Source organism: Apium graveolens, chromosome 1 (assembly GCF_009905375.1).
Source record: "Apium graveolens cultivar Ventura chromosome 1, ASM990537v1, whole genome shotgun sequence".
Taxonomy (NCBI): Eukaryota; Viridiplantae; Streptophyta; class Magnoliopsida; order Apiales; family Apiaceae; genus Apium; species Apium graveolens.
Genome location: NC_133647.1, coordinates 44,244,581 through 44,316,669, shown reverse-complemented (window position 1 = coordinate 44,316,669; position 72,089 = coordinate 44,244,581). Strand labels below are relative to the sequence as shown.

At 34.8% G+C, this 72,089-nt stretch overlaps 1 non-coding gene across 1 annotated transcript; it reads left to right on the top strand.

The window, feature by feature from the left end:
- The first annotated feature begins 40,115 nt into the window (after positions 1-40,115).
- Positions 40,116-40,222, top strand: LOC141681473 (small nucleolar RNA R71). Its single transcript, XR_012558909.1, has one exon. It is a non-coding gene; the product is annotated as a small nucleolar RNA R71 (small nucleolar RNA).
- Positions 40,223-72,089: the final 31,867 nt, after the last annotated feature.

Here is a 72,089-nt window from a genome sequence, read left to right as displayed (position 1 = left end):
TAGGCATATGTAAACTAAATGATCCTATAGATATGGCCGCAACCCTTGCTCCATTACCCATACGTAGAATCCCCTCATCTTTTTCAAGAGTCCTACTTCCCTTTAGTCCTTGCAACGAATTGCAAATATGATAACCACAGGCGGTATCTAATACCCAAGTAGAAATTTGACCTAGTGACATATTAACTTCGATCATGAACATGCCTGAATTAGAAGCGGTAGTCTTACTACCCTTCTTCTTCTTCAATTTTGCAAGGTAAACCTTGGAGTTCCTCTTCCAGTGCCCCAACTTGTTACAGTGAAAACAAACAGCTAAATTAGGACCAGTCAACTTGTGAGCATCTAGTATGCTCCGAAGTGATAGTGCAGAAGACATGACAAATATAGTAAATTTGTAAATGATAAACACATAACAACACTTAGCAAATATTCAATTTCTTTTCAAAACACTATATGAATCAGGTTTTTATTCATAAGTGTCTCCCACTAGTTTATCTAATTTTTTCAACCCCCTAAGTGAAAATTAAGCATTCATAATTCTAGTGGGAATAGGGATCCTACATTCCATCACACAACCTCAGCTATGGCACGAAACGTCATGTGATGTTCAATAGGCAGACAACTCTTGTCAATTACATCTTATGTTATTCCCTAATATAAGTTTAGCCTCTTGAATAATTGAGTCACGGCTGTGGCACGACAAATTCAATATTCTAAGTCAAGTCTAACCCAATATTTCGTACAATTGAATTAGTCTTCAACGGCCCGCAGCTGTAGCACATACCGACCTTTAGATTCTAATTCAATGTACACATCTCTATGTAATAGACAAGTATTTCTTATTTCGAAATCAAAGCCCTCGGCTGTAGCACGAAACGACAATGATTTAAAAATAAGAACCACTTTCTACCATGTTGGAAGGCTATGACCAACACAAGCCCGTTGTGTCATTGACCAATTACTACTTGATATTATTTAATTTTAGAGGGATTATATTACATTACAATCATAATCATATTATAAAGAGATTCTTCCTTTTAAATTAAATATTTCAAATCAATAATCGATAATCAGATGATTCCCAGATCGGGTGGAGCATTGTCAAGAGGCGTCACTTAATAACCCTTTCTTAAAGATAGAAATCTGTTGTTGACAGAATCATCTTTTCTCTCAATATTGAAAATTCATATTCAATTACGTGTTTCATAAACACAAGAATCTCATGATCGTATTCATAATTTTTATTGTTAAGGCAATAAACGATTCCTATTATAGATTTTCTAGAGCACGCCTTATATTGATTTAAGTTCACCTAAATCTATCATCGCATGGTAAACATAGGCATATATCTCATATATAAAATTAAATAAACAAGTAAATATAAAGTGCAATAAAGTAAATGTGTTTGGTTATGGCCCCATCCTATGTGATCTTTATCAAGCTCATGATAAAGATCAAGGTCAATCTAATATGGTGTTGGAAATAAATACAACTACTTATTACATAAGTCTTCTTCTTTGTTTAGACTTCTTGTATGCCTCGTCTTCTTCTTTGTATCACCTCCATTGGATAACCTTCTTGAGTCTTCAATTACATTACATGATTGAAAGTAAAACTAATCTAATGAACTTACAAGAATAACTCGAGTTACATTCGAGATTTATGATTATAAAGATTGACGACATGCAAGTCGTATTTAAAACCAAAACCAAAACCATTACACTAAGGTCGAAAGGCCATAACCATCCACCATGCTCATACAACAGATAAAAGCATGTTAAAACACATAATCTGATCTTAACATATCATATTATCCATGATCTAATCATAAAAAGAAAATATGACAAAAATTAGAAAAATCAGAATCAAATCAGAAAAACAAGAATCACTGTTTACGGGCAGTAAACGACATGAAACGCCTTACAGACGAGTCGTTGATAGCTATAACTATCAGTTTTGTTCAGACACTCGTTTACCTATGGAATAGGGTATTCGTTTGCGTAAATCGGACACCAGACCCAGATTTCAGCAAATCTGCAACAACCAATTTGGAATCTATATCTAATATGATTCTCATAATTAGAACAAACATAAATCATGTATATATTAGTATATATACAGATTACATAATCATCTTATGATTATACAACTCACATGAATATCATATATTCAAAACCATACATATATAAGCATATTATATCAACATCAAATCATGGCGAATCACGTACATGTTCATATATCAAAAACAGTTAAACACATAAACGAATTAAAAACTTTTCGCAAGTAGCTCTGATGCCATTGAAGGGTTTTTAGCACATAAACGCAACATAAACGTAAATTTAAATCTTAAAAAAAAACAAAACCCTCCGCAGGATCCATGCGAAAAATAATATTTAATTTGTAGTTTAGTATGTTTACCTTAAGAAGCTTTACGTTAATGGAAAGATGGAGGTCTTTAATGGCGATCCAAAAACGATGAACAGAGATCCTTAGCAGCTGCTCCTCAAGTCCAGCGCTTTCTCTTTGCAAGAATCCTGTTATCGACCGGATTCGACTAGCTGACGAAACACTCCACCGGTATCCACCAAGAAAACGATGTAATGAAGGAGGAGGAGATGGAGAGAATTAGGGTTTTGTAAATCTTTTTGGTTGAGGCAAAATTAGGGTTTATAATAGTATATTTATAGGCAAAATTTTCAGCTGAAAATTTTCCCATAAAATATTATTATTATTAACCCTTTATTATTCTCACTAATAATTAAAACACCTTTTAATTATTAATCCTTTTTCTAAACACTTTAGAAATAATTCTCTCACTTGATTTAATTTCCAAAAATTAAATTCTTAATTAATAATATTAAGAACTTTTTCTTAATTAATTTATAATCAATTAAATCTCATTTAATCAATTATTAAATTTGCCAATTAATTATTTATTTCATAAATAAATAATTATCAGCCATTATTAATTAATTTCTCCACCATTAAATCATTCTCTTTTATGGTGTGACCCTGTAGGTTCAATATTAAGCCGGTAGTAGAAATAAATAATAATAAAACTATTTTATCATTATTTATATAAATTCTCTAATTTATTAAATATGATTAATTAATTAATCATATTTATTCTACATCGTGAGGGATACTTCTCAGCATATCGCGATTATCCGGATAATACGAATTCACTGCTTAGAATACCAAGAACCTATTCAGTGAGTAGTTACCGTACAATTAATTCCTTCTACCTTGCAATGTCACGATTAAATACAAGGCATGGAACTTTTGTCAAGCCTATCTTATTTAATCACTTTCTTTCCCATTCACTATGCTTAGTTCTATTTAATGTAAATTAAAAACTCCTTTCTAATTTCATTCACATCTGGCCAGAGATTCCTGAACTAACATAAGTGGATCAACATTGAACATTCTCTTCCTATACTGGAAGGGATAGATTCTTTATTGATCATACACTATCTTCGTGTACAAATTCCTATACCCAGTAGAGCCCTTATAATTGTCCCTTGAGACTAAGAACTAAACCAAAGCATAGTTCAGTGTACACAAGATTACTATGATGACCTCAAGTCCAAGGATACTTGTAGAACTATCACTATGTGAACAACTGCTGACACGTGAGTGAACTCCATCAGTTGTTCAGCTGTGTGAGTCATGTTCAATGAACTTATTCTATAATAAGCACCTACATACTAGCTATAGTGTCACCACACAAATGTCTATGAGAACAGACATCCTTCATAATGAAGCAAGCATAGTATGTACAGATCTTTGCGGATTATTAATTACCAATTAGTAATCCTACGACCAGGAACTATTTAAGTTTAGAGTTAGCATCTTTTAGGTCTCATTATTATGATCTCATCACAATCCATGAAAAGCTTTACTCTAAACTGTGGTATATCTTATTTAAACATTTGAATAGATAGAGGCCGCAATAAAACAAAACAAGTCTTTTATTAATATCAATGAAATCAAAACAGATTACATAAAAGTTATTCCTAAATCCTCATACATGATTGGACTTAAGACATATCTCTTTCAATAGTAAACTAGAAACGAGAGTGTGCAGGAGTGTGTATAGTTATGTAAGGACGCTTGAGCTTATATCGAGTTCCTGTTGGACTATTGCATATAGTACCAATAAGTAAGTTAAGATAGGCATGCTAGTTTGAGTAGATTGTGCTGAGCTGGATAGAACTCCTAGCAGCTGCAAACTTCTATTATGGGATTTTTCGAGGCTATTACGATTCGACGATGATGAAGATTATCGATATCCTTAGAAAATGAAGAAGTGTCTAGAATTGGATGGTGAATCAACAAAAGAGTTCAAATAGAAGATTCGTATTAAGACCTTGGCAATACCTTCTCTTTCTATAACTTCTTTTGACATCTCTCAAAATAGGTATATGTTAGAGGATATATTCCCTAACATTCATTTTCAAACATGTTTGTGTTTTTAAATATCCAGAGGCTGTCATGAAGCCTATTTCTCAGGTTTTGATAGCTCTGTCAAGTTGCAATATTGAAATTTCCACTTTTCTTATATGATGGATAGTTTTCTTGGTATGTGACACCACATGTTCATTTTGTGCCAGAATCTTATTTAATGGATTTCATTTCCTCCAAAAATATCAGCTTTGAAATCTTTTCAATTTTGATCCAAGATTGCATTAAAGAGTCATTTATTCGAAACCCTTGATTATTCATTTGATTTTGAATTCTTATTATATTCTTTTATTCTGACTGAGATGAACAACCCTAACTATAAGGGACACAATGTATACCTGTCTGTGTGATAAAAGTTGGATGGGATGCCATCACTTGTGTGTGTTGTGACTACAAGAAGGATTATAACCTTTAGCAGTGTCTTAATTTAGGCACACAGCGTTAAGTTCATTTGATCATATTGATCTCTCAGTTATTTTTTCATTATAACCATACTTTCTCACCAGTTCAGATTTTTGGCAACCACAGTGGTGGGTCACCCGTTATGATATCAAATTCTTTTTTTTTGAAATTCCATGATTTTATCATCTCAAATATTCGAAGGTACGCCAATTAAGTTGAGATGAGTTATCCGGGTCAATGGGAAGTAAGGCTATGTGACGGGAATACCAATAGCAACAGTGAACTGCAACGCGATTAAAATATCAGGAGCGTACAACGAAGTCAGTCTGTTTCTTTATTTCTCTCTTTATTTCTCTCTCTCTTTCTTTTTCTTTCTCTTTATCTATCTCTCTATTCTTCTTTTTCTCAATTGGTGAAAGTGATTCTATTGAAGAATTAATTAAAGGGTATGTGGATGGAACAGTGGTGAGGAGTGAAGCTCCCGTGATAATTATGTTATACAAGTAATCCAAGTTTTATTTGAGATTTTCAGAAAGGTTGCGTATGCAAGATTTTATTTGAGATTTCGGAAAATTGATGATGTTTGGAAATGAAAAGTTGGTAAGAAGATCCCTAGTGCTCTTCTGCTGATTCCGAGTACGGAATCCTTATAAGGGGGTAGATTGTGATATCCCGTATTTTTCAGAATTATTATTATTATTATTATTATTATTATTTTAATATATTTATGTGATTTTCTGATTTGAAAGGAGTAAAATGATGGATATTTTATTCATGTATGACGAGTTTGTGTTATTAAATGGTAATGTGCTAATTGTTAAGTGGTATATCGATCCTTGTTAATTTCTGAAAATATTTACTTAAATGTATTATTTTTAAAAGTTATTTCAAATCCGATCTTATTGATATCGGTACATTGAAATTGTTTTGTAATATCCGAGAAATATCGTGCAATTATTTTTATCAATAAATAATTATTATGTGATTATTATGGAAATTTTGAAGAATTATCTGCTGATTGGTATTGATATTTGGGTGTTTGTATGTGATAAAGTGTAAGTATTTTGATTTTTAATATGTCCAAGATAAAGTATAGATAATTATAGTATTTTTCTGGTAATTTTTGGATTGTTATATGATTTTATAAGGATTTATAGATTTAATAATTATTTTTTTAAGTAATTATAAAACTATTTTATAAAGCCGGGAATCATCCAACTTCAACCGTTTTTGCGTTTTTACAACCCGGAACTCTTCGAAAACTCCTTTCAGACCTAATTTGATTATTCTGAACATTTTCCGTGTTATGACTTTTTCGAACCGGAGTACGGTTTGACCCATACGAGTCCCAACGAAAAATTTTCGAAACAAAAATCAATTTGGTAGATCAATAAAACCCATATTCTCGAGAGACGGGAAAGTTTTACATTATTTTCTCATACGGTGTTTTTTAAAAAGATCGGTTTTGATAATTATCCAAATATGGTATAAAATTGTATCATTTTTCTAGTTACTTAGCGGCTAAATAATCTATTTTCGGATCCAATATATAAGTGTAATTACGGAATTATTAAATCAATAAAATATGCTATAGTTCTGTCAGCAGAGTGTTGTATTTATTATTAGCTGGGTGTGACCCTGTGGATTCGAGGAATAATTATATTATTAAATGCTGAATTGTATTGTTTTGTTTTCACTTTTGAAAGTGATTTTATTGAAAATTTATTTTCATAGATATTGAAATAGTGTCTAAAATTATTTTTATGGCTTTATAATTTCAATAATGATTTATGGGGATTTATAAAATTCAGAAAAAAATATTTCATCAATTATTTATTCATAAACAATTTTCTGATTGTATTAAAGTGTAATTTCAATATTAAATTCCAGAATGTTTCAAAAATCATCAAACTTATATTTTCTTAAGTTTTGAATATTTAGAGAATTTTAAAATTGTTTCAGAAATTTTTCAGGTTATATTTACTCGCACATTTGTTCGTTAACTCGTTAAATGCAGGTATGATACGTGATTCAAAAATATTTTAAAAATTATGAAATTTTTATTATACAAGCTTTCTAATTATTCTGAGAATTTTAGAATTTGTTTGGTAATTTTTCTGGTTTTATTTACCGGCACGTTTATCCATTAAATTGAGAAATGCGGGGCAAAACCAAATTTTCAGGCATAAATAAGGATACGTGTTGGTGTGCTCTCTTAAAAAAACAAAAAAAAAACCTAAAACTACCCCCCTAATTCTATTATCCCCGACCACCAGTTCTCCATCTCTCATCTCTCTCTTCTGTTTATATATTTTCAATCTTTGAAAATTTATATCTCCCAAACCGTCTATCCAAATTTCAATTGTTATATATATAAACGATCAACGCTTCGATACCTAAGCATAGGTATATATATTGAAAGGTTTTGAGGAGATAATTTGCATAGTATATTTTCCGTTTTAATTTATTTTCGGGGCGTGTAAAAGGAGTTTGACGGTGTTGATTACTCCACATAGCATTTCAGCGTGTATATGTCTATGGCTATGAATTTCGGATTTTTTTGGAGTCATTTTCCGGACATAAGATAATCACTCCGGGATGATCAGAATTTATTTTGGGTAACGATTTTGAAATTTCGCTTTCGTACTTGTGTATATTATAGCATTCTAGTATTTATATATTGATTTCGTAATTTTTAGAAGTTGTTGGAGGAGCCACTTTTGGTTCAAATTTTTGTTTAGATGGCCGTGTTTTTCATTTCTGGCGTGTTTATACATGCAAATATAAATTATTTTATGTTTTAAATTTATAAAATTTATTAGAGTATAGTTGGATTGTATTGTTTGGGATTGATTTTGAGGGGTTATGACCCCGGGAAAAGTCCATTTTACAAAGACGTTATTTCAAAATTTTTCTAAATTTTTTATTTGGATTTCAAATTATTATATTTTATTATTTTCGAAAATCATAATTTGATTCAATTATTTATAATTTGTTTTATTTATTAATTTTATTAATTGATTAATTTATGTAATTGATTAATTTTATTTATAAATAGTTGAATGAAGTGTAATTATTTATAATTGAGACAAATAATATTCTAAAATTTTTTTGAGCTTTTAAAATTATATTAAGGTATTTAATATTCAATTAATATTATTATTAATTGAATTATTCTTATTTTATTCGTAATAAATAGACCGTTCGCCCGTTTAATACGAAACGAACACGTTTAGACTCAGAAAAATATTCCGCTTTCATTAAGAAGTACTTTCGAGACCCAAATTCTTTTATTTCAAAAGGTCGCTTATTTTGCAAGTCATTCTGAGTCGTTTATTATTCGGTAAATCATATTTTTGACCCGATTTTTAGTTTTAAAAATACCGAGACCTACCTTTTGACGAACTGAGGCATGTGTAATATGAATTATGTGATACGTGAGTTATGTGTTTACATGCTATGTGAATTACATGCGTACGTAGGTCATAAGTCCTATGTTTGGTTGTTTTCTTTATGTGTGGGCTATCGTATGGGTATATGATGGGGTTTTGACGTGTAGTTCGTCGAGTAATTATCGTTTGGACGATTAAAAAAGTATCTTTTAATTATAGATGCAGAATATTTAAGTTGATCGGAACCAGACATTGGAAAGAATGGAATGGAATTGTATTGGATATCTGGTTTCTAGCAATCATAAGAGCAGCGGATCAGTGAATTGTTGGAATAAAAGATGGAGATGCCTTGAGATGTCAGAATGAGGGATTGTGTTATTGCGAGTGTGCATAACTGCTAAAAACCAAAGGAGAGTATCCCTATCTTCAGTTATTGTTCAAGTGATATTTATTTTAAATCTTATTATGCAAGTTCTCTATACTATTCTAATTCCAGAATAGTTCAATATTTTACATATCAAACTGCATATGATTATGCAAGTATTCTTCTTTATTCCCACTTCTGAATAGATAAATGTTTTACATATCGTTGAATTAAATGCTTATTATGCAAGTACTTTTCAGCCATTCTATGTTCAGAATAGTTAAGTGTTTTTTTACTTATCCAAATACCAGGTTTTATAAACGTTTTATACCTTGAGAAAAGATGATTTTGCTGCGAGTGTTCCTACCAAGTGAATGGGGAAATACAATTATTAAGGGTGTCGATTATTATGACCACTTCCAATAAAAAGGTTTTGAGATTGGATGGTTACTGGTTACAGCGTAGGTGATCGAGACATCGGTCCAACTGTAATATCTTGCAAGGCGAATATATGCCTTTTCTGGTGCCCTATAGGTACGGTAAGGCTGCGGGATACCGGTGGTACCTATATTTACGGTATGGCTGCGGGGTACTGGTGCTGTTTTGTCACTGATCATCAGGAACAACATGAAATATAATTGGTTCCAATCTAAAATGTTGTTTCTAAATTGTTTTGATAATCACTGAATAAATGATTTATCAACTGTTTCTGTTTTGGATTAAAGGTGAAATGCTGTTTTGATTCAGATTCTGATTGATATGGATGTTTAGGTTGCTGTTAAATATCAAAGGTGGTATTAGTATAGATGATTGATGTTGACTTCAGTATGGGATGTTGTGAGCATCAAAGTTCTTATTGATATCTAATTTGATATGACAATAAAATGAGTATTAATATCAAGAGTTCGGTTTTAAATAAATTTTATGATTCAGTCCATAATCATTGTTTCATATTATTATTGTTTTACGAGTTTTATTCTCGTCAAGATTCAAAGTATTGCTGAATCCTTTTTTCTCAAAATATCGAAAGGGTTTTGAATACAAATGAGGAACCAATTTCTAGGATCCTTAACTAAAATTTTCAGATTCAGAAATTATAATTTTAAATGTTCTGCTCTAGTGTAGATGTCGGGTTTTATATCAAAAAGACCATATATATATGCTATAATGAACTTGCTGAGCATTTCTTTCGCTCATACTTGTCTGCTTTTAAATTTAACCTTCCAGTGAGGATTAGCTTGCGCTGTTTAGCCGTGAAATTCAAGAAAGCAAAGAAGAAGCTTTTGGAAGGTGGTTGGTCCAGGGTTTGCGGACTTAAGTAAGTTTTATTGTATGAAGTTATATTTATATATGTATTAGTTATGTATTGAATCGTTGGTCCTAGTATACTTCATTTCGAAGTTATACTAGCGGGTTTAGTATTGAATTTGGAAACTGTTGCACATAATTTTAAAAGAAAGGAAAGATAAAAATTTATTTATGGAATTTGGTTTTCTTGTTTCTAGAATTATAACCTTAAAAGATCTTGGATTAGTTTGGGGTCACAGATGCTAAATATCTTTTGTCGGTATTTGTTTATTATTAAACATGTTGTTTTGGATTAAGTTTTCATCGTGACGACCAAATCCTCTGACCCCAGATTTGGGGCATTACAAACACTATCATAATCTTGTAAAAGGATTCAATTGGTTTTAAAGCATCATTTCTTAAAATTTTTTGCAATTGAATCACCATTTTTTCATCTCCACTTATGTCTTTCCATACTGAACCTTCTTCACTAGCTTAGTTATAAGCATCAAATTTACCATAAATCACTTACTTGAGTGGGAAAGCCTAACCATTCCTTAAAGAACACGCTCGAAGTTTATTCGTAATTAGAATTTCTTTGATCTTGAACCTTCATGACAAGTATCTCCCACATGATTGAGGTATGCTTCACCTTCATAATGTATTAATCGATTGTCTCGTTATTATTAAGAATTTCTTCATTCGCTTCTGCTGTTCAATCAATCATTTGCCTTACCCGCTATACGCAGCTTTACTTTCTTATTTCTATGGTTAATTTACCTCATACGGTTTGCTAACTACTCCAATTCATGCCAATATCTCATACTTGAAATGTATCATATATACAAATTTCCGCCTCTGATTTGATGTCCTCGTAACCACCACGTTATTGGCATAATGATTCTTCTTTTCACGTAAATGTCCACCATTTATTGGCTTGCAATTATCCATACTCAACACGTGATTCTATCTGCTACACGGGATCATTTCAGTTCTTTTAAAACACTCAAAAAATAGACCTTATACAAGAAGGGAATTTATGTATATGGTTCTGATTGGAAACCTTTTGTAAAGAATAATAGTGCAAGGAAACAATCGGAAGTATCCATAAATCAATAAATCATAATTGAAGAAGAAAGAATGAATAATGATTTAGATATAAGTGCGACAGCCATATTTGTACTCAAGATGTCCGGTCTTTCATACTATATGGTATACAACACATGATTAGGTGGCGTCTCACCAAACTCTTCGTCATTTTGACAAAGCCTCACACCATAACACTGCTTGTCTCAATCAGAAAGCAATATTTTAGATGGGGAATGATTTGAAAGGGATTCAACAATTTTCTTTTCCTTATCACCTCATAGAACTTATCATGAAGAGAGTTCATACTTTATTTAGTAATCAGAAGATTATATACTATAATATTGTAGAAAAGAATAATATCATTGGTCACCATCCACATTTTATTTATGTACATCTTCAACACGTGTTCGATCAATAGATCCCATTCTGAGTCATACATTAACTTCAGAAAGTTCTCTAAAATGCCTTCTTAAATCGATCATTAGAATAAATTCCTATTTATTAGGTCCTGTATCTTTAGCGTCGTACTTCCATGTTCAATATTTTTATAATTCAACCCTATTTACAGTCTTACGAGATTTACAATCATAACTTCAAATTTCGCTTACGCTATCGATCATCCAACATATTAACTCTTTTGTTAATAAGGTTCTTCCTTTAAAAAAGTCCGGAAATTTGCTCGACCTCCTTCGATCATGCTTAGGCTTCTTTTAAATCAACGTATTCTTTAAACTCTAACAGTCTCAGAAATTGGATGAATAGTTTCTCCGCACGTTGGTTCTGTCGTTAAACTTATCAAACAAGATTTGCACTCTTCTGTTAGGAACAATCAAATCTTCTCCATAATAGCGGGTCCACCTGGCCCTCTAAATTAACCATACTAACTTCTAGAACTGTTATTCCCAAAAAATGCAACAAGAATTACATAAGGGGGGGGGGTTGAATGTAATTCTGGCTCCTTTTTCTAATTTTAAGAATGTTCTTACTTAATATATATAGCAGTGTTTGATTTTGCAAGAAGTGCAAAATGAAAGTAGAATAGAGATAAAAACACAGAGTAATAAAACACAAAGCTTTAAAACTTTCTGGTGGATTTGAACTTATCCACCAGAAATATATATAAAGTTGAGAACTCTGTGATGTTTGAATATAACACAGTTGCTTACAAGAGAACTTACAGAATTACAAAGAGATTCTTAACAGATACAGTTATATCTATCTCTCTGAAAATAATGCTTACTCAGTTAGTTGTTCTACTTGCTACACTTGGTTTATATATCACCAAGTTACATAATAATAAGACAAGACAATAGGACAAACTTAATCTAGTCTAACTTCATGCTGCTACATTACTCTATCTAGCATCTTTGAATATCTTCATAATTGCATGGAAATGGTAATGCTTCTTTGTTCTCTAAATCCTGCAATTTGGCTGCCACATTCCATTTGCAAACACCCGATGCATGTGACTGTGTTATTACTGTCAACTGCTAATTTGAATATTATCATCCGTCGGGACTGTGTTGATCATCCGTCGGGACTCTTGTTGATTATCTGTCGGGAGTCTTTATAGATCATCCGTCAGGGGGGCTTTCTGTCACTTGATTCTATTTCACTTATGCAGAATTACAAGACATCTTATATTTATAATTAGCCAACCTATTCTACATATCAATCTATTAGTCAACATGACTTAAAGAATCCTACAGTGTCTACTCAACTAAAACATTGTTGTTTGCAGAAATGTGTTACAATACTTATTGTTACATAAGCTACACTCTCGATGGATGTCAAATTGTCATCCGTCGGGACTATAAAGATCATCCGTCAGGACTATATTAGAACATCCGTCGAGATCTACAAAAACACTAAGTTAAAATCTACTAAGGTATTTTGTTCAATTTATCATCAAGTTCACAACATATTCCTAACAAGAACAAGTAGTTTTCTAGGTAATCTAAATCTTATAACAATCGAGAAACTCAAGTAGTAATTTGATAACCAATTTTTAAAACTTGTTTATTTAAAGGACTTCTTAGAAAAATTTTGTTAAGAAAATCTCTTTTGAAAAATGGTTTAAAGTTTTGAAAATCACACAGCTGGTCATCATTACTATATTAGTTGGTTGTTGTCCTTCTCAACCACTACAAGGTATCAAATTAGGGACACAATCAGATCAGAGCCCATTCATTTCCATATATCCTCTACCCCTTATTGGGTCCATTTTGCCTTCATTAGTCGATGAAAACTTCAATTACCATTATATATTATCTTATTCATAACTTAATTTCAAGGTATCTATCTTGGTAATATTCCCATCATCATTTTTTCTATTGCTAAGTACACCAGGTCTATCAAATAGTCAACTAATCTATTATATAAAACAAAGTCTCCTGATATCACATCGCATCGCTACTATACATGTCACGTTTGTCATAACATCATCATCCAATTCTAAGAAAACTCTGGGTCTCCAATCTTCTCAAACTCCTATAAACCCATCTAGCTCACTCCATAAGATAATCATGGGTGGCATACTTACTAGTGGTTCCATATAACCTGGTAGTAGCTATCCTCCGGAATGCGTGAATCCTCTCTCTAGATTTCTTCTCACTCTTCTTAATATCTCGTGTACTTACCATATATTGTAGCTCTTGAATCCATCCTCATAGGCATTGTTGCTCTATAAAACAGGCCTCAAATGGATGGTATGAGATAAGGTGTGAGATAAATTGAAAAGATACACTTACGGCTAAATGTCCGATAGAACAAGAATCAGCAAGTGGGGATCCTCGAATAGGTGGTCTCACATCAGGGGATGGAATAATAATTTGAGGAGGTGCAATCATCACAACAGGAGGTAATATGGCTAATACTGGTGGAAGAACATGGCATGGATCAGATGATGGTCCTCCGACTAAAAGCTCCAAATGATTAGATGATATTGGAATAAAAGAATCTGCCATTGCTGCTATCTAAAAATCACGTCGCTAGATAAGAATATCGAATATCATCACCAATCATACCGAAACTTATTATACAGTCGCACTCAACCTCTCAACGTCTTCTATTTCTTAATCCTAATCATAACCCTCTATCCATTCCCGACAATCTAGGCTTGTTTCAGTGACTTATAAGTTGTAGCTCTAATATCAAACCTGTGATGCCCTCCAAACCCGTGTTAGAAGTTTAGGGTTCATAACACACACACACATCCAATATATAATCCTTTTTATGAAAGTAATATATGCAATGACCCTACTTACCATAACCACGGATCATAATAGGTTAAAGTATGAAAACAAGCCACCATCTTAACTTTTATTACATCGTATCAAATCCAAACTAGTTTAACTTACAGCTGATAGGGAAAGCATTCCTATAAGCTTACATAGTTCAAAACTAAATATAAAGCTCTTGTTAGCTCAAACCAACTCATCCTGGGATCCTAGCTCGCACACTGGACTGGAAACTTTGCTACCGACCATTCCCTTTTTAACTGTAGAATAATATAAAAGATTTGCAAGAGTGAGCTAACTAGCTCAGCAAGACATACTAGCAATAACTGAGGTTAAACAATGATCAATTCAAACGATTCAGAAGAATCAAGTTTCTTGATAAGTAATGATTAGAATTGGATATTCACTTTTCTTTTTAAAAACCAAGGTTAGGTTGCTGATCAGTCACCCACTAACCGCGAGCAAGGCACACAGCTCTGCTCTTTATACTGGATCCAAGGCACACATTGGCCTAATATGACCACGAATCTGGTCTGACCATAAATCTGGTCCACATTTATAAAACCATCCAATTCTAAAATGATTCAATATGATAACCATTGGAATTCAATAAAATAGAATGATATTTAACATTGATAAAGCATTTATCTCGGAGCATAAGACATATCATAAGTATCACCAGGGTATATCAAGGTATATATATGAAGAACGACTTCAAACCTGTTGATGAATCAGGTATATGATAAACCATGGTTCAATGATAATACAGGGTATAGATATTTGATGTTATAGGGTATTTTACGGTATATAAGTCTCTGTATGCTTAAGTAATTCTGTTTCAGTATTTGGTTTATGGTCTGTATGTATTTATGGAGTAGTATTGTATTTGTATGGTTTAATATCTGGGAAATTAACCGTCATTGGTTTACAAAGAATAAGGCTTACAACTCAAGTTAATGATGTGAACAAGGTTCAAGGTTGAGAAATTTAAGCATTTACAATATAAAACATGACTATTTTGAATACTAGCAACATGTTATGAGAAAGTTCAGAAATGTTTGCAATATATCTTGAGGAAGGTTCAGAAGTACTTGCCTTATCACAGATAATTTCCAACTTTACTTGTACTCATCTAACAGTTCTACTCATCAATCACTTTTCTTCTTTTTCTATGCCTTGCCTCTATTCATCGATCACTTACTTTCTTTTTCTACGCTTCAGTTCTATTTACTGATTACTGGCTTTCTTTTTCTATGCCTCACTTACTCTGCTAGGCATCACATGTATCTATCAATATTCCATCTCGTATTATTTTAATCATCATATAGACGTCATAATCTTTTATCTACCCTTCATTTTACCCAAATCCGATTTACAGATTAAAAGTTATAGCAAAAACCGCCAAACAATGTACATATAGTCGTATTATACATTAATCAGATCACATATAGCACATAGAACGCAAAGTATTCGATAAAAATGATTTTTTAAAGAAGATTCGAGGTTAAAATGATCTTTCAAGTATTTAATATGAATTTTTAAATATTTTTTTGGAATTAAAACGGGTCTCCGAATCATTCGATAATTAAATAATAGGGCCTGAATACCCGATTATGACTTTAAAATAATTTAATAATAATTATCGAGCCTTAAAAATAATTTAAAATAATATTTTAAAGCTCGAAACTATTTTTCGAAATTTTTAATCAAAAGAAATAATTAAATCAAATTAAATAATTAATTAAAATTAATTAATAAATAATTAAACTAATTAATCAATTAATATTTAAATTAATTAACTAATAAATTAATTAATAACTAAAATTAATTAACTAAATAAATCAGATTTATTTTTGAATTAAAAATGAATTTTGGAATTAAAATAATGATTTTTGGAATTTTTTAGAAACTACAAACAATTTCTCAAATTAATTTATAAAAGAAATATCATTTTTGAAAGTTTTTAAAATAGAAATCCCAAATTTGCAAAGTGCAGAAACCTTGGGGATTTAAACTGTAAAAACACAATTTCAGAATTAGTATTGGATACAAATGGATTGAAACCGGGTTGAAACCTTGGGCGGGAAACGGGTCACCGGGTCGGGAAGAACAACCAGAATTTTCCAGATTCCGGTGAACATCCGGAACTCCGACGGCTTCGATTCTACGACCACCAACACTGTTTTCCACTGGTTTTGATGCAAAATCACTCTACAATTCTTTAGCAACACAGATAACCATCAATCAAACACAAACAATTGACCTTGATCGATTCTGATCAAAAGCTCGAGTAACGCCATCGAAGTCCCTGTGACCTTAATTAAATCAATTCCAGGAATCGTCTATTACTCTTGAATACATGAATCAATTCCAATTCAGATAAGGAACGCAACCCAACCAACCAAATCGACTAATAACCCCTTGAATAAAAACGCCCAAATTCAATTGTAAACATTCAAACGAACTATAAACCTTAATTTCTAATTTCGAAAATCAAACATAAAATTGAATACATTATTGGACTCCAAAATTAAACATATGATATATCAAAATGATCAGGATAAAATTATCTACAAGATTCAAGCATCAAATCACATAAACAACATCAAAATCATAATTTTATATTTTAATCAATAATTAATTCGAATTAAAATTAATAAATAAGAACAGAACCTTGACTTCTACACTGAAACTGATGGTAGATTCTGATAGAGTTTTTCGAGAGCTTCGATTTGGTATATGGCATGCTCGATTCCGAGTTCGGTAACGCTTTCATTTTTAAGTTTGGTTCTCAAGAATGCGATGAATTTTCGGGTTTTTCTCTTTGATTTCTATGTGTTTAACATTTTTTATGATTATACGAATAAAATCAATTAAAAAAAGGCTATTTATATTTATGGAATATTAATACCCGTTGGATCGTATTGGATCGGAAAATAGGTTACTTAGCCGCTAAGTAACTGCAAAATGATCTGATTTGATATCAGTTTTGGATAATTATCAAAATCGGGCTTCTTATAAAATACTTTATACGAGAATAATGTAATAATATCCCGTCTGAAAGGAATATGTCCTAAGTCCAATCATGTATGAGGATTTAGGAATAACTTTTATGTAATCTGTTTTGATTTTTTTGATATTAATAAAAGACTTGTTTTGTTTTTATTACGGGCTCTATCTATTTAAGTGTTTAAATAAGATATACCATAGTTTAGAGTAAAGCTTTTTATGGATTATGATGAGATCATAATAGTGAGACCTAAAAGATGATAACTCTAAACTTAAACAGTTCCTGGTCATAGGATTACTAACTGGTAACTAATAATCCGCAAAGATCGGTACATACTATGCTTGCTTCATTATGAAGGATGTCTGTTCTCATAGATATTTGTGTGGTGACACTATAGCTAGTATGTAGGTGCTTATTATAGAATAAGTTCACTGAACATGACTCGCACAGCTGAACAACTGATGGAGTTCACTCACATGTCAGCAGTTGTTCACATAGTGATAGTCATCTTGTGTACACTGAACTATGCTTTGGTTTAGTTCTTAGTCTCCAGGGACAATTATTAGGGCTCTACTAGGTATAGGAATTTGTACACGAAGATAGTGTATGATCAATAAAGGATCTACCCCTTTCAGTGAAGGAAGAGAATGTTCAAGGCTGATCCACTTATGCTAGTTCAGGAATCTCTGGCCAGAGTGAATGAAATTAGAAAGGAGTTTCTAATTTACATAGAACTGAGCATAGTAAATGGGAAAGCAAATGATTAAATTAGATAGGCTTGACACAAGATCCATGCCTTGTATTTAATCAGGACATTGGAGGGTAGAAGGAGTTAATTATACGGTAAATATTCACTGAATAGGTTCTTGGTATTCTAAGCAGTGAATTCGTATTATCCGGATAGTCACGATATGCTGAGAAGTATCCCTCACGATGTAGAATAAATATGATTAATTAATTAATCATATTTAATAAATTAGAGAATTTATATAAATAATGATAAAATAGTTTTATTATTATTTATTTCTACTACCGGCTTAATATTGAACCTACAGGGTCACACCATAAAAGAGAATGATTTAATGGTGGAGGAATTAATTAATAATGGCTAATAATTATTTATTTATGAAATAAATAATTAATTGGAAAATTTAATAATTGATTAAATGATATTTAATTGATTATAAATTAATTAAGAAAAGTTCTTAATATTATTAATTAAGAATTTAATTTTTGGAAATTAAATCAAGAGAGAGAATTATTTCTAAAGTGTTTAAAAATAGGATTAATAATTAAAAGATGTTTTAATTATTAATGTGAATAATAAAGGGTTAATAATAATAATATTTTATGGGAAAATTTCATCTGAAAATTTTGCCTATAAATATACTATTATAAACCCTATTTTTATTCTAACCCAAAATTTTTAGAAAAACCTAATTCTCTCCACCTCCTCCTCCTCCTCCTTAGCATCGTTTTCTTGGTGGATACCGGTGGAGTGCTTCACGTTTGAGGAGCAGCTACTAAGGATCTCCGATCGTTGCTTTTGGATCGCTATTAAAGGTTAGTAATCGATTCATATGTTTTAATCATGATTTATATGCTTTTATTTGGATTTTATATGTGTAAAAATGTTTTTGCCATGCTTCCGCTGCGATTAAAATCCAACATTGGTATCAGAGCATAGGTTGTATGCATATAGATCTGTGGTAAAAAATTCAGAATTTTATGTGCTTGTATGAATTAATTATGATTTTTACAAGTTATATTATGGATTAATTATGACTGATGAGAAGTCGTTATATTATGAATTTTATGTGCTTGAATGTTGATCTGGGTTCTACAAGTATTGTAGATCGTCTGGGTATTTTTCTTATATTTTTATGATGTATAGATTATTTATTATGAATTTTTGAAGTTGTTGTAATTAAATTCGTAATTAAATAATCATATATATATAAATTGTTAGTATGTATATATATATACATCTGCTGTTGTTTGTTGATGGCACGGAAAGAAGACAAAGAATAGGAAGGCGACACGTTGTTCGAAAAAGTGTAAGGCGGCGACGTTCATAAAACAGATGGAGGACCGCGCGTCTGGCACGCGCGCGTGGGGTACACGCGCTCGTGTGCCACGCGCGGCGCGTGTCAGACACGCGCTGGTCAAGCAGTTCTGACATCATGCTGACGTCATCAGATGACGTCATGCTGACGTCAGCATAGGGTTTTGGGCGCGTGAGGCGCGTGGGCGGCGGTGTGACACGCGCCTGAGAGCGCGTGTGCGCGTGGCGGCGCGTGAGTCACCTTCCCGGGGTGCGTGAGGGCGCGTGGGAGCTCAGAATTGGGCGTTTTTGGTGCCGTTGGATTCGTCTTTTCGAGACGCTTCTAATGGTATATTATATGGTATTTTATGAAATTGTTTCGAACTATTTATAGCTAACAGAAGTGTTTTAAAGCTGTTTTTGACTGTTTTAATAGCTTTTAAATGCTTCATGTGATACATAGAGATGTATAATGCTTAGACCAATATGCTAGATGATGTAACATGCCTACCTTGATGTTTATTCATGTTTATATATGTGATATATGCTTAGTTTATCATGCGATGATAGATTTAGGTGAACTTAAATGAATATAAGGTGTTTGTTAGACAATCTAGTATAGTGAAATTGTTTCATAACCTTAATAATAATATTATGAATACAATCATGAGATTCTTGTGTTTATGAAACACGTAATTGAATATGAATTTTCAATATGAGAGAAAGGATGATTCTGTCAACAACAGATTTCTATCTGTAAGAAAGGGTTATTAAGTGACGCCTCTTGACAATGCTCCACCCGATCTGGGAATCATCTGATTATTGATTATTGATTTGAAATATTTAATTTAAAAGGAAGAATCTCTTTATAATATGATTATGATTGTAAGGTAATATAATCCCTCTAAAATTAAATAATATCAAGTAGTAATTGGCCAATGATACAACGGGCTTGTGTCGGTCATAGCCTTCCAACATGATAGAAAGTAGTTCTTATTTTTAAATCATTGTCGGTTCGTGCTACAGCCGAGGGCTTTGATTTTGAAATAAGAAATACTTGTCTATTACATAGAGATATGTACATTGAATTAGAATCTAAAGGTCGGTACGTGCCACAGCCGTGGGCCGTTGGAGACTGATTTAATTGTACGAAATGTTGGGTTAGACTTGACTTAGAATATTGAGTTTGTCGTGCCACAGCCGTGACTCAAGTATTCAAGAGGCTAAAGTTTGATTAGGGAATAACATAAGATGTAATTGACAAGAGTTGTCTGCCTGTTGAATATTACATGGATGTTCGTGCCACAGCCGAGGTTGTGTAATGGAATGTAGGATCCCTATTCCCACTAGCATTATGAATGCTTAATTTTTTACGTAGGGGGGTTGAATAAATTAGATAAACTAGTGGGAGCCACTTATGAATAAAGACCCGATTCATATAGTGTTTTGAAATGAAATTGAATATTTGCTAAGTGTTGTTATATGTTTATCATTTACAGATTTACTATATTATGTCTTCTGCACTATCACTCAGGAGCATACTAGATGCTCACAAGTTGACTGATCCTAATTTAGCTGTATGCTTTCACTGTAACAAGTTAGGGCACTGGAAGAGAAACTGCAAGGTTTACCTTGCAGAATTGAAGAAGAGGAAGGGTAGTAAAACTACCGCTTCTGATTCAGGCATGTTTATGATCGAAGTTAATATGTCACTAGGTCAAATTTCTACTTGGGTATTAGATATTGCCTGTGGTTCTCATATTTGCAATTCGTTGCAAGGACTAAAGGGAAGTAGGAATCTTGAAAAAGATGAGGTGATTCTACGTATGGGCAATGGAGCAAGGGTTGCGGCCATATCTGTAGGTTCATTTAGTTTACATATGCCTGCGGGCAAGACTATTATTTTGAATAATTGTTATTACGTTCCCTCTATTGTAAGGAATATTGTTTCTATCCCTATGTTGGATTTGGATGGTTTTTCATTTATTATTAAGAATAATGAATGTTCTATCCTTAGAGATAATATTCTTTATGGACGTGGAATTTTAAATAATGCTCTGTATGTATGTGACGTAGAGCATGATTTACTTCAGATTGAACACACTAATAAAAGAAAATGAGATGATGAAATTCTGACCTATTTATGGCACTGTAGGCTAGGTCATATTAGTGAAAATAGACTTCGGACATTGCATAAGGAAGGGTTACTAGACCCCTTTGATTTTGAATCATATCCTACATGCGAATCTTGTCTATTGGGTAAAATGACCAAATCTCCATTTAGTGGACATGGAGAGAGGGCTGCAGATTTGCTAGGATTGGTACACACAGATGTATGTGGACCAATGTCTACGCAAGCCATGGGTGGATTTTCGTACTTCATTACTTTCATAGATGATAGATCTAGATTCGGATATGTGTATTTGATGAAACACAAGTCTGAAGCCTTTGAAAAGTTCAAGGAGTATAAGTATGAAGTGGAGAAACAAACCAAACACAGTATTATAACTCTTCGATCAGATCGAGGTGGTGAATACTTGAATGGAGAGTTTCTAGTTTATCTCAAAGAAAATGGTATAGTCTCCCAGTGGACTCCTCCATATACTCCACAGTTGAATGGGGTATCTGAAAGGAGAAATCGAACTCTGTTAGACATGGTTCGGTCCATGATGAGCTATGCGAATCTTCCAGTATTCCTATGGGGTTACGCATTGGAAACCTCAACATATTTACTGAATAAGGTGCCTTCCAAATCTGTTCCTCAAACTCCATATGAGATATGGAAAGAAAGGAAACCGAGTCTTAAACACGTTAAGATTTGGGGATGTCCAGCTTATGTCAAGAAAATTGACCCAGATAAGCTGGAATCTCGATCCGTAAAATGTAGTTTTGTGGGATATCCTAAAGAGACTTTAGGGTATTACTTTTACACCGATCATCGGGTGTTTGTCTCCAGACATGCTACCTTCTTGGAAAAGGAGTTTATCCTTGAAGGAAACAGTGGGAGCAAAATTGAACTTGATAAAGTTCAAGAAGCACAAACTACTACGGTTCAAGTAGAAACACCTGTTCAGACTGAACAACCTTCTGTGGAACAGCCCATTCGTAGGTCAGAGAGAGTGTCTCGCCAACCTGAGAGGTATTATGGCCTTGTCATTGAGTATGACAATGAGTTGTCAATCATTGATGAAGACGGCCCTAAGACCTATAATGAGGCTATGAGTAGTGTTGACTCGGAGAAATGGCAAAGTGCCATGAAATCCGAAATGGAATCTATGTATACCAACCAAGTATGGACTCTGGTTGAAGCGCCTGAAGGTGTTAAGCCTATTGGGTGCAAGTGGGTATATAAGAGAAAGATTGGAGCAGATGGCCAGGTGGAGACCTATAAGGCTAGGCTAGTGGCAAAAGGATTTAATCAAAGACAAGGTATTGACTTTGATGAAACCTATTCGCCTGTAGCCTTGTTAAAATCAATTCAGATTTTGCTTGCGATTGCTGCTTACTACGACTATGAAATCTGGCAAATGGCCAGATGGTTTTCTTTCCAAGGGAAATGAAAACCTAGTGTGTAAGCTGCTGTGAACCATATGTGGTTTAAAGCAAGCTTCTCGTAGATGGAACATCCGTTTTGATGAGGCAATCAAAGAGTTTGGTTTTATCAAAAACGTAGATGAACCATGTGTCTACAAAAGGGTTAGTGGGAGCGCGGTAACATTTCTAGTATTGAAAGAGAGTTGACACACATAACAACATGGCAGACCCACTCACAAAGCTACTTTCTGAAAGTCACTTTGATTGTCATAAAGACAAGATGGGTATTAAATACCAGAGTGATTGGCTTTAGTACAAGTGGGAGATTGAAAGGAATATGTCCTAAGTCCAATCATGTATGAGGATTTAGGAATAACTTTTATGTAATCTATTTTGATTTCTTTGATATTAATAAAAGACTTGTTTTGTTTTTTATTACGGGCTCTATCTATTTAAGTGTTTAAATAAGATATACCATAGTTTAGAGTAAAGCTTTTTATGGATTATGATGAGATCATAATAGTGAGACCTAAAAGATGATAACTCTAAACTTAAACAGTTCCTGGTCATAGGATTACTAACTGGTAATTAATAATCCGCAAAGATCGGTACATACTATGCTTGCTTCATTATGAAGGATGTCTGTTCTCATAGATATTTGTGTGGTGACACTATAGCTAGTATGTAGGTGCTTATTATAGAATAAGTTCACTGAACATGACTCGCACAGCTGAACAACTGATGGAGTTCACTCACGTGTCAACAATTGTTCACATAGTGATAGTTGTACAAGTATCCTTAGACTTGAGGTCATCATAGTCAGCTTGTGTACACTGAACTATGCTTTGGTTTAGTTCTTAGTCTCCGGGGACAATTATTAGGGCTCTACTGGGTATAGGAATTTGTACACGAAGATAGTGTATGATCAATAAAGGATCTACCCCTTCCAGTGAAGGAAGAGAATGTTCAAGACTGATCCACTTATGCTAGTTCAGGAATCTCTGGCCAGAGTGAATGAAATTAGAAAGGAGTTTCTAATTTACATAGAACTGAGCATAGTAAATGGGAAAGCAAATGATTAAATTAGATAGGCTTGACACAAGATCCATGCCTTGTATTTAATCAGGACATTGGAGGGTAGAAGGAGTTAATTGTACGGTAACTATTCACTGAATAGGTTCTTGTTATTCTAAGCAGTGAATTCGTATTATCCGGATAGTCGCGATATGCTGAGAAGTATCCCTCACGATGTAGAATAAATATGATTAATTAATTAATTATATTTAATAAATTAGAGAATTTATATAAATAATGATAAAATAGTTTTATTATTATTTATTTCTACTACCGGCTTAATATTGAACCTACAGGGTCACACCATAAAAGAGAATGATTTAATGGTGGAGGAATTAATTAATAATGGCTAATAATTATCTATTTATGAAATAAATAATTAATTGGCAAATTTAATAATTGATTAAATGAGATTTAATTGATTATAAATTAATTAAGAAAAGTTCTTAATATTATTAATTAAGAATTTAATTTTTGGAAATTAAATCAAGAGAGAGAATTATTTCTAAAGTGTTTAGAAATAGGATTAATAATTAAAAGATGTTTTAATTATTAATGTGAATAATAAAGGGTTCATAATAATAATATTTTATGGGAAAATTTCATCTGAAAATTTTGCCTATAAATATACTATTATAAACCCTATTTTTATTCTAACCCAAAATTTTTAGAAAAACCTAATTCTCTCCACCTCCTCCTCCTCCTTAGCATCATTTTCTTGGTGGATACCGGTGGAGTGCTTCACGTTTGAGGAGCAGCTGCTAAGGATATCCGATCGTTGCTTTTGGATCGCTATTAAAGGTTAGTAATCGATTCATATGTTTTAATCACGATTTATATGCTTTTATTTGGATTTTATATGTGTAAAAGTGTTTTTTCCATGCTTCCGCTGCGATTAAAATCCAACATTGGTATCAGAGCATAGCTTGTATGCATATAGATCTGTGGTAAAAAAATCAGAATTTTATGTGCTTGTATGAATTAATTATGATTTTTACAAGTTATATTATGGATTAATTATGACTGATGAGAAATCATTTTCAGAAGAATTTTGAATGTTGATCTAGGTTCTACAAGTGTTGTAGATCATCTGGGTATTTTTCTTATATTTTTATGATGTATAGATTATTTATTATGAATTTATGATCGTTGCTTTTGGATCGCTATTAAAGGTTAGTAATCGATTCATATGTTTTAATAATGATTTATATGCTTTTATTTGGATTTTATATGTGTAAAAGTGTTTTTCCCATGCTTCCGCTGCGATTAAAATCCAACACCGTCTTTCGAGAATACAGATTTTATTGATCTAAAAAGAATGATTATCGTATCGAAAATTTTGCACATAGATACGTACGGGTCAAACCGTACTTCGGATCGAAAAAGCCAAAACACGGAAAATGTTCTGAATAATCAGATTAGGTTAGGAAGGAGTTTTCCGAAGAGTTTCGGGTTGTAAAAACGCAAAAACACAAAAACGGTTGAAGTTGGACGATTCCCGGCTTTATAAAATATTTTTATAATTATAAAGAATATAATTATTAAATCCATAAATCCTTATAAAATCATATAACAATCCAAAAATTACCAGAAATATATCAAAATTATCCACACATTATTCTGGACATATTAAAATTAACCTTACTCACTTTTTATCACACATAAACATCTAAATATCAATATTAATCATCAGATAATTCACCAAAATTCACATAATAATCACATAATAATTATTTATTGAAAATAATAATTACACGCTAGATCCCGGATATTCCACAAACTAATCCAGAAAAGATTGCTTGCTACTCAAGAGAGGCAACGAAAGTATGCAAACCCTGCTCGAAAGGATGTGAGTTTCCAAATAGGCGAAGCTGTATTGTTGAAAGTGTCATCGTGGAAATGATTGATTAGGTTTGGGAAGAAAGGGAAACTAGCACCTCGATATATAGGTCCTTTTGAAATCTTGAATCAAGTCATGAAGGTGGCTTACGAATTAGCTCTGCCGCCACAATATCAGCATGTTCATAATATATTCCATGTGTCTTTGCTTAAGAAGTATAATCCGGATGTTAATAATGTGATAGAGTATGGACCGATAGAAATTCAGGCAAATTTGTCATATGTGGAGCAACCTGTCAAAATACTCGACTGGCAAGAAAAGAGTCTTAGAAATAAGTCAGTAAGGTTGGTAAGAGTGCTTTGGAGGAATTCCAAAGTTGAAGAGTTAACATGGGAGCTAGAGTCTGAAATGTGATCCCGGTATCCTCACCTGTTCTCTTAGATTCTGAGGACACAATCCTTTAAGGGGGAGAGGATGTTACAACGATATTTCATTTAATCTTTAATTGAGTATTTTATAATTATAATTGAATAATTTATAAAATTTTAAGAATATGTGCTTATGTGATTGGATTGATGCATAATAATTGTGTTAAATTATTTAAGAATTTAGAAAGTAAGAAATGTATTATTTGTTTTTTTTGTGATTTATAAAGTTTATTTCATCATTAGAGAAAAATCATTTTAAAAATATTTTTATCAATAAATTTCAAAAGTGATCGTATAAAATTTCTAAAATTCTAAGCTATTTTATGATACCACTCTTGTAATTTATATAGTTTTATTTTTATTTATAAAATTTATTCTTTATAATTAATTTGAATATTAATTAGTAAATTACTCCATTGCCCATGCATGCATACTACTCCCAATACAAAGAAAAGGACACAATTGGAATTTCCATCCCCACTAACCAATTCTCCACTAGTCAAATTGCTCAAATGACCATGCATGCAAATCATGATTAGTAGTGGGATAGGGATAGTTTGGTAAATACAATGTCCACTAACGCTTTGCATGTGGATAAAAGCCAAAAGAAATGATCAAAGACCACTCCTACACTCAAACTCACCTCACACACTCCACTCTCTCTCCTCACTTCTCCCTCCCTCTCGGCTGAACCAACACCACCACCATCTCCTTCCATTTTCATTCAATTATTCACCTTCCTTTAGTGTAATCTCACTCCCTATACTTAGTTTATTCACTTCACAAAGCTTTTATGTTGAGAAGTTGATGTTTAATGGTTGCATGGTTGTGTTTTTGTTTAAACTCAAGAGAATACCTTTGATTCTTGTGAATCCAAGGTTTTCACCATGAGATACATTACTTTGGGGGCTGAAAATGACTAGGCATAAGTGTTTCACACTTGTGCAAGTGTTGTTTTCACTCCAATCCATTCGGCAATGGCTCGCTAGGAGCCGAATGGATGGTTTCTTATTATTTTACTTGATTCTAGTATATTTATGTGCCAGTAACATGTATTTTGTAAAGAAAACTTGATAAAACTCTTTGCATGTTAGTGATCATTATAGATATAGCTATTATTAGGCTTGCATGTGGATTTTTATAATGAGATTTTGAGGAAAAACCATGGTATCTTTGCTAGTATATTCGAGGGCATGCATGTATGGTTTTAACACATGATTTTCGAATTTGATTGTGCTGAATAGGAGTTGTTACCATTTTATTTTGTTAAAATTATCTAAGGTAAGTTAGTGTGCATGATCATTTTTATTGGCTAAGTGTTATAAGTCAAACTTGGAAGGAATAATCTTCTTTGGTAAGTCGAATTTTGATGGTTACTAACTTATGTTGTTTTTGGTAATTTGTTTACATGATGGTGCACTAGGGCATGAATGATCTCCTCACTTGTTGAAGCATTAGTTTAGGGTATTAGTGTAGTAGGGTTTCTTGGTTAAAGGTTGATTACTGTTAGTCGCTAAACACGCGCTAACATACACGCAAGTATTTGCGTTCGCAAGTAGTATAAGATTTAAATCAGATTCATTTCTATAAAGACTGGTTTAGGTTAACTTTATAATTTATGTACTTATGCAACAATGTATGGTTATTATTCAATGCTAAGACGATAACAAATTGGAATTTTAATTATAACTAAGAATTAAACTAACAATTATAACTAAGGGAATAAGAATGATTGAATTAATATATATGACAAACATGGGATTCTAACTTCATTAAATACTTCATTCAATAGCCTTTTTGTAACACCCCCAGATCCGGGGTCGGGGATCCGGGTCGTCACGGTCTTTCTTTCCACAATATCACTTCACTTAATTAATAATAACTAACCTTATGCTGTGACCCCACACTAACACACACCACAACCCGTTATAGTCTCAGAGATGAAATTTAAATAAGTACAAGTCTTTGAATCCACAATTTAAAAGTTATTACAACCCAAAATGATTACTTGATAAATTTACAGTTAATTGCCATTATCTGCCACAAGTTATAATTATACATAATTGATTCTCAAAAGTAGATGGTCTGATCTACAATAGATCTACCTCTGCAGCTATAGCAGCTACAACATCAACGGGAAGACGCGAGACGCTTCCCACGCGCTTGCGCTGGGTCTGCTGGAGTCTGGCCATCTTTCCTAACTGTTGTTGTGTGATGAAGAAATAAAGCAAGGGTGAGCAGCAAGCCCACCAAAATAATATGTACAATGATTGACAATATATGAGCCTTCTCATAGCACTCATGAAAGTCTTGGTCAAAAGAAATGAACCAAGTTGATATCTTAATACGATGAAGTCGCAAAATATTCAGTATATATATATATATATACTTTTCAAAATATGGGAAGTCCTCTTCCATGCATAATATACACAGAGTTCCAGTGTATAACTGTATAAAAATATCGTTGCAAGGTGATCTCATATATCTAACCTTGTCTCAACGTTTTTCTGAAAATCTTTGTCATGCATAAGATAATCATTAACTAGATATAAGTTTAAAAGATGAAGTTACAAGATACCCCAAAATACTTATATCTTTCCCAAATAATACTTGAACTACCCTCGTTCAAGTTATAATCAGTTTCAAAGGTTCATCACATAGATGAGACTACAAGACAAGATTTGAATAGATTCAATCTTTGAATATCATTATAAATAATGAAGTTACGAGATACTTCATTAAGACCCGATATATAAATATATTCATATATATCTCCCATACATTTCCTGAAAACCTCTGTCATGTAAAGTATGAACAGAGTTGCAATATCCAATGAATTTGGAAGGAAAAGAATTTTGGCATAAACCAGATATCTTGCTGATCAGGCAAAGATACCAATAAGTAACCTTTTCTACTGTAGATGGATGAATTCCTCACCGGTCATCACCCTGGCCGCATTAGGACCTCGCGCTAGACCGTTACCCGGCCACTCACGCGTTGATGGACTGCCACCCAGCCACTTACACATTCATAGACCGTACCCCGGCCTGTCGCTTATGCCGACTCAATCAGATGGACTTACTTCCCGAATATTGGGCAAGTAATCAAATTGTTTTCTCAAAACAGCAACCATGTTGCGAATATAAAATACACCACAGAGCCGGATCCCCAAGATTTTTGAGCGAATATTCAAGTCTCCTTCGAAAGGAAGATCTTAAATCGGAAAACGAGTTTTGGGATCCGCTCTAACTTTTAAAATCATTTTGAAGACTCGAAAACATTTTTAAGAATGTTTGGAGTAAAGCTGATTTAATGAAATAAATCAGTCCCGATATATTAGAAAATATCTGAATATTATTATTTAAATAATATTCCCATAAAGAATAATCTTTATAAAAATAATTGAAGTAGAAGTATTAAAACTTATACTAGAAACGAGTATTAAATAACCAAAGATACACTTATATGAAAGTATTATCTTTATTTGAATAATCGAAAATAAGTTTGATTATTAACACCTTATTCTTTAATAAAATAAAGAATATATTTCAGTAATAAGCGGAGTCATAATACCTCGAATGAATATTATAAATAATATTCATTAAATAAAATAAAGGAGTCATACATCCCCATATGAATATTCAAATAATATTCAATTAATAAAATAAAGTTATCGAATAAACCTTATTCGATTAATAGTTTTGAAAACTATAACCATATATATATATAAATATATATATATATATATATATATATATATATTCTACTCGGGATCCTCGACTCCCTGTTTTAGAAAATGTTTTCACCTTTGGGTCCCTATACTAAGGGTATATGCAAATTACTGCTATTCTCTAGCATAGGTATTATCAACTGAACCAACAGATATATATGGCAAGAATACGAAACAGGCATGCATATATATACCATATCAGCATGCTTCAATATATCACAACATTTGCTAATTAACCAACATGCATCTATCGCAAGATAATGCATATACATATATTCATCACAACAACAGTATAACAGGTAGAAAACTTGCCTGAGCGACTTGGGGTTACGAATGGCTCGGGACGAGTCTGGTAACCTATAAACAACAAGTAAGTTGGAATTAAACCAAAGTCACTTGTAAATCTATACCTTAACTAACTTTGACTCTAACGCTTGTTTTGCGCTTACTGATTCGCTTAAGTCACTCGGGTACCCTCGGCTCCACCATTTTTAATAATTTAACCTTTACGAGTTTTAAAGCGATTCCTTCGCGAGTGTCTTACCAACTGCCTAACACACTTACCATAAATGTTTCATACATTAATTAACCCTTTTTGGTCTTTAACCTATGTTTCAAGATAAGGCGAGGGGAAAAGTTTTGTTCGCGAAACGCCGTTACATGAAACGGTCGTTTCTCCTAAACCGTGCATCGGAATCGAACGAACTACATATCAAAACGAAGCTCGTAACATGAGCTATCTAAACATGGCAGTGGTCATAATCTAGCAGGGGGTTCTCGGGTCCTAATGTTATGCACAAAAACAGTCTAAAGAAAATTGGACGTTACGACGACTATGTTTACGCGATTTCCAATATTTTAAACCATTCAAAACCATTCCAAATCAACCTCAAATCCAACATACAACCAACATCCATCCTTATCACATCATAACAACCCCAACCAATTCAATTTAATCATTCATACTTATGCCTAAGCTTAACTTTAATCATACTTAAGTTCTTTTAATCAAAACCACAACATTTACCATTCCATTTCACTACCATTTCAAATCCCAAACTCTAATCATAACAACAAGCTACAATATCATCCTACTAATCAAAATCATCTTATAATATATAGGAATCTAGGGTTTGGAGATGGTATACCTTCCTTGAAGTGGTGGGAGGAGCTAGGAAGCCTTAAGAAGCTTTTAGAAGTCTTAGGAAAGCTTGGATCTTCAAGGAAAACAAGAAAAACTTCAAGTTAAAAACTTGAAAACACTATTCATAGTCTTCTTCTTTGATTAAATGAAGAAGATTGAGAAGGAATTAATGGCTTAAACTCATGATATAGCCCTAACTAAGCATGAAGATGATTAGGGAATTATCTTACCAATTTAGGAGGCTTGGATCTTGAGTTTTTGAATTCTTGCCCATTTGCAATAGTAAAAAGCCGAGAGCATGATGAACCATGCCTTGGTTTCTTTTTGATTTTGATGAAAAATGATTTTACTTGGCTTGGTTGCTTTGTTTTTGTGTTTGATTTAGTCAATTACCTTGTTGCCCTTGAATTTGTGTGGTTCTCATTCAACCACACCTCCTTCCTTCCCATGTCATGCTTGTGTCATCCTCATGATATCATCCTCCCCTCCTTGTCCTCTTTCTATTGGTTGGATGACATCATCCCCACTAATCCCCTTGATTAACTTCCTAATCGTTTGCCTAATGACCGCTGATCTGTTATACGGTTCGCTTAACTTTCGTTTTCGTTTATCGTTTGAGGGATCATACCCGGGATCTTATTACTTAGATTCCCTTAACCTTTCTCAATATATTGTATTCCTTTTATGATCCTCTCTTATAATCCTTTAATTTAAATCTTTTTTATCCTGTTACCTTATACTCAATTCTTTCCGTATCTAGTGGATTTCCGGGAAAAATCAAACTGTTCGGATTTGGATTCTGACGATCTTTACATACACTTATATCCCATATAAAGTACTAATAAAATCTCAGAATATCCATATCAGAACCCCTACATAGCGTGGCATGAAAAGTTTTCTCATTCAGCAAAAACACTATTCATAAGGGTTTCAAAAATTTCCAAAAATTGGGGTTATTACACTTTTCATTCTTAACCTTAACATGCAATGGTGATGACACTAATCAGATTACACGAAACTGATAAACGCTAAGTTTCGTTGCACGAATACCATACTACCAGACATCCATAAAATAGATAGAAGCTGAATAGACACCAATTATATTGAGACCCTATAGCTCTATAGAATTTGAGAACATAACGGTTTAAGCACAAGTTATCTATCTTAATTACACAGGGCAAGTAAGATGGTTCAAATTACCTACGAATCATGCATAACAAATACATGAACCTATGCTAGTATGGCAAGTTCTAAATCCTTAAATTCACTGTCACTTCATTAAGAATCAACACACTATCTTATAAGTTTGCGACGCTCATAAGAGGAATAAGCAGAACTAATACAAGGTTATCATACAATCACCACCCACTAAGGCATCGAAACAAATCAACTAAAGAAATCCATAAATAAATCCGCTAGAACTCCACGATAACGATTAGCCCATAATCGGACTCATCATCAACTTGGGTTCCGATGAAAGCATGGTATAATAAACGTAGTCTTTATACTGAATAAATAATAAAACCAAGTACGAAACAAGAGTAAGGTTCACGAATAAGAAAACTAGCATCCAAGTTACAATTTAGAACAAAGATTCACAAGTAAAAACAAGATCTTCTTCGTCTTCATTGAATCGTGCTAACACGATCTTCTTACGGCTCTCTTTGTGCTCTGGTATATCCGTCTCTTTGAAAAACATCCTTTATTTAAGTATATATAGCAGCCCATGCAAGATAGAAGTCCTCCAATTATAAATCAACTAGGATCAGGATTCTGGAATCCCGACCCGACGTGGCCGCACCTTTCATCAGTGCGGGCGCGCTGGCTCTCTAACAAATGGGCGCGGCCGCGCGCTAGACCAGCGCGGGCACGTCGTGCTTCTGGAAAAACTTCGTTAATTCCTACTGCAATCAAGTTGGATTCCGAGCTTTATTCTTTGGATATCATCCTAACACCATATTAGCACCAAAACAATGCTAATTCACCTGTTTCTTAGAATAATACCTGAAATGCAAAAACACTAGAAAACACATTAAAACACCAACAACTTGAGTACATTTACACCAATTCAATGCTTTACGAAGCGTAATAAAGTGTCATAAATTCCACTCAACATACCCCCACACTTGAGTTGATGCTTGTCCTCAAGCATAAACAGACTCAAAGAACAAAAAATAAAAATGCATGAATGCAACTAAATAAATTCAACGATCCCCAATAGAATAACTTAAACCAAACAACAAGCAACATCTCAACAAATGCAGTTATTCGCATAAGGTCAATCAACCTCACAAATCAATCTACAAACCAGAGACATGCGTGTGTGCAACTCCTTACAGATATACTGTCGCCACTAGATCAATAATCATGACTCACTATTCATCAAAGCAATCACAAGTTTATAAACAGAATAAAAGCTAGACTCAAAATAACTTATAACACTTCAATTCTTATATTGGAGTTTTATACAGATTCATGCTTTTATTCAAACAAAATAACATACTTATGCTTATTTGATCGTGCAATGAGTGAGGTCCACAAAAGACTTATATAATAGTACCCATGTAGCGAGCGTTAGGTTAGCGGATCCCAAACTACAAAAGCCTTAGGTGACTAGGCACAAAGTCCCCTAAGAACTTAATAACTCGAGTACTAAAGAGCCCACTCGTGATCAATTATACATAACACTCATTTTTTTTTCTTATTTCTCTTTTTTTTCACAAATTTCTGAACGAGTGCGTTTCGCTCCATCTCGCTCAACCCTAGACTACTCATATAAATATGAGCCGACTACTAGCCATTTGACACCTAGCCACAACAACTAGCAAAGAAATCCAATTTTCTCTAATTTTTAAATATCCATGCTAATTTATTATTATGAGAATATCCTAAATTCTAAATATAAACAAGCGATTAAACCTCGACAAATAAACAAACCATGACCATGATCTAGCACTTTAGCAACCTATAAGACTTAGTGAAATACAATGTCTCTAGCATACAAATCAATTCGATAAGACTTAACATCACTAAATACGACATCATTACACTAGCATCAATACCACAAATCAATCAGAAAAATGATCTAAGGGATCATGTTATTATGAAATTACATGAAACTACATGAACAAACTATCATAAAAACTACCAAAAATAAAAAAACTACTACATGGCAAAATATGCAACTATATGCACTAAACTATCATGAATATACAGTATGCAACTATGTGCACTAAACTATCATGAATATGCAACCATATGCGACTCACACAAACATATTCCTTCAACTACTACCCCCAAACTTAAAAAATTCACTGTCCTCAGTGAAGGTAATAGTAAGGAATAAGGCATACCTACTCCGAATCAGGATCATCACCCTCAACGGGTGGAGTGTCATGCATGTCTGGAGGTGGATACACGGCGTCCTCACCAAATACTGGCCATTGGATGTCAACAACGGTGGTTCTGAAAGCTGTCCCCAATGCCTGGGTGAGATCACGTGCAAACCAACTATGGATGTCATGCATCATATCCATCCTCCTTGCTAGATGCCTATACTGCGTCATGCTCATGCCAGCTCCAACATCAGCTCCTTCCTCCTCCTCATATGCCTACTGTGACGGACCAACCCCCTCTCCTAACTAAGATCTCCAAGCAGTCCTGCTCGTTTGGGTGGCCCCAACAGCTGGCCTCCCACCAGGTAGATGGTCAAAAGCATAACCAAGCCCCTTCAGATCGGGCTTGCCTCCATCCCATAGTATTGTCAATAGGAGCACTCAGGATCTGCAACTGCTCATGTGCTGGCCAATGAACACCAACTTCCACGCACAATTTCGTCACAATAGACGCATAGGGTATAGAACCCGTAGTACCTCCTCTCAAGAATCTCAAAATCCCTTGATAAATAACCATCCCCAAATCAATATAATCGCCCTGAAGAATACCCCATAAAAAACGAGCACGCCCCACAGTAATCTCATTCACATGAGAGGATGGCACGATGTTAACACAAATAAATGAATTCCAAGCCCGTACAAACCTGTTCATGCACGACACAGGGAACGTGGAGTAATCAGTTGTGCCCCTCTTGAACTTCCAGTGAGTCTCAGGCACACATAGAGTAGCAATGATCAGATCCAAGTTGAAGTCCTCTGGAGTCTTATCAATCCAAGTGTCCTGACCGGGCTTCCTTGTGGGCTGCTCAATCACCCTCCTTATCGCATCAGTACTGTACTCCACAGTCATCCCTCGCACCACCGTGAAGCCATTCTTCTCTGCCTTCACATTAGCATAAAACTCTCGCACAACACTCATGAGCACAGCAGTGGGAGCCTCACTAAAAGGAACCCAGCCATCACCAGAATCATCTCCAACAACTTACCATCCTTCTCTGATGGCTGAAAACGTCGCTCCTTAGCAATAGGCTTTGTGAGAAGCCTCGTGTACTCCTCTTCAGCCTCTGGAGTAGAAAACCTTGGCCTCACACCACCCGAACTAGAAGAATCAGTGGTGCTGCTGCTTACTTGTATTCTTTGTCTCTTGGGAGCCATTGGAATTGAGTAGAGAGAATAAGAGTTTGTGTTTGAGAGAGAATTTGTGTTTGAGAAATTTGTGAAGTGGTGAAGAAGTTTGTGTATAAGTGTATGTATTGATAGGAGGTGAAAAGAGAATTATATATGGAATAGAAGTGGGATTTGATTATGGGAATAGTGGGAATAATGGGTTTGATTTAGAGAGGGTAATTTGGGATGTGGGAGAGTAAAATTCGGGCATGAATTGATTTTGTAGCAAAATTCCCGTTTTTTACTCTTCAAACTGCTGTTTTTATTTTTTCTAAGTCGGGACCCCGGCGCGGGCGCGCGGTAAAACAACGCGGGCACGCTCTACTTCTGCCAAATCGGTGCGGCCGCGCGCTAGATCAGCGCAGGCGCACTGTGTCTCTGTAATTTCAGCGCGGGCGCGCCTGGCTTCTGAAGTTGGCCCCAAATTTTTTCTTTTTCTGATTTTTTTGTGTTTTTCTTCTTTCTTCTTGCTTTCTCTATCTATTAATGTACAACAAACTTGGGTTGCCTCCAAAGAAGTGCTTGTTTTACGTCATTAGGTTGACGTAGAAACTTGATCTCAAATGGACAATAAAATGGCACGAACCACCTCGCGGTTTGCCATGTCACCATAGTAATGCTTCAACCTCTGACCATTAACCTTTAATGCTTGGACAAGATCATTTTTAAAAATTTGCACCGCTCCATGTGGAAACACAATTTTGATAATGAAGGGCCCTGACCACCTTGACTTCAACTTTTCAGGAAAAAGATGGAGACGAGAGTTAAACAAAAGAACTTGTTGTCCCGACACAAATGATTTGAGCACTAGACCCCTATCGTGCCACCTCTTGACTTTGTTCTTATACATTTTGTTGTTCTCATAAGCTTGAAGTCGAAACTCGTCGAGTTCATTCAATTGAAGCATCCTCTTCTTTTCAGCTACATCCAAATCAAGATTCAATTTCTTCAAAGCCCAATATGCCTTATGCTCGACCTCCACATGCAAATGCACTCCTTACCATAAACCAACTGAAACAACGAAATTCCCAATGGAGTCTTGGATGCTGTTCTCTACGCCTAAATAGCTTCGTCAAGCTTCAAAGACCAATCTTTCCTCGATGGACACACAACTTTCTCTAAAATGTGCTTGATCTCTCTGTTAGATATCTCAGGTTGACCATTTGTCTGAGGATGATACGCCGTAACAATGCGATGATTCACATTATACCTTTGCATCATAGCAATGAACTTATGATTGTAAAAATACGACCCCTCATAAGTGATTATGACTCTTGGAGTTCCAAACCTCGTAAAAATCTGCTTGTGAAGAAAATTAAGCACAACCTTCGCATCGTTCGTTGGCAATGCCTTAACTTCAACCCACTTTGACACATAATCAACCGCCAACAAGATATACTGATTGTTACAAGATGAGACAAATGGCCCCGTGAAGTTAATTCCCCAAACATCGAAGACTTCAACCTCGAGAAGCACATTAAGGGGCATCTCATCCCTCTTAGACATATTACCCACATGTTGACATCGATCACATTTCAAAATGAACTGATGAGCATCTTTAAATAAAGTCGGCCAAAAGAAACCTACTTGAAGAATACGAGCTGCTGTCTTTTCTTCACCATAGTGTCCTCCATAAGCCGTTGAGTGGCAATCTCGCAAGATCCCCCCTGTTTCGCTGTAAGGAATACATCTTCTGATGAATTGGTCAGCTCCTTGACGAAAAAGAAATGGCTCATCCCACATATACCACTTCACTTCATGTAGAAACTTCTTCCTTTGAGCATATGATAACTCGGGAGGCATGATATTACTCACAAGATAGTTCACAATATCTGCAAACCACGGTTCTTCTTCTTGCACTCCAAACAAATGCTCATCGGGGAAAGACTCATTTATCAATGTCTTGTCCAGTGAAGTAACATTAGGGTTCTCTAAACGCGAGAGATGATCAGCGACTTGATTTTCAGTCCTCTTTCTGTCCTTGATCTCTAATTCAAATTATTGAAGGAAAAGAATCCATCTAATCAATCTAGGCTTCGAGTCCTTCTTTGAGATGAGATAACGAATTACAGCGTGATCAGTGAAAACTGTCACTTTAGTCCCAAGTAGATAAGATCGAAATTTCTCAAAAACTTAGACAATAGCCAAAAGTTCTTTCTCCATAGTAGTATAATTCAGTTGAGCACCATTCAGAGTCTTACTAGCGTAGTAAACCACATAAAATATGTTGTTCTCTCTCTTCCCAAGAACTGCTTCAACTTTATAGTCACTTGCATCGCACATCATCTCAAAAGGTTCATTCCAGTCAGGTGCAGTTATGACAGGTGCCATGATTAAACTCTTCTTCAATATCTCAAAAGCGGCAAGACACTCGTCATCAAACTTGAAAGGGATATCTTTCTCTAGCACACTGCATAATGGTTTCGAAATCTTGGAGAAGTCCTTGATGAAACGCCTATAAAAACCCGCATGACCAAGGAAACTGTGAATTCCCTTAACAGAAATTGGTGGAGGAAGATTTTCAATGACCCCCACCTTGGCTTTGTCCACCTCAAGACCCTTACTAGAAACCTTGTGCCCAAGAATAATTCCCTGTCGCACCATAAAGTGACATTTTTCTCAATTTAGAACCAGATTGGTCTCAACACACCTCTTGAGAATATGTCCAAGATTCTGCAAGAATTCATCAAAAGAATCGCGAAATACAGAGAAGTCGTCCATGAACACCTCCACATTCTGGCCAATCATATCCGAAAAGATGGCCATCATAAATCTCTAAAATGTGGCTGGTGCACCACACAGACCATAATTATTCTTCACCTTCGTCATCTTCACTATCTGAATTTCCCAACAAGGCCTTCTCTAAGGCATCAGACCTCAGTAATTGATCAAGTTCCGAAGTTATCGCAGAATCGACCAACTCCACCTTTAAGCACTCCTTATTTTCCTGTAGGAAATTTTATAGCATTGAACACATTAAAAGTTACATCCTGATCCAGCACTCACATTGTAAGCTCACCCTTCTACACATCTATCAAGGTTCGGCCAGTCGCCAAGAAAGGTCTTCCCAAGATTATGGGAATCTTCTTATCCTCCTCGAAATCAAGAATTGCGAAATCAGCAGGGAAGATGAGTTTATCAACCTTGACCAAGACATCCTCCACAATACCTCGTGAATATGTAATAGAAAGGTCGGCCAACTGCAAAGTCATATTAGTCAGTTTTGGATCTGGTAAGTCTAACTGCTTGAAGATTGACAAAGGCATCAGATTGATGCTGGCTCCCAAGTCACATAGGCATCTGTCAAAAGACACTTTTCTAATAGTACACGGAATAATAAAGCTTCCTAGATCTTTAAGCTTCGGAGGTAACTTCTGTTGCAGCACAAAACTGCATTCCCCCGTAAGAGCGATAGTCTCTAAATCATCTAGCTTCACTTTCCGAGAGATAATACCTTTCATAAACTTTACATAACTAGGCATCTGCTCAAGAGCCTCAGCGAAAGGTATGTTGATATGAAGTTTCTTGAACACCTACAGAAACTTCTCAAATTGCTTGTCCAGCTTTTCCTTCTACTGCCGCTTAGGAAAAGGCGGTGGAGGATAGATCTGTTTCTCCCCTGTATTACCCTCAGGAGGAGTGTGCTTAACAGTAGTCTTTCTTGGTTCCACTTCTGCTTCCTGCTGCTCTACTTCTTCTTCAGCCCCAGCTTCTTCAGTCGAAACTTGAATATGTTCGGGATTCGCAACCTTTCTAGACCTCAATGTGATTGCCTTTACCTGCTCCTTAGCTTCCCTCTTTCCTGACACTTCAGTGTCACTAGGTAGTGTACCAGGTTGACAATTTAGCAAGACATTGGCAATTTGTCCAATTTGATTTTCCAAGGTCTTTACAGAAACAACTTGGCTCTTGCACATAAACTTCAACTCCTCTAATCCAGATTTTTCATTAGCTTGTTGTAGCTGGAGTTGCTGTCTTGGTGCATATTACGGTTGCTAAAAACTAGGGGGGTTGTACTGCTTAGCTGTGTACTGTTGATAAGGCTGTTGAACCGCATTCTGAGCGTTGCTCTAGCTGAAATTAGGATGATTGCGATTGTTGGGATGATAAGTGGCTGGAACAGGTTGCTGCGTTCGCTGAAAGTTTCTCACTAACTGAGCTGATTCACTAGAAATAGCGCACTGATCAGTCTCATGGGCACCAACACGAAGCTCACAGACACTAGTGATTTGATTAACTCCATAATTGGCCAAAGTGTCCACCTTCATCATCAAAGCCTTAAGTTGGGCATCTATAACAGTTGCTGCATCCAACTCCAGAATTCCTGTCACTTTTCCCTGAGTCAATCTCTGGGAAGGATTCTGTTATTCATTAGCAGCCATCAGTTCAATTAATTCATAAGCTTCATTGTAGTTTTTAGCCCACAAGGCTCCTCCTGATGCTGCATCGAGCATGGGTCTAGAAGTAGCACCCAATCCATTGTAGAAACAGTTTATAATCATCCAATCAGGCATGCCATGGTGTGGGTACTTCATTAGCATCTCCTTATATCGATCCCAAGCCTCACACAGAGATTCTCCAATTTGCTGAGCAAACTGAGTAAGAGCATTCCTGATTGCATCAGTCTTGCCATATGAAAGAATTTAGTGAGAAACTTTTGAGCCAGATCTTCCTAAGTGGTGATAGACCCTGATGGTAGAGAATGTAACCGACACTTTGCTTTGTCCCTCAAAGAGAATGGGAAGAGTCGCAGCTTGATAGCATCTTCGGTCATACCATTAAACTTGAAAGTGTCGCAGATCTCGATGAAATCCCTGATGTGCATGTTGGGGTCTTCAGTAGGAGAAACCCCAAACTAAACTGAGTTCTGTATCATCTGAATTGTGCTTGACTTGATCTCAAAAGCGTTAGCCGAGATGGCTGGTCTGATGATGCTCGATTGAATGTCATTGATCTTAGGCCGAGAATAGTCCATCAAGGCCTTGAGACTTTCTGCTTGATCTCCCATCACTACTAAAACTGGTTCCTCGACTTTCTCTTCTTCTTCAAAAACTTCCCTTTGAACTACTACAACTTCTTCCTCGGCTTTATCTAGAGTTCTCTTATGAGACTGTGAACGCGTATGCATACACACTCGCTAGAATACCTGAAATAAGATAAGGAAACAGATAAGTAACAATATCCGAGTCAATGAACTTTAACGATCACTGATGACAAACACATAAACAAAAAATTAACACTACATTCCCCGGCAGCGGCGCCAAAAACTTGTTAGTCGCTAAACACGCGCTAACATACACGCAAGTATTTATGTTCGTAAGTAGTATAAGATTTAAATTAGATTCGTTTCCACAAAGACTGTTTTAGCTTAACTTTATAATTTATGTACTTATGCAACATTGTATGGTTATTATTCAATGCTAAGATGATAACAAATTGGAATTTTGATTATAACTAAGAATTAAACTAACAATTGTAACTAAGGGAATAAGAATGATTGAATTAATATATATGATAAACATGGGATTCTAACTTCATTAAATACTTCATTCAATAGCCTTTTCATTCTTAACCTTAACATGCAATGGTAATGACACTAATCAAATTACACGAAACTGATAAACGCTAACTTTCATTGCACGAATACCATACTACCAGACATCCATAAGATAGATAGAAGCTGAATAGACACCAATTATATTGAGACCCTATAGGTCTATAGAATTTGAGAACATAACGGTTTAAGCACAAGTTATCTATCTTAATTACACAGGGCAAGTAAGATGGTTCAAATTACCTACGAATCATGCATAACAAATACATGAACCTATGCTAGTATGGCAAGTTCTAAATCCTTAAATTCACTGTCACTTCATTAAGAATTAACACACTATCTTATAAGTTTGCGACGCTCATAAGAGGAATAAGCAGAACCAATACAAGGTTATCATACAATCACCACACACTAAGGCATCGAAACAAATCAACTAAAGAAATCCATAAATATATCCGCTAGAACTCCACGATAATGATTAGCCCATAATCGGACTCATCATCAACTTGGGTTCCGATGAAAGCATGGTATAATAAACGTAGTCTTTATACTGAATAAATAATAAAACCAAGTACGAAACAAGAGTAAGGTTCACGAATAAGAAAACTAGCATCCAAGTTACAATTTAGAACAAAGATTCACAAGTAAAAACAAGATCTTCTTCGTCTTCATTGAATCGTGCTAACACGATCTTCTTACGGCTCTCCTTGTGCTCCGGTATATCCGTCTCTCTGAAAAATGTCCTTTATTTAAGTATATATAGCAGCCCATGTAAGATAGAAGTCCTTCAATTGTAAATCAACTAGAATCAGGATTCTGGAATCCCGACCCGTCCTGGCCGCGCGTTTCATCAACGCAGGCGCGCTGGCTCTCTAACAAATGGGCGCGGCCGCGAGCTAAACCAGTGCGGGCGCGCCATGCTTTTGGAAAAACTTCAGAATTTCTTTAGTTCCTGCTGCAATCAAGTTGGCTTCCAGAGCTTTATTCTTTGGACATCATCCTAACACCATATTAGCACCAAAACAATGCTAATTCACCTGATTCTTAGAATAATGCCTCAAATGCAAAAACACTAGAAAATACATTAAAACACTAACAACTTGAGTACATTTACACCAATTCAATACTTTACGGAGCGTAATAAAGTGTCATAAATTCCACTCAACAATTACTTGGTTTTAAAGTGGGAGTTAAGGTGGAAAGATTTAGAGTAGGGCACTTCATTTTTTCATATTTACACACTACTATAGGTGAGTTTTGGATGGTCATTCCTTGGGCCTTGGGAGGCTCGAGCTACAAAGAGTTGGGACTTGATATATATTTGAGTTCAGAAGTAATAGATTTAAGATAACTTACCATTTAGTTAGGTGTACAAGCGAAAGCGCTAAATCTGCTAAAACAGGGGACAATTTAGGTTTAATATAGTTTGGGGGTCATAAAGTGATGTTATATGTAGGCCCTCATTAGGCCTTGGTTAGTACTGATACTATAAAGTTTAGGGAAGGTTTTCAAGTCGAAATATGTTGGTTTAGAGTTAGAATCAATGGTTAATAGCATGTAACAATTATGGCAGTTTTTAAGTCAACAAACAGATTTGTGTCAACTTTGAGGTTAGGCCTAGGGATGTCTAGGTTAGACCTTGCTGTAATTACAAGTGAATACGTTAGATTTAGTCTCTAGAGTCTAGTGGGATAGTTTTGGGAGAAAGGTTTATAGTAGAAGAGTGTCAAGGACCCTATGTCACACAAGGTGTCACGGATGGAATGCAAATGAGAACACTATGACTTAACACTTAGTTTTGTGAACCCTATGAATGAGGCCTAAGTAGGCCTTAGTGTTTACAAATAGATAGAGGTCAGTAGAGGGTAAGGACATAGGTATGGTCAAGAGAAATGGGATTACCAAGCTTAGGCACTTCGAATTTTGAGACTAGTAAAGTTGCACTATGTTAGTCAATTGGTGGAGATTAGATGAGAGAGATCATTCAATACCAAATGATGCACCAAGGCTAAATAACAGATTACATATAATTAACTGTGATTATGTGCTCCAAGGTATAATAGTGATAATATATAGTAATGTATGTTAATTTGAGGTCTTATACGGAATAAGACACTAAATGCTACTTGGAGTCAAATTGTGCACTAGCAAGAGGGTCAATGGTTCTTATAAGAGTTTTTTATAATGAGAGTTATTATTATTTTGTAGCATCAAGTGAAGGTAGGAAGCTTGCCATCAAGGTCTAGTAGTGCTCCCGGTTGCTCCTAAGCCAAGTCGAGTTTCTAGATAAAGCCTTCTCTAAGGAAAGTATTCCGAACCATTCCTTTTTGGACAATGATAGTATGCATGCTTAAAGATATTGATATTATTGTCACCATGATATAATGTTGCAAGCACCCTAATCTTAAATTGGGATATTACAAATTTTATGCCATGTCTATGATTGTTGCAATTTCTCCAAGTTTATTTATGCACTAATAAAGATCATTCGCCTGTCTACACCTTGCCCGAACTTGACTTAGTACTTGATGTACCCCGATTGCTTGTACCATACCAAAATACCTTCATAAGCTTAAGTATTTCAATTGCCTTGATCATAGAACCACTACTGATTTAATACTATAACCCTATACCACTGAAACCTAGAGATATCAATAATCCAACCTCGTACTTCTTCATTACCCATTTATTATAATTCCCAAACTTTGTAATTAGATATATGCCGTGTACTACACTTGATATTAAAAATCCCTACCTTTGTTGATTATCATTGTGGTTCTTTTCAATACTTTCTTCCTTAGTTGTTGAATCATTGATACTCATCCTTGATGACCCTACTAGTGAGAAGATAATTCATTTCTGATAAGAGTTTTATAACTCCAATACTTGATTTATAATTGAAATTCTATCATTTAGAATCCTTGTAATTTCTCTTTGGCATCATTTTTAAAAAAGATAATTGCTTTTCAAACCAAAGAATGTGATTGGTGGATTGGACGAAGGCGCAAGTCCCTTTCACACTTATTATATTAGGCTTAAAAGTTGCCCAGGGAACCCAGTTAAAATTTGTTAGAACCCAGCGAGGTTCGAGATTACTTCGCGGCTGATCACCGGCTATAATCCGTAGCGTCATAAAATGATTTTTGAGCAATGATTTGATTTGACTTGAATAATGATGCCATCCACCTCAACTTTGAATTATGAATTGCTACATCGTCATCTTTTGTTTCATTATATATCTTACTGAGCATTTGGCTCACTTCTTGTTATTTATTCATGTTATTTAAGGTAGCAAGTATGGTTAGATTCAAGCAGACTGCTCGTAAGTCTACTGGTGGAGATGCTGAGGTTTATGTGAAAGCTCAGGTAGTATCTCCAGCATTTTGTGTGAGGACCAGTAGCTATGTAAGAGGTAATAGTTTTTAGTGTTGGACTTTTCAAACACTGAACCTATACGATCTTGGATTATGTTGTTGACAGCCGTTTGTAATAATTTATATTTTTCAGTTGTTATCTTTTGGTTATATTTTTGGTCCCTTAATACCAGTCCCTTAATACCCAAAAATGTAGTGATTTTAGCAGTATTAGGATTCATCTCAACTAGTTCTCCATTATGAGCTCTGTACTTAGGATAGTATGGCCTGTCAGACTTTACAGAGTAAAGTTTTTTCTGTCTTTCAATATTAGACCTTATGTATCTGGCAGCACCATCTGTTGATCTATTTTTCACTTGAAGTAGAAATAGCACATGTTACAATTCTTCAAAGTACTTCAAACGAATAACATCCTTTCTTATCTGGAATACCCTCCCATCTGTCATGAAGTATAGAATGCTATCTTCTTTTAACACAGAGTGGTAGACCATTTGTACAGACTCTAATTGATTTAGTCCTTCTGGAGTTGTCCCTACTCCTGGTTCAGAAAAAGATGTAGGATCTAAGGTAGAATTGTTTACTCTTCTCTCATCAGCATTACCCAGTCCTGTTTTATCTCTAGCAACTTTCCCTCAAATAACTGTTGCTTCAAAACCACTTGATGCAGTCTTCAAAGGTTGAGTAGATTGTTGAGCTTTAGTAAACCTAGGTAGTAGAATTTTTGAAGGTTTAACATGAGCAATGTCAGAGGTTTCCTTTTCTTCTGATGTCAAGACAACTTGAGCTCTGTCAGACGTTGCTTGAATATTGCTTTTCTTCTTCAAAATCAGAATTGCATCTTCATCAAATTTTACTTCCAGATCCATAGTTGGCATATATATATCTTTACAGGTTCATCAACTTTAGCTTTGCCCTTGAACCTAGGATCTACCTCTACTTGTGATTTGGATTTGGATTCATATTTGGTTGCCTCAAAGTTTGTTTTCTCTTTAATCACAATGCCCTTAGGCTTTGGAGGTTTCTTTCTAGTAATAGAAGCTTTAGACTTGGATTTGATGTTTTCTGCTTTAAGTCTGGCTTCTTCATCCTTCAGACTTTCAAAGTCCATTTCTGGATTGTCTTTGAGAAATAGTCTTTTTGAAATTTCTTCATCCATCTTCTGTAACTTGGGGTCTTGATAGTAGACTGTTGTTTCCTTCCCCTTGAACTTCAGTGTCTGCATAAACTTCTGTGATTCTTGACTTTCACCCTGTATCAGAACATCAGGCTTAGTCAGAACTTGCTTATCAGAACTTATTCTTCTATCAGCATCAGACCTTGATCTCTGTGTAGAAGTTCTTTCTTTCCTAGATGAAGAGCCTTTTCCTTGACCATGACCTCAACCCTTTTCAGAGTTTCCCTGGTCATCATTTCCATCATCCTTTTTCTTCAGTGCTAAATCAGTAGAGCATTTGGACTTAATCACTTTCTCCCCCTTTTTGGCATCATCAGGTAATAGGAGAGAGAGAAGTTATTCCACTGAAGATTGAATTTCATTTAGTTGAACTTGTTGAGAAGTTTGATTCTTTAGTACTTCAGCAATCTGAGCTTGTTGTTTCTCCCGAGCTTTCTCAATAGCCTCAACTCTGTTAAAGGTAGGCTTGAAAAATCTGTTCTTATCCAGTTTAAAGTTCATGTCTTGCTGAATCAGTATTTCTTGAATTTTGTTCACCTTGGCTTGAGTGATTGAGTGTTGACCTTGAAGGTTCCTGGTACTCAATGCAGTAACTCTGAGCTGTGCTTTGAAGTCATCATTCATTAGCATCTCATCAGCTTTAGTCAGATGCTCAGCAAGAATATTTGCAGTAGGAACAAAATCAACTTTGTTCCACTCCTTGATCCATTCCCTGTCTCTATTAGTTTCACTCCAAGGTACTGGTGCATCCTCTCTCACAAACTTTTTAATAAAATCAGCTTTATTAACTATTTGTAGAGGTGCATATCCTGAAGGACCAGTTGCATCAGCATTTTCATTTGTAGCAGCTTCACCAATATGTTCAACATTTATTTCAACTAAACTTGCAGAATCTTCAGTATCATCATCTTGTGATAGAATTACTGTATGTGAAGCAATAGAAGATTCATCTGCATGAACATCAGCATCTAGTAGTGGAGTTGCTGGTGGAGTGTGTTGAGAAATGGTTGGAGCTTCCAAATACAGAACCTCAGGCACATTCAAGTTGTGAATATCTATTTCAGCACTTATACCTTGATTATCAGTATAAACTTGATCAATGATAGGAGATACAGGAGGTGTAGGCATTGGTGACGTAGCAGTCTCTGGCTCTTAAATTGGAGATTGTGGAGGTGTAGATGCAGTGGCTTCGGCAAATTCTGGTTGTGTAGATGGAAGGGATTCAATCATAATTGGCTCCTTTGGGATCAGAGATTCCTGATCCCCTTCCTTAGTTGCTGCTTCCATATCCTCTGAATCTGACTCAACTATGTCCCTGTTAGCTCTTTGTTTCTTTAATCTCTTCAATGGTGGAGAGACTTTGGGAGCTTTGTCATCAAAATTTATCTTTCTAAGCCTTTTGAGGGGCCTAGAACTTCCAGTTTCCTTTGTTTTCTGAGGAGACACTTCCTCAGCTGCTTCAGCAACAATTTCTGATGGTTGAACCAGTGCCTCATCATCAGATTCATCTCTCAGAATCATCTTCCTTCTCTTTTGTTGTGTCTGCGGTACAGTCTTTTTCCTCTTTGATATAGAAGAAGAAGGCTTCACAGGAGTAGGTGCTGATAACTGAGGTTGCTGTGGTTGATTAGTGTTGGATTCTGATGGCTGTTGTGTGTTGGTGGGTTGGACATCAGGATATAAAGGTGTATAGGTTTCTGGATCAGCATTTACCAAGACTTGTTTTACTGATTGAGGGGTTTGTAAAGGTCTCAACACATTTTTCTTGTTATCAGTATTTAACAGGTCATTAAAGGCCCTTTTTGCACTCTTAAAGGGTGAAATTGAATCACTGGCTAGTTGGGGTTTATCAGCACAACATAAACTATATATAAGATGAAAACATCTAGCAAAATATACTACATTCCTATCTTCTATCATCCTATCCCCTATAAAACCTAGCACAACACTTGCATAATCAAAATGAGTTTGATTGATAAGAGCATACCCGATTTGCTGACTCAGAATGGGAATAACATCAAAGTTGGAGCATTTATTTGCGAATGCCTTGGTGATGCATTCAAAGAAATAACTCCATTCCTTTATGATATATGGTCTTTTCAGTTGACCTAGCTTTCCCAAGTTTTGCTCATAGCCCAGACTTGCCATAAGCTGCTGTAAAACAGGCTCCTCCACTGTTGAGAATGTAGAGTCTTCAGGTAAATGGAGAGCTTTATGAACAGTCGATTTAGTAACCACGTACTCAAAATCTCCTGATGTGAAAATTATGAACTTTACTTCATTAACGATTAAATCCTTAGGTGCCATCGAAAATAAGTGAGAAGTTAGAGTGCCTGAAAGGTGTTTGATAAAATGTCTGTAAAGAAAACAGTCAGTGAATATGAGAGAATAAGAAAAAGAGAGAGAGTATAGATTAGAAATGTAAAAAAAAGATTTTACAATCTTTTATCTCTTTTACTTAGACACACCACATGACAGCAGTTATTGAGAAGTGGAACAGACTTTACACCTGTCAGCCATGCAGTAGTTAAGAAAAAAGTTAATGGGCACGGGAAATAATTAATGATTACTATGCATATTCGGTTTTTCCAAAAAAAACTGTTCCCACTAAACAAATGATTATTACTGCTTTATCTCACGTAATCCAATATTCTGATAAAATATAACCGTTAAAGTATTGATCTAAAAAATAAATCAAGGAAATAAATACTGCCTTGTCAGCATGAGGACTTGATTATTATCAGAATTTAAAACTCATTAGAATATGGCTCCTTTACTCAAAAAGTGAATGTTTATTTCTGTAATTCTTTACAGAAATACTGATATGGTTTCAACATAACTTAATCATCAGAACTTCCATCAGAACTTGTCCTCAGAATTTATGCAACTGACACTTAAACTGTTCATCTAAAACAACATTGATCACCACATTAATTTTCATCATTCATATGGAGTGTAAGTGTGTGCATTAAGATAAATATTAGACAAAGAGTAAAGTCCGATTCACTTCAATACATCTTAGAAATAAGGCATAACTAAGAACTTTGCTCAAAATCTGTCATTAGTCTGAAGTCTACTATAGAATGTCATGAATGAATCCACCTCAACTGTTTTGTGCTCATTTTATGCATCTTTTGAAATTCCTTTTTACAGTGGCTTCTCAGTATAAGTGAGTCACGACTGCTTATCAGAATTTATGCTATTATCAGAGTATTTCTCCAGTAATCAGAGAATGTGAAAAGTCACCAAGAAAATTTTATTTTGCTTCTCTAATGCATATTACTTAATACCAGCAATGCACTTGGGCCTTCCCTTCCACATACATTTTTCTCTAGATCTCAAAGGAGTACCTGATATTTATTTCTTTTCTTTAATTTTTCTTTTGATAAGTGAGGCTTGTCAGCACTTAGTACATCCATGAGATTTACCAACATCAGAACTTAACATATAAGAAGCATTATTCTAGTTTTTGACTTAGTAATAAGATACACAAAGTAAACCTAACCAAGCTCAATATCAGAATTTGCTTGTGTTAAAAGATTTCCACATAAACAATTACTTCACACATAGGATATTTAGTATATTAGAGACTACTAGGTCAGCATCCAGCACAGTTATCCTCATTGGATTGAATAGTCACAGAAACTTTCATATCACTATCAGAGTTTAGAAATTCACATCAGACAATAATCAGCACTTAGGTAAATTTCAATTTAAGCACAGATTACATAAAGAGAGTCATATCTGTAAATACTGATCATAAAATCTGATGTATCAGAACATAAACTAAACAGATTTAGAGAAAGAACCTGAAACCATTCCAAGTTCATTTACCAATCTTGTAAAAGTAGCTTCACACAGTGGTTTTGTGAAGATATCTGCTAGTTGTTGATCTGTTGGAACAAAATGCAATTCTATTGTACCTTCCATCACATGCTCCCTTATGAAGTGGTACCTAATGTTGATGTGCTTTGTCATTGAGTGCTGAACTGGATTACCTGTCATAGCAATAGCACTTTGATTATCACAGTAAATAGGGATTTTAGAAAATTCTAACCCATAATCCAGTAACTGATTCTTCATCCAAAGAATCTGTGCACAACAGCTTCATGCAGCAATGTACTCTGCCTCTGCAGTTGATGTGGAAATTGAATTTTGTTTCTTGCTAAACCAAGAAACTAATCTGCCTCCAAGAAATTGGCAGCTTCCACTTGTGCTTTTCCTGTCAATTTTGCACCCTGGAAAATTTGCATCTGAGTAACCTATTAGCTTAAAGTCTGATTCCCTAGGATACAACAATCCTAGATCAGTTGTACCCTTAAGGTACTTGAAAATTCTTTTTACATCTGTTAAGTGAGGTTCTCTTAGATCTGCTTGAAATCTTGCACAAAGATAGGTAGCATACATGATATCAGGTCTACTTGCAGTTAGATAGAGTAATGAGCCAATCATACCTTTGTAATCAGTAATATCTACTGATGTACCAGTGTCCTTATCCAATTTTGTTGCTGTGGCCATAGGAGTGGATGCACTTGAACAGTCTTGCATTCCAAATTTCTTCAACAAATTTCTGGTGTACTTAGATTGACAAATAAAAGTTCCTTCTTCATTCTTTTTGACTTGAAGGCCCAGAAAATAACTAAGTTCTCCCATTATACTCATTTGATATTTTGACTGCATTAGCTTCGCAAACCTTTTACAAAATCTGCCATTTGTAGAACCAAAAATGATATCATCAACATATATCTGTACCAAAAGTAAGTCCTTTCCATGGTTGAGATAAAATAAAGTTTTGTCAATAGTCCCTCTGTTAAATCTACTTTTCAGAAGAAACTGAGCTAATGTCTCATACCATGCTCTTGGAGCTTGCTTAAGGCCATAAAGTGCTTTATCAAGTCTGTATACATGATTAGGAAATTTTGAATCTACAAAACCTGGAGGTTGTTCAACATATACTTCTTCTTCCAATTCTCCATTAAGAAAAACACTTTTTACATCTATTTGAAAGACTGTAAACTCTTTGTGAGCAGCATAAGCCAAAAATATCCTTATGGCTTCCAATCTAGTTACTGGTACAAATGTTTCATCATAATCAATTCCCTCCTATTGAGAATTGTTAGTGTATACTGAAAATATTTATTTGAAGTATGTATATTTATTTCGGGCCAGTTTATTTGAGAATCATTTGAATGTTTACATGTTGTCTAATATTATATATTGTGAACAATCTAGTATCAAATGGGATACAGAATATTAGATTGTTAAATACGGTTATATAATATAATAAGGTTCACAGCACAGGTGGTGTTGGACAATCCACTGGTATGGCTGTAGTATTATTTAGATTAGTTTATATTGACTAATAAATAATACTAGTATACTTTGTGTATATTGAACATGATCAAATTTAGAATTGTTCCCTTAATACTGATTAAGAAGGAGAACTAAGATTCTATGTTATTATTAATGCTTAGGTTCTTAATCCGGAAATAGTAATTGACACGTGTATATTATTTACATGCTTTGATTTATATATGAAATAATTCTTTTGAATTATATCATTATATTTTGGGTGATGGAATTATATACATGGTGGATATTATTTATTGAAGGATCCCATGTCCTGATAATATTCGGGTTAATGATGTCCCCTTGAAAGCTCAAAAAGATTTAATTATGTGAAACCCTGCAGGTGGAATTTATTCTGGCATAATTAAATAAAGGTTGAGTGGATGATCAAGGATAAAAGATATTAATTAAATAAATTATCAGTAATTTATTTAATTAATGGACATATGATATTTTAAACATGGGGAATTTAATAAGCAAATAATATTGGAACCGAATTAATTAAATTACGGTATTAGGAAAGGTAGTACAAATATTAATTCTTTAGTGGATTGAATTAATATTCAATTACATTGGGCTAGGCTCAAGATGTAATTAGAAGGCCCAACCTAATTATCCATGGTCCCTATTGTAGCCTATATATATTCTTATTCTCTTCTTGCTTGGAATTGTGTGAAAACATATTGTAGCCACCAAGGAGCAAGAAGAGAGGATAACTTGAGAAGACGGAGGCCACACTTCGCTCAAGGGAATTTGGGAATACAATAGAAGAGCGTGGAATCAACCATTAACAAGGTAATCCTCTTTTCGTAATCTTTATCGTAAAACGTAGTAACACCCTAAGTCCGTGGTTCCCAACAGAGAATATCCTTTTGCAACCAGCCTTGCTTTATTTCTTGTAATTATGTCATCACTATCAGTTTTGTTTCTGAACACCCACTTTGTACCAACAACAGATCTGTTCTTTAGTCTTGGCACTAGGGTCCAGGCTAGAATTATAAATACGTCACCTATCGTGGCATGTAATTTGTGGTGTCTAGAATGTTATAGAAATTACTAGAACAAACTTCTTAAATTAATAAATTTTGAAAGGAATAAATACGGATTTTCTTTATTTCTGATTTGGGGCGATTTTGTCAAAAACGGGTTCATCGAACTTGTAAGGCTGTGGGTTTTAAGCGAGACCGATGTGACTCCTCCACTACCTGGAAATCAAACCATTGATGAATATTGAATTGAAGTATTCTATTCAAGGCAAAATTACGAATATTGGAAGGTATACACGCCACCCATCGTGGCGTACCAAGTTCCATAGATTTCGAATAATTTAAGATTTGATGATGGTATACACTTAGCTATGAAAAATAATATAGTCCACCCCAACGTGGCATATTGTTTAGTAATAGGACCGAAGTAACATTTAAACAAAATTAGGTGGTATACATGTCACACATCGTGGCGTACCAGAAGTTTATGGTGTTTAGATGTTAGTGCATTAAATTTTAATAATTAGATCTTAATAATCAATGCACCCTTATTTATGTGATGTTTTTATGCATGATTCTCAGGGTAAAATGGGCTTTAATCCACTATTCACCATACTTAAGGATAACAAACTTACCGGACCTAACTATATTAAATGGAAACGAAATTTGGACATTGTGTTGACTGCTGAGGAGTACAAGTTTTGCACTTATGAACCCAAGCCTGAACAACCTGCTGTTGATGCTCCTGAAGATGAGAAAGAGTATTATAAACGGTGGATTAAGGCTGATGAGATGTCGCGATGTTACATTCTGGTAGCAATGTCGGGTGTTTTGCAGCATCAGCATCAGTTTATGGCCACTGCTTCGGATATGCTCTTTAATCTCAAGGAACTTTTTGGAGATCAGAATAGGGCTGCTAGGCAAGTAGCCATGAAGGCTTTAATGAACACTCAGATGGCTGAAGGCACACCTGTAAGGGATCATGTTCTCAAGATGATGTCGCATCTGAATGAGATAGAGATCCTTGGTGCTGAACTTGACGGGGAAACCCAGATTGACATTATCCTTATGAGCTTGTCCAAGAGTTTTGAGCAGTTTCGCTTGAATTACAACATGAACAAGAGGCAGTATAGTCTCGCGAAACTGCTGACAGAACTTCAGGCAGCTGAAGGATTATTTCGGCAGAGTGTTCAAGTGAATGTGGCTGAGAAAGGTTCTTCCTCTAAGCCGAAAGGTATTAAGAAGAAGAAAAAGGCTCAGACACAGAAAGCTGTGAAGGCAGTGGGAGTTCAGGGTGGTGTGAAAAAGCCTAAGGGAAAGTGCTTCAGATGCAAATAGTCAGGTCACTAAAAACAGGATTGTCATCTTCCTAAGAAGACAAACAATATTGGTATGTCTCTTTCTCTAGTTACAGAAACATTTATAGCGGCTATATCTACGAGCACTTGGTGTGTAGATACAAGAGCCACTGATCATGTTTGTAATTCTATGCAGGGGTTCCAACTATCCAGAATGCTTAGAGATGGTGAGATATACGTGTTCATGGGAGATGCTACGAAAGTAGCAGTAGTTGCAGTAGGAGTTATTCATTTATCTTTTGGTTCTGATAGGATTTTGGTTTTGAATAATTGTCTTTATGTACCTTCTTTTAGAAGGAATTTAATTTCGGTTTCTAAACTTGCTTTGGATGGTTATAATGTTTGTTTGGATCGTAATGTTTCTATTATGATGAATAAACGAATTATATGTTCTGGTACATTGCAAGACAATTTGTATATAATTAATCCTAGTCAACCTGCACTGCAACTGCAATTTAGGGAATTGAACAACACATCTTCTAACTCTACTAAAAGAAAGGAACCTTCTAGTTTGAACCAAACATATCTTTGGCACTTGAGATTAGGTCATATTAACTTGAGGAGGATTCAAAGACTGGTAGTAGACGGGTCTTTAAGCTCATTGGCAGTGGAGCCATTTCCAGTTTGTGAATCCTGCTTGGAAGGTAAAATGACTAATAGGCCTTTCAAGGCAAAAGGGAATAGAGCCAAACAACTGTTAGAATTGGTTCACTCTGATATATGTGGACCCATGAATATCCAAGCAAGAGGTGGTTATGAATATTTCGTCACTTTCATTGATGATTATTCTAGATATGGGTACGTTTATTTGTTGCACCGTAAGTCTGAGTGCTTTGATAAGTTCAAAGAGTACAAAGCTAAAACGGAGAAGCGACTTAATAAAAGTATCAAGTCACTACGATCAGATCGTGGTGGCGAATACTTGCTTGGAGAATTTAGGGAATATTTATCAGAAAATGGGATAGAATCCCAGTTAACTACACCAGGCAGACCCCAGCAGAATGGTGTAGCAGAGAGAAGGAACTAGACTCTTTTAGAGAGTGTTAGATCGATGATGAGTTATTCGGATTTACCCAAGTCGTTTTGGGGACATGCCTTAGAGACTGCAGCTTATCGTCTGAACTTAGTACCTTCTAAGTCGGTTCCTAAAACCCCCTTAGAATTATGGACCGGGGATAAACCGAGTCTAAGACATATTCGAATATGGGGTTGTCCAGCACATGTGCTGAACAAGAACGCGACTAAGTTAGAATCTCGTACAGAAGTAAGGTTGTTTGTAGGCTACCCCATGGGAACGAAAGGATATTTATTTTATAGTCCGAAGAATCGGGATGTCATTGTTAGCACCAATGCAAGATTCTTAGAGGAGGAATATATAATGAATCACAAACCCATGAGTAGTGTCGTTTTAGAGGAACTAGTGGGAGGGACAAATAATACCCATGAAGCTGTAGTACAAGTAGAACAACCACAACATAATATACAACCTGTCACTAATACCGCACCAGTGCCTCGTCGTAGTGGGAGGGTTGTTCAACAGCCTGATAGATTCATGTTTTTGGGTGAGTCTTCAGACTTGGTCTCTGGTGAACATGATGATGATCCCCGTACATATGAAGAGGCAGCACAAGACAAAGATGCAGATCTTTGGCAAAAGGCGATGGAATCTGAGATAGAATCAATGTATTCTAATCAGGTCTGGGAGCTCGTGGAACCACCCAAAGGTATAAAACCTATTGGATGTAAGTGGATCTACAAGAAAAAGAGGGGATTAGATAAAAAGGTGAAAGCCTGGAAAGCAAGACTTGTTGCGAAAGGGTATACTCAGAAAGAAGGTATCGATTATGAGGAAACCTTTTCACCGGTAGTCATGCTTAAGTCAATCCGTATTCTTTTATCTATAGCAGCTCATCTCGATTATGAGATTTGGCAAATGGATGTCAAGACAGCTTTTCTTAATGGAAGTCTTGAAGAAACCATCTATATGCAGCAACCAAAAGGATTCATTAAGGAAGGCCAAGAGCATCTGGTATGTAAGCTTAAGAGGTCTATTTATGGACTTAAACAAGCTTCTAGAGACTGGAATATTTGTTTTGATCAGGCAGTCCAGTCATATGGATTTGATCAAAGTCCAAGCGAATCGTGCGTGTATAAGAGAAGTGAAGGTAATGCAGTGGTTTTTCTAGTACTATATGTAGATGATATTTTACTCATTGGAAACAATGTTGAGATGTTGTCATCAGTAAAGGCATGGTTGTTCAAACAATTTGACATGAAGGACTTAGGTGAAGCGGCATACATCCTTGGGATCAAAGTTATAAGGGATCGCAAGAAAAGGATGTTGGCTTTATCTCAAGAGCCCTACATTGATGAAGTATTAGCTCTTTTTAACATGCAGAACTCCAAGAAAGGTTTTCAACCTTTTAAGCATGGAGTTGCTCTATCTAAGAAGCAGTGTCCTTCGACACCTAAGGATATAGAGAGCATGAAAGCAGTTCCTTATGCTTCAGCATGTGGAAGCTTAATGTATGCTATGTTATGTACGAGGCCTGACATCTGCTTTGCTGTAGGCATGGATAGTAGATATCAGTCGAACCCAGGTCAGGAACATTGGAGTGCAGTAAAAACTATACTCAAGTACCTGAGAAGGATTAAGGAGTATATGTTAATTTACAAGGCCTCAGATCTATTTCCTTTGGGATATACTGATTCAGATTTCCAATCAGATAGGGATAAGAGGAAATCAACCTCGGGATATGTTTTTACTTTGGGAGGTGGAGCCGTTATATGGAGGAGTGTAAAGAAGAAATGCATTACAGACTCCACCATGGAGGCCGAGTATGTGGCGGCCTCTGAGGCTGCCAAGGAGGCTGTATGATTCAGGAACTTCCTTTTGAACTTAGATGTGGTACCTAATTTGCTTAGGAGCTTGACAGTATTGTGATAACACTGGTGCTGTGGCAAATTCAAAGGAACCGCGAGACCACAAAGCAGCTAAACATATTGAACGTAAGTATCATCTCATACGAGGAATCGTAAAGCGAGGGGATATAGTTGTGGCTCACATATCATCAGAAGACAACCGAGCAGATCCTTTCACAAAGAGCTTGCCAACCAAGGTTTTTGACAAGCATGTGGAAGCGATAGGAGTCAGATGGATGGACACATAGATTTTTATGTAATAGTGGATTAAATAAACACTGATGTACACATAGAATATTTTGAGTATAAGTGGGAGATTGTTAGTGTATACTGAAAATATTTATTTGAAGTATGTACATTTATTTCTGGCCAGTTTATTTGAGAATCATTTGAATGTTTACATGTTGTCTAATATTATATATTGTGAACAATCTAGTATCAAATGGGATACAGAATATTAGATTGTTAAATACGGTTATATAATATAATAAGGTTCACAGCACAGGTGGTGTTGGACAATCCACTGGTATGGCTGTAGTATTATTTAGATTAGTTTATATTGACTAATAAATAATACTAGTATACTTTGTGTATATTGAACATGATCAAATTTAGAATTGTTCCCTTAATACTGATTAAGAAGGAGAACTAAGATTCTATGTTATTATTAATGCTTAGGTTCTTAATCCGGAAATAGTAATTGACACGTGTATATTATTTACATGCTTTGATTTATATATGAAATAATTCTTTTGAATTATATCATTATATTTTGGGTGATGGAATTATATACATGGTGGATATTATTTATTGAAGGAATCCATGTCCTGATAATATTCGTGTTAATGATGTCCCCTTGAAAGCTCAAAAAGATTTAATTATGTGAAACCCTGCATGTGGAATTTATTCTGGCATAATTAAATAAAGGTTGAGTGGATGATCAAGGATAAAAGATATTAATTAAATAAATTATCAGTAATTTATTTAATTAATGGACATATGATATTTTAAACATGGGGAATTTAATAAGCAAATAATATTGGAACCAAATTAATTAAATTACGGTATTAGGAAAGGTAGTGCAAATATTAATTCTTTAGTGGATTGAATTAATATTTCTTTAGTGGAATCAACCATTAACAAGGTAATCCTCTTTTCGTAATCTTTATCGTAAAACATAGTAACACCCTAAGTCTGTGGTTCCCAACAGAGAATATCCTTTTGCAACCAGCCTTGCTTTATTTCTTGTAATTATGCCATCACTATCAGTTTTGTTTCTGAACACCCACTTTGTACCAACAACAGATCTGTTCTTTGGTCTTGGCACTAGGGTCCAGGCTTTATTTCTTTCAAATTCATTTAACTCTTCCTGCATTGCTTGCACCCAATCAGCATCTTGAAGAGCTTCTTCCACTTTCTTTGGTTCAGCCTGAGAAAGAAAAGAATGATAGAGACATTCATTTGATGTTGTTGTTCTAGTTCTAATACCCGTTTCAGGATCTCCAATAATCAAGTCAGGTGTATGTGCTTTAGTCCACTTCCTTGTAGATGGAAGGTTATCTCTAGAACTGGATGCTCCCCCATGATCCATGCTATCTCCATCAACATTTTCTGATGCTCCCCCTGAAATCATGCACTCTGAGTTGGATCCTTCAGTATTTAAGTTTCCAGAATTATCAGAACTTGGCCCATCAGAACTTGATGAATCAGAATTTGAGTTTCCAGAATTATCAGAACTTGGCCCATCAGAACTTGATGAGTCAGAACTTGAAGAGCCTGTTCTAGGTTCTGATGCTTATTGAGATGTGGTTGGATCTTCAATATGCTCCCCCTGCATAGGTGCATTTTCCTTTGGCGTAGTCACCACAGTTTCAATAACATCATAGTTTAACCCATCAGAGTTTGCAGTATCAGGATTTAGACTATCAGAATTTACAAAATCAGAATTTAAAACTTCATTCTCAAATCTCAGCTGATCATGATCATTGAAATCTTCAAGTCCACTAATCTTTTTATCATCAAAAGAGACATTGATAGATTCCACGACAACCCTTGTTCTTAAATTGTAGACTCTGAAGGCTTTTGTGGAAAGTTGATATCCAATAAAGATTCCTTCATCAGCTTTTAGATCAAATTTGGATTGCTGTTCAGGATGAGTCTTAAGAACAAAACACTTACAACCAAATACATGAAAATACTTCAGATTTGGCTTCTTTTTCTTCACCATCTCATATGGTGTCCTTCCATGCTTGTTGATAAGTGTTGTATTCTGAGTAAAATAAGCAGTCTGCACAGCTTCAGCCCAAAAGTAGGTTGGTAAATTTGCTTCATCAAGCATAGTTCTTGCAGCTTCAATAAGAGTTATATTCTTTCTTTCAACAACTCCATTTTGCTGTGGAGTTCCAGGAGTAGAAAATCCCTGCTTTATTCCATAGTCTTTGCAAAACTCTTCCATAATCATATTCTTGAACTCAGTGCCATTATCACTTTTTATGATTTTCACAGAGTCTTTGACCAACTTATCCAGTTGTTTGACATGATCAATCAAGATAGATGCAGTTTCACTTTTTGTATGCAAGAAATATACCCATGTGTATCTGGTAAACTCATCTACTATGACCATAACATATTTCTTCTTTGCAATAGACATGACATTCACTGGACCAAATAGATCAACATGTAGTAGGTGATAAAGCTCAAGATTTGAAGATTCAGTCTTGCTCTTGAATGGATATTTTATTTGTTTTTCCTTTTGACATGAATCACAGAGGCCATCAGGAGCAAATACTGATTTTGGCAGTCCTCTCACAAGATATTTCTTGACTAGTTCATTTATATTGTTAAAATTTAAATGAGAGAGTCTCTTGTGCCAATTCCAGCTTTCTTCAATTGATGCTCTGCTTAACAGACAGATTGCAGAGCCATCATAATCTGTTGAAAGCTTGGCTTTATAAATGTTACCATGCCTGTATCCCTTTAGAACAACTTTGCCTGTAGATTTGCTTACAACTTCACAGTGTTCTTCAAAGAAATCCACATGATAACCTTTGTCACAGATTTGACTAACACTCAGCAGATTGTGTTTGAGTCTTGAGACTAGAGCTACTTTTTCAATAATGACATTCCCAAGATTGATATTGCCATATCCCAGAGTTTTTCCCATGTTTCCATCTCCATAAGAAACTCCTGGGCCAGCTTGTTGGATTTTAAACGCAGCGGGGGCATGGAAAAACACTTTTACACATATAGAATCCAAATAAAAGCATACAGATCATGAATAAAAATTCGAGGGATCGAATCTAACCTTTAAAAATAATTCGGAGACAACGATCAGATATCCTTAGCAGTTTTTCCTCAAGTGTGAAGCACTCCACCGGTATCCACCAAGAAAACGATGTTAAGGAGGAGGAAGGAGGTGGAGAGAATTAGATTTTCCAAACTTTTTGGGTTTTCGGGTTTCGATGGGGTTAGAATAAAATTAGGGTCTATAATAGTGTATTTATAGGCAAAATTTTTAGCTGAAATTTTCCCATAAATATTATTATTATTTTCCCATTTATTATCCTCATTAATAATTAAAACACCTTTTAATTATTAATCCTTTTTCTAAACACTTTAGAAATAATTCTCTCTCTTGATTTAATTTCCAAAAATTAAATCCTTAATTAATAATATTAAGAACTTTTCTTAATTAATTTATAATCAATTAAATCTCATTTAATCAATTATTAAAATTTTCCAATTAATTATTTATTTCATAAATAAATAATTATTAGCCATTATTAATTAATTCCTCCACCATAAAATCATTCTCTTTTATGGTGTGACCCTGTAGGTGCAATATTAAGCCGGTAGTAGAAATAAATAATAATAAAACTATTTTATCATTATTTATATAAATTCTCTAATTTATTAAATATGATTAATTAATTAATCACATTTATTCTACATCGTGAGTGATGCTTCTCAACATATCGCGACTATCCGGATAATATGAATTCACTGCTTAGAATACCAAGAACCTGTCAGTGAATAGTTACCGTACAATAAACTCCTTCTACCCTACAATGTCCCGATTAAATACAAGGCATGGATCTCGTGTCAAGCCTATCTAATTCAATCACTTTGCTTACCATTTACTATGCGTAGTTCTATGCAAATTAGAAACTCCTTTCTAATTTCATTTACTCTGGCCAGAGATTCCCGAACTAGCATAAGTGGATCAGCCTTGAACATTCGCTTCCTTCACTGGAAGGGGTAGATCCTTTATTGATCATACACTATCTTCGTGTACAAATTCCTACACCCAGAAGAGCCCTAATAATTGTCCCTGGAGACTAAGAACTAAACCAAAGCATAGTTCAGTGTACACATGATGACTATGATGACCTCAAGTCTAAGGATACTTGTACAACTGTCACTATGTGAACAACTACTGACACGTGAGTGAACTCCATCAGTTGTTCAGCTGTGCGAGTCATGTTCAGTGAACTTATTCTATAATAAGCACCTACATACTAGCTATAGTGTCACCACACAAATGTCTATGAGAACAGACATCCTTCATAATGAAGCAAGCATAGTATGTACCGATCTTTGCGGATTATTAATTACCAGTTAGTAATCTTATAACCAGGAACTATTTAAGTTTAGAGTTATCATCTTTTTAAGTCTCACTATTATGATCTCATCATAATCCATAAAAATCTTTACTCTAAACTATGGTATATCTTATTTAAACACTTGAATAGATAGAGCCCGTAATAAAAACAAAACAAGTCTTTTATTAATATCAATGAAATCAAAACAGATTACACAAAAGTTATTCCTAAATCCTAATACATGATTGGACTTAGGACATATTCCTTTCAATCTCCCACTTGTACTAAAGCCAATCACTCTGGTATATAATACCCGTCTTGTCTTCATGACGATCAAAGTGACTTTCATAAAGTAGCTTTGTGAGTGGGTCTGCTATGTTGTTATGTGTGTCAACTCTAATTCAATACAATACAAGAAATGTTACCGCGCTCCCACTAACCCTTTTGTAGACGCATGGTTCATCTGCGTTTTTGATAAAATCAAACTCTTTGATTGTCTCATCAAAACGAATGTTCCATCTTTCGAGAAGCTTGCTTTAAACCACATATGGTTCGCAGTAGCTTACACACTAGGTTTTCATTTCTCTTGAAAAGAAAACCATCTTGCTAATTGCCAGATCTCATAGTCGTAGTAAGCAACAATCGCAAGCAAAATCCGAACTGATTTTAACAGGGCTACAGGTAAAAGGTTTCATCAAAGTCAATCCATTGCCTTTGTTTGAATCCTTTTGCCAAAAGCCTGGCCTTAAAGGTCTCCACCTGGCCATCTGCTCTAATCATTCTTACGTATATCGTATACATAGATTCCATTCCGGATTTCATGGCACTATGCCATTTCTCTGAGTCAACACTACTCATAGCCCCATTATAGGTCACAGGTTCGTCATCATCAATGATCGACAACTCATTGTCATTCTCAATGACAAGGCCATAATACCTCTCAGGTTGGCGAGACACTCTCCCTGATCTATGAATGGGTTGTTCCACAAAAGGTTGTTCAGTCAGAACAGGTGTTTCCACTTGATCCGTAGTAGTTTGTGCTTCTTGAACTTCATCAAGTTCAATTTTGCTCCCACTGTTTCTTTCAAGGATAAACTCCTTTTCCAAGAATGTAGCATGTCTGGAGACAAACACCCGATGATCGGTGTAAAAGTAATACCCTAAAGTCTCTTTAGGATATCCCACAAAACTACATTTTACGGATCGATATTCCAGCTTATTTGGGTCAACTTACTTGACATAAGCTGGACATCCCCAAATCTTAACGTGTTTAAGACTCGGTTTCCTTTCTTTCCATATCTCATACGAAGTTTGAGGAACAGATTTTGGAAGGCACCTTATTCAGTAAATATGCTGAGGTTTCCAATGCATAACCCCATAGGAATACTGGAAGATTTGCATAGCTCATCATGGACCGAACTATGTCTAACAAAGTTCGATTTCTCCTTTCAGATACCAATCTGGAGGCGTCCACTGGGAGACTATACCGCTTACTTTGAGATAATCTAGAAACACTCCATTAATGTATTCACCACCTCGATCTGATCGAAGAGTTATAATACTATGTTTGGTTGTTTCTCCACTTCATACTTGTATTCTTTGAAATTTTCAAAGGCTTCAGACTTGTGTTTCATCAAACACATATCCGAATCTAGATCTATTATCCATGAAAGTAATGAAGTATGAAAATCCACCCATGGCTTGCGTAGACATTGGTCCACATACATCTGTGTGTACCATTCCTAGCAAATCTGCAGCCCTCTCTCCATGTCCACTAAATGGAGACTGCAGTGCCACTATGAAGTGAGATTTTCATCATCCCTTTTCTTTTATTAGTTTGTTCAATCTGAAGTAAACTATGTCACATTTATACAGACCATTATTTAAAGTACCACGTCCATAAAGAATATTATCTCTAAGAATAGAACATTCATTATTCTTAATAATAAATGAAAATCCAGCCAAGTCTAACATGGGAATAATATTCCTCACAATCGAGGGAACAAAATAACAATTATTTAAAACAATAGTCTAGCCCGTAGGCATATGTAAATGAAATGATTCTACATCTTCAGCAACAACTCTTGCTCCATTTCCATCAGTAGAATCACCTCCTCTTCCTCAAGAGTCCTACTTCTCCTTGGTCCCTGCAACGAATTGCAGATGTCAGAACCATAGGCGGTATCTAATACCCAAGTAGAAATTTAGCTTAATAACATATTCACTTCTATCATGAACATACCTGAATCAGAAGCGGTAGTCTCACTACCCTTCTTCTTCTTCAATTCTGCAAGGTAAACCTTGCAGTTCCTCTTCCAGTGCCCCACCTTGTTACAGTGAAAGCAAACAACTTTGCTCTTGGGGTCATCAGCTATTGGTGGAACCGGCATTTTCTCACCTACTTTCTTCTTCTTGGAAGAATTCCTCTTCCTTTTCCTAGGATTGGAACCTTCACCAATTAGAAGAACAGAACTCTTCTTAGGGGGAAAATTTGATTCCGCAGTCTTCAACATGTTGTGGAGTTCAGGCAGGCTGACATCCAATATATTCATGTGAAAGTTCACAACAAACTGCGAGAATGAACTCGGAAGCGATTGCAAGACCAAGTCTTGGCTCAGCTCCCCATCCATGGCAAAACCAAGTTGTCCAAGACGTTCAATCAAATTGATCATCTTAAGTACATGGTCATTCACAGATGATCCCTCAGACATCCTACAACCGAACAACTCCTTCGATATCTCATATCGAGCTGTCCTCCCCGCCACATCATACAACTCTTGTAGATGCATTAGGATAGTGTGAGCATCCATATGCTCATGTTGCTTCTGTAGCTCAATGTTCATAGAAGCTAGCATGATGCATTGAGCAACATTTGCATCATCTATCCACTTACGATACACAACATGTTCATCATTATGTGCATCACTAGCAGGTTCAATAGGCTTAGGTGAGTCAATATCGTATTCCAGCTTCTCAATCCTGAGAACAATTCTCAAGTTTCGAAGCCAGTCAGCATAATTAGGACCAGTCAATTTGTGAGCATCTAGTATGCTCCTGAGTGATAGTGCAGAAGACATAACGTATAAAGTAAATCTGTAAATGATAAACACATAACAACACTTAGCAAATATTCGATTTCATTTCAAAATACTATATGAATCGGGTCTTTATTCATAAGTAGCTCCCACTAGTTTTCCTAATTTATTCAACCCCCTACGTGAAAAATTAAGCATTCATAATGCTAGTGGGAATAGGAATCATACATTCCATTACACGACCCCGGCTGTAGCACGAACCACCATGTAATGTTCAATAGGCAGACAACTCTTGTCAATTACATCTCATGTTATTCCCTAATCAAACTTTAGCCTCTTGAATAATTGAGTCTCGGCTGTAGCACGACAAAATCAATATTCTAAGTCAAGTCTAACCCAACATTCCGTACAGTTGAATCAGTCCCCAAAGGCCCACGGCTGTAGCACGTACCGACCTTTAGATTCTTATTCAATGTACACATCTCTATGTAATAGACAAGTATTTCTTATTTCGAAATCAAAGCTCTCGGCTGTAGCACGAACCGACAATGATTCAAAAATAAGAACTACTTTTCTATCATGTTAGAAGGCTATGACCGACACAAGTCCGTTGTGTCATTGGCCAATTACTACTTGATATTATTTAATTTTAGAGGGATTATATTACGTTACAATCATAATCATATTATAAAGAAATTCTTCCTTTTAAATTAAATATTTCAAATCAATAATCAATAATCAGATGATTCCCAGATCGGGTGGAGCATTGTCAAGAGGCGTCACTTAATAACCCTTTCTTACAGATAGAAATATGTTGTTGACAGAATCATCCTTTCTCTCATATCAAAAATTCATATTCAATTACGTGTTTCATAAACACAAGAATCTCATGATTGTATTCATAATATTATTATTAAGGTTATGAAACAATTTCACTATACTAGGTTGTCTAACAAACGCCTTATGTTTATTTAAGTTCACCTAAATCTATCATCGCATGATAAACTAAGCATATATCACATATAGAAACATGAATAAACATCAAGGTAGGCATGTTATATCATCTAGCACATTAGTCTAAGCATTATACATCTCTATGTATCACATGAAGCTTTTAAAAGCAGTTAAAACAGTTAAAAACAGCTTTAAAACACTTTTGGAAATATAAACAGTTCAAAACTTTTATATAAACTAAAATTGATCACTCCATTAGATCTGTCTCGGAAAAACAAATCCAACGGTATATTGCACGCCCAAAACGGAGTTACGAAACTCCCAGAAAATCAATTTTAAAATCAACAGACGGGCTATAACGCATTACAGGAATGCGTTACAAGCCCTGTAACGCATTCTGGTGATGCGTTACACCCCTTTTAAGCCATTAAAGGGTGTAACGCATCCCGTGAATGCGCCACAGGTGTGTAACGCATTCCCGGAATGCGTTACACCCCTATTTTTTTTTGTTTTTTTCAGCAGCTGCCTTTTGCTTTCTTCTCGGAAAACGAGTCGCCTGACATTCTCTGTCCTTCTCCATGCAGCATCAACAGTAGACAACACAGACACAGCAGATGGAGTACAAATATATATACATACTTACAATTATATATATATATGATTATTTAATACGAATTTTAATTGAAACAACTTCAAAAATTCATAATAAAAAATCTATACATCATAAAATTATGAAAAAAATACCCAGACGATCTACAACACTTGTAAAACCCAGATCAACATTCAAAATTTTTCTGAGAAACGATTTCTCATCAGACAAAATTAATCCATAATTTAACTTGTAAAAATCATAATTAATTCATACAAGCACAAAAAATTCTGAAATTTTTACCACAGATCTATATGCATACAACCTATGCTCTGATACCATTATTGGATTTTAAACGCAGCGGGGGCATGGCAAAACACTTTTACACATATAAAATCCAAATAAAAGCATACAAATCATGAATAAAAATTCGAGGGATCGAATCTACCCTTTAAAAATAATTCGGAGACAACGATCAGAGATCCTTAGCAGTTGCTCCTCAAGTGTGAAGCACTCCACCGGTATCCACCAAGAAAACGATGTTAAGGAGGAGGAAGGAGGTGGAGAGAATTGGGTTTTCCAAACTTTTTGGCTTTTCGGGTTTCGATGGGGTTAGAATAAAATTAGGGTCTATAATAGTGTATTTATAGGCAAAATTTTCAGCTGAAATTTTCCCATAAATATTATTATTATTTTCCCATTTATTATCCTCATTAATAATTAAAACACCTTTTAATTATTAATCCTTTTTCTTAAACACTTTAGAAATAATTCTCTCTCTTGATTTAATTTCCAAAAATTAAATCCTTAATTAATAATATTAAGAACTTTTCTTAACTAATTTATAATCAATTAAATCTCATTTAATCAATTATTAAAATTTGCCAATTAATTATTTATTTCATAAATAAATATTTATTAGCCATTATTAATTAATTCCTCCACCATAAAATCATTCTCTTTTATGGTGTGACCCTGTATGTGCAATATTAAGCCGGTAGTAGAAATAAATAATAATAAAACTATTTTATCATTATTTATATAAATTCTCTAATTTATTAAATATGATTAATTAATTAATCACATTTATTCTACATCGTGAGTGATGCTTCTCAACATATTGCGACTATCCGGATAATATGAATTCATTGCTTAGAATACCAAGAACCTGTCAGTGAATAGTTACCGTACAATAAACTCCTTCTACCCTACAATGTCCCGATTAAATACAAGGCATGGATCTCGTGTCAAGCCTATCTAATTCAATCACTTTGCTTACCATTTACTATGCGTAGTTCTATGCAAATTAGAAACTCCTTTCTAATTTCATTTACTCTGGCCAGAGATTCCCGAACTAGCATAAGTGGATCAGCCTTGAACATTCGCTTCCTTCACTGGAAGGGATAGATCCTTTATTGATCATACACTATCTTCGTGTACAAATTCCTATACCCAGAAGAGCCCTAATAATTGTCCCTGGAGACTAAGAACTAAACCAAAGCATAGTTCAGTGTACACAAGATGACTATGATGACCTCAAGTCTAAGGATACTTGTACAACTATCACTATATGAACAACTGCTGACACGTGAGTGAACTCCATCAGTTGTTCAGCTGTGCGAGTCATGTTCAGTGAACTTATTCTATAATAAGCACCTACATACTAGCTATAGTGTCACCACACAAATGTCTATGAGAACAGACATCCTTCATAATGAAGCAAGCATAGTATGTACCGATCTTTGTGGATTATTAATTACCAGTTAGTAATCCTATGACCAGGAACTATTTAAGTTTAGAGTTATCATCTTTTTAGGTCTCACTATTATGATCTCATCATAATCCATAAAAAGCTATACTCTAAACTATGGTATATCTTATTTAAACACTTAAATAGATAGAGCCCGTAATAAAAACAAAACAAGTCTTTTATTAATATCAATGAAATCAAAACAGATTACACAAAAGTTATTCCTAAATCCTAATACATGATTGGACTTAGGACATATTCCTTTCACAGCTTTCTCCACAAAGTCTGATAGCAGGGCTTTATTTCTAGTCATATGTCCTGAACATTTACTGTCCAGAACTAGGATGTTTAACCTGTTGCCCTGCAATCACAAAGACCACTAATGATTAGTTTTAAGGACCCAGACTTGCTTGGATCCTTTGGCCTTATTAAGTTTGTTAACATTTGCAGCGGATTTAATATCAGAGTTTATGTTAACATTTTTCTTATCAGAATTTACAGTATCAGACTTTACATCAGAACTTACACTAGAAGTAATAATGCTAACTTTTTTCAAGGAAGGTTTTATTTGATAATAATCATAGTACAAACTATGATCTTCCTTACAAGTATAAATGGAATGTCATATACTACCACAATGAAAACAAGGATTTTGTGGTTTAAACCTAACAGACTGACTCTTAACTCCTGAATTAGGAGGTAAAGAGTTGATATTCTTATTCTTCCTGCAAAAAGAAGCAAGATGGTTAGAGTTTCCACAGTTATAGCATTTCTTTCTGGGAGCATTAGGAACAGGCTTATAATTATTACTTTTATTCACACCTTCCTTTCCATTCCTATTTCTCCTAGGTGGCTTTAACTTGTTTACATCCTTAATCTCTTTCAGCTTGTACTTAAGCTGCTTCTTTGTCATTAAGCCTATCTGAACTTCAGCTGGTTTACCCTGTTTTAACTTATCAGAAGTTGACTCTGCCTTAAATTTTGTCTCAATATTTTTCATCTTTTCAGAATCAGACTTTACAGTTTTAGCAACAAACTTAACATGATTTACCTTTGGCTTATTAGTCTGTTTAACAATAATTGGCTTAATTTGTTCTGTCCTGTTTCACTTTTATCATCTCCATAACCTAAGCCCTCTTTCCAGTCACCACTACTTAGTAGATTCTGAGTTGTTCTGCCAGAGTTAGTCCAAGTCCTGATAATCTCTCTTTCCTTTTCTAACTCAGTTTTTAGAGATTGATTCAATTTTAACACTTCATCTCTAACATAAAAAGCATCATCTCTTTCTTTCTGAGTTTGATGAAACATAACTAACTCTTTTTCTAAATAGTCATTCCTTTTCTTAAAAGCCAGATTTTTAGAAGTTAACCTATCACATGTTAAAGTATGATCTCTATAGCTAATGAATATGGTTTTAAGATAAGATCTCAACTCAGTAATATCATCAGTATGAAAAGCGTAAGTTGTTTGAGGTACCTTTAACTCAACAGCTTCAGAACTGCTATCAGCATTTGCCATCAAAGCATAGTTCACCTTATGTTCAGAATCTGAAGTGTCTGTCCAGCTTTTCTTCTTTGTGATAAGTGCCTTGCCTTTGTCACCTTTTCCTTTCTTGCAATCAGGAGATATATGGCCTTTCTCACCACAATTGTAGCATTTGACATTTGAGTAATCTCCTCTGTCAGACTTTCCTGCTTTGTCTTCAGATTTTTTGAATCCATTCTTATCAGAACTTCCATTTTTCCTGGAAAACTTCTTTCCCTTTCTGAATTTCCTGTAAGCTATCTTTGTGATGCCCTTCACTATAAGAGCACACAATCTCATCATCTATTCATCATCATCCATCTCAGATAAACTTTCAGTTTCTGAATCCTCATCATCATCATCATCAAAACTTGATGAATCTGAATCAGACTTTGTGATGAGAGCCTTTCCTTTGCCTTTCTTTGAGGTAGCCACTTTGGGGGATTCCTCCTCAGCCTTAAGAGCAACTTTCCTTGACTTTTTCCCATGTCTCTTGCTTCTTTGATCTATCTCAAGTTCATGAGTTTTGAGCATACCATAAATTTCATCAAGAGTAGTTTCATCAAGAGCATAGTTGTCTCTTATAGTTGTTGCCTTCAAATCCCAACTTTCAGGAAGAGCTAAAAGGAATTTAAGATTAGTATCTTCAAGATCATATTCCTTATCCACCAGTGACAGATCATTCAAGAGTTTGACAAATCTGTCATATAAACCAGTTAATGACTCATCAGGTTTTGAGTCAAAGTGCTCATACTCTTGTGTGAGTATAGTCCTCATTTTCTTCTTAATTGCATCAGTTCCCTGGCATCTTATTTCCAAGGCATCCCATATCTCCTTTGCAGTATTGCACTTAATTACCCTGTTTGACATGACATTATCAATGGCACTATGCAGCAAATGCCTTACCTTTGCATCCTTGGCAATAGATGAGATATCTTCAGCTGTATATTCACTTTTCTCCTTTGGTACAGTCTGTGCTGGCTGATTTGCAACTACAACAGAGAGCTTGGTTGGCTTATGTGGTCCTTCATTAATTTTGTCAAGGTATTCTGGATTTGTAGCTTCCAGAAATATAGTCATCCTCACTTTCCATTTGGGATACTCAAAAGGTTTCAGTATGGGAACCCTAATAGTCTCATATCGACTATGGATTTGAGTCTTTGGAGTTTCTTCAATTTTGGTGGACTTGGTTGGAGTTTGTTCTTTTTCAGACATGATTGTTTTGGATCTTTACTGTATATGTGTTAACAGATAGGCTCTAATACCACTTGTTAGGTCACACACACTGTAGAAGGGGGTTGAATACAGTGTATACTACAATCAAATCGAATTAAGAACACAAGTATGAAACACAGAATAATCTTATTAATAAAATAATATTACAATGAAACCGTTCTCTCTCAGTGATGAACAAATATCAGGAGAGCTTCTAGGGTTACAATGAATAATATGCTCGATTAAGATAACACATCTAGTGTAAACCCTATGTTGTGTTTATATAGACACACAGTTACAAGATAATCTTCTAATTGATATCGAATATAATTCTGTATCCTAAAATATATCAATTAGTTATCTTTTCCTCCAAGTCTTCTATTCTTCATAGAATTCTTCTCAATGCATATCTCTTCTTATTTTAGTCTTGATCTTCTTTCCTTTCAATCAGCCGCCTTCCTTATCTGAATGTCTTCTTAAATCCTAATATTATATCCTGATAAATATCTTCTGATATCTTAAGTTCTGATAACTTAAGTTCTGATATCTTAAGTTTTAACTTCAGTATAAGTACTGCTTTCCAGTTAAGCCCTGATTTGTCCTGTTAATCAAGATCTAAAAACTAAACACAAATCATTATTAGACATGACATCATAAATATATCTAACACAAAAGATTTTATGTCTCGAAAGTATTTTGAAAAGGACCAGGATATTTTTCAGAATCTAGATGAGTTCGTTTCGTATTAAATGGACAAACGGACTATTTATTATGAATAAAATAAGAATAATTCATTTAATAATAATATTAATTAAATTTTAAATACCTTCATATAATTTTAAAAGCTTAAAATTATTTTTAAATCATTATTTGGCTTAATTATAAATAATTATATTTTATTTAACTATTTATAAAATTATTTAATTAAATAAATAAATTAATCAATTAATTAAATTCTTAAATAATTAACAAAAAAATTATAAATAATTAAATCAAATTTATATTTTTAAAAATAATAAAGCAAATAATTTACTGGAATTAAAATAATTTAGGTAATTATTTAAAATAATTATCTAAATTAAATTTTGAATTAAAAACAATTTTTGAAATTTAAGAAATCAATTTTTGAATTATATAAAAAAATAATTCCAGAAACACATTCTGGAATCGGGTCTTCTTCTTCATGGGATCAAAAGGCGGAGTACAGGGGCGGAAGAAACACCGGAGGTCGACGAACACGTCGCCGAAAACTGGGATTTTCCAGATTCTTGTCGACGGCCGGCGACATCCGGCAAACCCAAACCCAGCCAAACGGTACCCTTTCGACTAGATTTTTAAACCTAATTGTTCTAAATTAAGTTAGAAATCCAAAAATGATTAAAACCATCGAACCACAACTCAGAATCGTCATGTCCGATCAAATCTAGATTAAAATTGGAGCTTTTCTGGTGAGAATTCGATCTCAGACAATTTCAAACCAAATAATGCAATTCTGGTACCGAAATGAAGCTGGGAATCATACGAACACTGTAATATAATCAAAACACACAACCATCACATGGATAATTTGGAAAATCAAAAGTTAAAAATGGTCAAACCTATGAACCCGTTTATACACTTCTAGCAATCAACCAACATGTTCTTATATATGAATCAACTCAAAAATCATTTCAGGAGTCTTAATTAATCATCAAAATAATTAAACGATTCGAGAACAAGAAATCCCCAAATCGGCTATAAACCTTAAAATTATAAATTGAAAAATTACCTATCCTCGAAATGATTTGATGATACAAATAGATAGAGGGTGATCTGGGCTTCATTTTGGTTACTCCAACTTGAAATTTGGAGATCAAAATCATGTTGAAATCGGCCTTGATTCTCAAGAACACCTCAAGAACAATTTTTCAAAGAATTTTTAGATTTTTATTTAATTTTTTAATTTTTTATAAAAGAAATAATAATTAAATATTAAATAAATGGTATTGATAGTTATAAAAATAATACCCCTAAAATTATTTAGGACCTAATTATATCATTTAATAAAAATAATTAGCCCAAAATTTAATAATTAATGGGGAATAATTTTTAATCCAATAAA